The sequence below is a fragment of the Scyliorhinus torazame genome, chromosome 8, assembly GCF_047496885.1.
Source record: "Scyliorhinus torazame isolate Kashiwa2021f chromosome 8, sScyTor2.1, whole genome shotgun sequence".
Taxonomy (NCBI): Eukaryota; Metazoa; Chordata; class Chondrichthyes; order Carcharhiniformes; family Scyliorhinidae; genus Scyliorhinus; species Scyliorhinus torazame.
In genome coordinates, this window is record NC_092714.1 from 190,553,195 (window position 1) to 190,625,283 (window position 72,089).

Consider the following 72,089-nt stretch of genomic DNA (forward strand, 5'->3'; position numbering starts at 1 on the left):
CAGGGCATCTGGGGGCTCATTGAGCTTCCCAGGACGATACTTGATATCGTAATTGTAGGTGGAGAGATCGATCCTCCACCTCAAGATTTTGTCATTTTTTATTTTGCCCCGTTGTGCGTTGTCAAACATGAAGATGACCGACCACTGGTCGGTGACGAGGGTGAACCTCCTACCAGCTAGGTAGTGTCTCCAGTGCCGCACGGCTTCCACTATGGCTTGTCCTTCCTTCTCGACCGAGGAGTGTGGAATTTCGGAAGCGTGGAGGGTTCTAGAGAAGAATGCTACTCCGCCTGGTTGAGTGTGGCGGCCAGTGCGACGTCTGACGCATCGCTCTCTACCTGAAAGGGGACGGACTTGTCCACTGTGTGCATTGCAGCCTTGGTGATGTCGGCCTTGATGCGGCTGAAGGCCAAGTGGGACCGTCAGGGGAAAAGTGGTGGTTTGAATAAGTGGGCGGGCTTTGTCCACATAGGTGGGGACCCACTGGGCGTAGTGCGAGAACAGCCCCAGGCATCTTTTGAGGGCCTTAAGGCTGTGGGGAGGGGTGAGTTCCGTGAGGGGGCGCATACGTTCGGGGTCGGGCCCTAGGATTACGTTCTCCACGACGTAACCGAGGATGGCCAGTCGGGTAGTGCAGAAAACGCACTTCTCTTTGTTATATGTGAGGTTGAGGGATTGGGCGGCCTGGAGGAACCTCTGAAGGCTGGCGTCATGGTCCTGCTGATCATGGCCGCAGATGGTAACATTGTCCAAGTACGGGTATGTAGCCCGCAAACCATACTGGTCCATCATTCGGTCCATCGTTCTCTGAAAGACCGAGACCCAATTAGTGACGCCGAAGGGGGCCCTGAGGAAGTGGAAGAGTCGGCCGGCTGCTTCAAAGGCAGTGTAGTGGCGCTCTTCCAGGCCGATTGGGAGCTGGTGGTAGGCCGACTTCAGTTCGACCGTTGAGAGCACAGGGTACTGTGCGATCTGGTTGACCATCTCCGCTATGCGGGGGAGGGGGTGCGCATCCAGTTGCGTGAACCGGTTAATGGTCTGGCTGTAGTCCACAACCATCCGATTCTTTTCCCCGGTCCGGACAACCACCACTTGCGCTCTCCAGGGGCTGTTGCTGGCCTTGATGATCCCTTCACTCAACAGTCGCTGGATCTCCGACTTGATAAAAGTCATGTCTTGGGAACTGTACCGCCTGCTCCAGGTGGCAATGGGCTTACAGTCGGGAGTGAGGTTCGCAAAGAGCGAAGGCGGGGAGACCTTGAGGATCGCGAGGCTGCACACCGCAAGGGTCCGCCGAACTGTAGGGTCAGGCTTCGGTGACTGCATTGGAAGTCTAATCCGAGCAGTAGATGTGGGTGAGGACGTAGAGCATAAAACGAGCGTACTCTGCGCCCTGCATCGTGAGATTAGCGATACAGCACCCCCGGATCTGAACCGAATGGGAACCGGAGGCAAGGGAGATTGTTTGGGATGCGGGGTAGATATGGAGGGAGCAGCGCCTTACCGTGTCAGGGTAGACAAAGCGCTCCATGCTCCCGGAGTCGAAAATACAGGGGGTCTCGTGCCGGTTGACCTGGACGACCATCATTGAGTTTTTCACGTGCTTTGGCTGCGACTTGTCGAGGGTGACTGCGCCAAGCTGCGGATAGCCAGCGTGGTCGGCTGTATCGGAGTCACAAAATGGCCCCGTGTCGGTCGGTGTTGGAGCCGGCGGCCAAGATGGAGGCCCCCACAAGTCGCACGAGGCTGATGATGCGTCTGAAGGGGGCGTTCCAGGCAGGCATGCAGCCACATTGCGGGGTCTGCGGGCCTGCGAGTCCATGGGTCGGGCCTGGTGAGTTTTCGATTTCTGGGAATCGGAGGAAGTTGGAGGTTCTGAGCGGCAGCCATCTTGAGAGAGGAGCCGCACATGCTCAGTTGCGAAAAGAGCGCACAGTACAGGAAACTCGGTGTGCGCATGGGCAATCGAGTCCTAAGCATGATGTTACGAGCGTCATGACGTCAGAGGATCAGGACCATGCCCACTTAAAAGGGAAATGCACAAAAATGAACAAAAATAAATTTAAAGCTGCAAAACCCAATTTTCTTGCCTCAAAAGACAGAACAATGTCCGAACTTACACCAGCAGTTGAAAATAACTGTCACAACACCCTGGAACAAGCAGTTAGCACCGCCCTAGAAGATGATATGGTCCTTTCTACAGCTCAGACGAAGATTTCATCTTGGGAGATGGCTACCCCAGTACCAAATCCGAACCGCAACTGGAGGTGTTGTACCATGAAGACCCCGACGATGAGTTCTTCGGATTGGGGAATCTTCAGCCCAGCATATATGACATCCTAACTCGTGAGTGCAGGATTATGCTGCGGCCTGACGCCAAGAAACAGAGAGTGGTCCACGCACCATGAAGGGTCCCAGCCTCCACACAAGAACATGAAGAGAACGATCACAACTCCGAAACAAAAAGCGATGATTTGTCTATCGAACAATACACACAATACTGCTCAGACATGGCTGAGTTAATTGGAGATGCTGATCACAGCATCAGCTACACAGTTGAACAGCTCAATACGACTCTTCACATGGTAGATGAATCCAATACCAGGGTACCATGGCAGATCATTGATACATGGGATGACAGCAATACCCAAGACGAAGACGATGCCACACAGAGAGCACAGAACAACTCTGTTGAGAGAGCACAGATTGACTCTACAGCGAGAACACTGCACAACTCCACAAAGAGAGCGATGACAAACTCCACAGAGAGAGCGATGAAGGACTCCACAGAGAGAGCAATGAAGGACTCCACAAAAAGAATGACACAAGTCTCCACAAAGAGAGCGACGCAAGCCTCCACAAAGAGAGTGATGCAAGCCTCCACAAATAGAGCGATGCAAGCCTCCACAAAGAGAGTGATGCAAGCCTCCACAAATAGAGCGATGCAAGCCTCCACAAAGAGAGTGATGCAAGCCTCCACAAAGAGAGCGACGCAAGCCTCCACAAAGAGAGTGATGCAAGCCTCCACAAAGAGAGTGACGCAAGCCTCCACAAAGAGAGTGATGCAAGCCTCCACAAAGAGAGCGACGCAAGCCTCCACAAAGAGAGTGATGCAAGCCTCCACAGACAGCTCGGTGACTGTTTTGTTATGCTCTTGGCGTAGCATAAGCTCCTTCCTTGATGTGCACTCGGACAAAGGAAGGCTCAGACTTGGAGATAGTTTTAACACATTTATTAGCTAAGAAGGCATACGACATGCTTGTTCAGCACAGGCGGCACGGTAGCATATTGGTTGGCGCGGTTGTTTCGCAGCTCCAGAGTCCAGGGTTCGGTTCCCGGCTTGGGTTGCTGTCTGGCGGAGTCTGCACGTTCTCCCCGGGTGTGCGTGGGTTTCCCCCGGGTGCTCCAGTTTCCTCCCACAGTCCAGAGATGTGCAGGTTGGGTGGATTGGCCATGATAAATTGCCCTTAGTGACCAAAATTGCCCTTAGTGTTGGGTGGGGTTGCTGGGTTGTGGGGATAGGGTGGAGGAGTCGGCATAGGTGGGGTGCTCTTTCCAAGAGCCGGTGCAGAGTCGATGGGCCAGGTGGCCTCCTTCTGCACTGTAAATTCTATGATTCTATGATTATTAAGCTAATAACAATTCTCCCACTTGGATTTGACTCTACTGTTAATCCTTTTATAGCTCCTCAGACTGACGAACCAGTCTGCTACAATCCACGTGGTGGGTGTGATGTTCCATCAACCCTGTGTCTGCACTCTCTGAGTGTCTCCACTGGAAAGAGGAAGATCATGTGTGCTGTGTCCTTGTAAATGGGTTGGTGTAATGCCCCCCTGTGGTCGTGTCACCTCTGTGTGTATCGTGAATACCCATTGGTCGTGTCCTATCTTACTGGCCTATTGGTTGAATGTGTGTCATGTCTCTGGTGCTCCCTCTAGTGTATATCTAGTCTACATGTATTTACATTAACCCCTTGTGTATTTACAGTGATGGATATCACCACATCCTCCCCTTTTTTGTGTTACATATTTTCTGTACAGTGTTAAAGAAAATTGAACAAAAACAGGTAGATAAGTGATGCTCTGCACAAATCATGATAACAGTGATCATTAAACAATAAGTCCAAATCATATGTATGAGTCTAAAGTTCAGTAATTAATATGGTCGAGTGGCTTTCTTGTTTGGTTGGTGATGTTGATGGTGGCATTGCTTTGTAAACGCCGTCAGTGCCCCTGTGCTCAAGGAACCAAGAAGTGGTCAAATCACGTAATTGTCTGATTTGGACTCTTTTTTTCTTTCTATGCTTGTGGTGGTAATTCCTGATGGCATCTGTCCTGAAAGCCAGGTTGCCTGTTGGTAGTGCAGCAAACGTGAATTGGTAAGATGCATCGTCCTGCCATGGTATGTCATTGTACTGAGCTGAGCAGTAACAGTGTCCCTCATTTGCAGAGTTGTACCATGTCGTACCAGTCGTAGTTCCATTGGTGTTGTTTTTGTCGTGCTTGTTGTCAACGTTGTTGCCTTTGGTACGCTTCTTGCCATTGTTTTTGATGTTGTTGTTGTGTTTGCTGCGCTCAAGGACCACAATCTGTGGATAATACGAGTCCTCCACACAGTTACTCGTGTCAGCGTCCTTTGTGGCATCTGCTGTTTTCTTGAGCGTGCCATCACTGAGTTTGCGGCGCTCCCCATCTGGAATCTGGTCTGGTTCACCTGAATCAGTTGAGGTTTCTTGATGCTCCCCGTCCAGAGTTTTTTCATTCAGGAATGCATTTGCTTGTGGAAAGGCTCGAGCGAATGAGGTTGGAAGTAACGTGGTGTCACCGGAGTCACCAGTAGTCTCACTGTGCTTGTCGAGTGCCTCTGTACACACTAGCTGAGGTCTGTCACGTTGCACATCTGATATGGGAAGTGGGATGCCGTCGTCACTCGTCTCACATATAATGGGTAGAGCCTCAGTGTCTTCTTGTCGTTCACTTGAGCTGGGTAGACCGTCAGAGTCTTCTTCTGGTGGCTCAAATAATCTGGGTGGACTGCCATAGTCTGCTTGCTGTACACTTGAGCTGGGTAGACAGTCCGAGTCTTCTTCTTGTTCACTGGAGCGTGATAGACTGTCATAGTCTTTCTGTTGTTCACTTGAGCGTGGCAGATTTGCATCGTCTGCTGCTGGTTGCTCAGAGGAGGTTGCTAGACCCTCATGGTCTTGCTCATGCAAAGACTGCACTTCAGAGTCTTGCGTTACTTCTATCATGGAGGCTGTCCACGAGCTCGCTGTGGAGGCTTGTGTCACTCCCTCTGTGGAATCCTGCAGCGTTCCTTGGGTGGAATCGTCCATTGGTCTCACTGTGGAGACTGTCATCACTTCTTGTTCATGCAAGGTTCTGCGGAGGTTACTTTCAGCGACTGGTCGAATTTCAGGCATTCTGCTGTCGTTCCAGGTGAAAGAATCGAGTTTTGAGGCGTAAATTTTTTCCCCCCTGTTTTGGGACATTTCCCCTTTAAGTGAGCGTGGTCTGGGCTGCTGACGTCATGCAGCGTGTGACATAGGGCGTAGGAAGCGATAGCGCATGCGCAGATCGCTGTTCCTTTACTTTGTGCATTTCTCTAAACTGCGCATGTGCGGTACCATTTCCAAGATGGCCACCGATCAAAATTGGCGTTCGTTTCTCCGGTACCTCGGCCTCGTGGTGAGTACTGCACCGTTTTTTCTTTGGATAAATTGAAGGTACTGATTTTTTTCTGTTCATGCACTATGCACTGTTTAATCGCGATTCCTAGAGTTAGATACTGTTGTTGTAAAGGTTTTTTCGTTAAATTTTTATCAGATAGTCCATAAATTAATTGATCTATTATCATAGCATCTCTGAAATCAGCATAATTACAGCCTTGTGCTAGTACCTGGAGGTCTGCAATAAAATCAGTGATTGACTCTCCGAATCTCTGGCACCTATCACGAAATTTAAGTCTTTCCAGGTCTCACCAGACTGATTTTTACAGTATTGTTCAAATTTTGCGATAATTACTTTAAATTTAGTTTTGTCTTCACCTTCCAAGAAATTGAATGAATTATATATCTCCAGGGCTTGTGTCCACGCCGCCAATAATAGGTAGGCTATTTTTTTAGAATCTGGCGCAGCGGTTATGTCCTTACTTTCCAGAAATAGATTAAAGTGTTGAAGGAAAATTTTCCAATTATGCTGGAGATTACCCGAGGTTCTGAGGGGCCCTGGAGCTGGAGGTAAGCCCATCTTACCGTTTTTTCCTTGCCCGAGAGGTCCCACTGCTGCAATGCCTTCCGTGGTCGAATATCTACCCCAATTTTTTTTTTCTTGTCTGTCTGCTGTTGCTGGTTGTCACTGTTTGCTGTGTTGTAACTATATGGATTGAAACAGTTCACTCCTGGAACCATGTTTTGTTATGCTCTTGGCGTAGCATAAGCTGCTTCCTTGATGTGCACTCTGACAAAGGAAGGTTCAGACTTGGAGATAGCTTTAACACATTTATTAAGCTATTAACAATTCTCCCACTTGGATTCGACTACTGTTAATCCTTTTTATAGCTTCTCAGACTGACGAACCAGTCTGCTACAATCCACGTGGTGGGTGTGATGTTCCATCAACCCTGTGTCTGCACTCCCTGAGTGTCTCCACTGGAAAGAGGAAGATCTGTATCCTTATATATGGGTTGGTGTAATGCCCCCCCTTTGGTAGTGTCACCTCTGTGTGTATCGTGAATGCCCATTGCTTGTGTCCTATCTTACTGGCCTATTGGTTGAATGTCTGTGTGTCATGTGTCTGGTGCTCCCTCTAGTGTCTATCTAGTCTACGTGTATTTACATTCACCCCTTGTGTATTTACAGTGATGGATATCACCACAGTGACAGACTCAAAAATGGAAGCAAGCAAACACTCCATAGCGAACGCCATGCATGTACAAGACCATGAAGATCTATCAAGCTTATTTGAGCCACCAGAAGAAGACACTGAATGTCTACCCACTGTATGTGAGACAAGTGATGAAGAAATCACAATTCCCATACAGGATGTGCAGGATCACAGCAAGACTGACATAGCTCAGCTCGTCTGCAGAGAAGCACTCAATAATCAGAGGACGGCCACCCATGAGTCCAGAAAGAACACATGAATAGAAATCCTGAAGATTTTGACTCCAGAAGAGGAGCACCAAGAGTCCAGAGAGACCACGTCAATAGAAATCTTGAAGATTTTGACTCCAGAAAAGGAGCACAAAGAGATCACAGATGATTCAAATAAATTTGAAATGACTCCAAAAGAGGAGCACCTAGAATCAATGATAATTCAAGTGAACCTGAAATTACTCCAAAAGAGGAGCACCTAGAATCAATGATGATTCAAGTGAACCAGAAATGACTCTAGAAGAGGAGTACCAAGTAAGCAAAGAAGAGGAATCAAATCCACCACAAATGACTGATGTCACCAACATCAATGCAACATCAGATCATTCTCACAATTCTCAAGAAGAAAAGCTCAATGTAGCAGAGACCACAAAGGACACTGACACTGATAACTGTGACAATGACTCACATTATCCACGTGGCACACTCATTGAGCGCAACAAGAACAACAAAAAACACAAGAAGCACAGCAGAAACAAGAACAACAACAGCAACAACAAAAGCAACATGCAGCGCAATAAGGACGACAAAAGCAACAAAAGCATCCCAGAGACAACAAGTACGACAAGAAAAAGAACAAGAATAAAAGCGAAAACAACGAAAACAGAATCAACAAGCACGACAAAAAGAACAACAAGAACGCCAGCGAAAACAACAAAGACTGAAACGACAGAAACAACTACAATGAAACAACAACTTGTACGACATGGTACAACTCTGCACGTGAAGGAAAATGCCACAGCACACTGTGAAACAATGACAAGACTACAAACATGCCATGGCATGATAAAGAATCTCACAAATTCACATCTGCTCCAGAACAAACAAGCAAAACAGCTTTCACGAACGATGACATACAGAATCAATACCACAAACACAGGAAAAGTTTGAGGTCAGACAACGGTGCGACACAGAATCGCTACCCGCAATCAAATGGAACAGGGGAAAAAGATGTCCACATCATTAAACGACTCATCAGCAAAGCAGTCGAGTCACGTTCCGGCATCAACCTAGCTCTGTTATCGTACCGAGCAAACCCATTGAGCTCAGGACTGTCGCCAGCACAAATGCTCTTCGGCAGAGACATCCGGACAACCCTACCGGCAAAGCAATTCCGAGACCCCGGCAACGCACCAGTTCTCGACGACATGCGGGCACTATGCTCCAAACAAAAACTATACTACGATCAACATGCGATCCCACTCAAGCCACTGATAATAGGTGACACCATCAGAATCAGGGGCCCAGAAGGCGGATGGTCTGAGTCAGCCACGGTGATCAGGTAGGAGGCACCACGGTCCTACATTGTCAAATCGTCTGCGGGAGTACTTTTTCGTCATAACTGCCGGGATCTATTAGAGATTCGACCTACGACACCAGTATTTCCCACACGGGACTTGACCGAGTCCATTTGTCCACAGGACGTTCCTCGCCACACAACGCCAGATAGTACTCTTGATGACATCAAACCATCATCCCTACTACCACCATTAAGACGCTCCAGCAGAAGCCGTAAGGCACCCGACCGGTTAGATTTGTGATGACACTTCAACACATGCACAAGACAAATATGGACATTTCTCACGATGGACTCACAACACAGTTAATTGTTTCTGTATTCCTTTCATCATTTTCACAGTGTGCAGATTTGCATAGTCTCACCACTTGTTATGTACAGTTTACTTGAGGCCAGTCCAGAAAACATGTCCAATAAAAGGGGGGGGGGGGAATGTAGTGATCTGTACATACATCTGCACAATCACCAGGGACTACAGACAGATGTAACAGCCACAGCATCACGAGAGGGCAGCATCAGAGACGGGTATAAAAGGTCCAGCCCAAGGTAGGATCCACCTCTTTCAGAAGCACAGGGCTAGTGAGCAGCAGCAGACAGAGACAGCTCAGCATAGGCAGTTTACCTTAGCTTCCCTGGTCATACCTCTTGACTGTATTATATCTAGTTAAGCTCTGGAAACAGAACGAACCCACTGAATAAAGTATTTGTGTTAACTGGAAGTCTACAATCTTTATTCAGACTTAGAGAATAACATAGACCCCATTGATGACGCCGAAGGGAACCCTGAGGAAGTGGTAGAGGCGGCCATCTGCCTCGAAGGCAGTGTATTGGCGGTCTCCGGGCGGATAGGGAGCTGGTGGTACGCGGAATTCAAGTGAACTGTGGAGAAGACACGATACTGCGGAATCTGATTGACCATGTCAGATATGCGGGGGAGGGGGTCCGCATGTACCGGTTGATGGTCTGACTATAGTCGATAACCATCCGGTGCTTCTCCCGAGTCTTGATGACCACCACTTGGGCTCTCCAGGGGCTGTTACTCGCCTCAATGATTCCCTCTCGCAGGAGTCGCTGGACCTCCGACCTGACAAAGGCCCTGTCCCGGGCACTGTCGCGTCTGCTCCTGGTAGCGATGGGCTTACAGTCCGGGGTGAGGTTAACGAAGAGTGAGGGTGGGGCGACCTTAAGTGTCGTGAAGCTACAGACGGTGAGGGAGGGCAGGGGTCCACCGAACTTTCAAGTAAGGCTTTGGAGGTGGCACTGGAAGTCGAGCCCCAGTAATAAGGCAGCGCAGAGATGGGGAAGGACGTAGAGTTTGAAGTTCGTGTACTCTACGCTTTGAACAGTAACGGTTGCGACACAGTACCCCTGGATTTCTACTGAATGTAATCCGGAAGCCAGGGAGATTTTCTGGCTCGCGGGTAGGATGGGGAGGGAGCAGCGCCTTACCGTATCTGGGTGTATGAAGCTGTCTGTGCTCCCGGAGTCGAATAGGCAGGCCGTCTCGTGCCCGTTGATCTGGACGGTCATCGTAGATTTTGCGAAGTGATGAGGCCGGGACTGGTCGAGCGTGGTGGAGGCGAGCTTCGGAAGGTGATGGGTAGGCCGGTCGGAAGTAGCGGCAGCCAGGTGAGCAGGGCTCCTGGGAGGCTGCAGAGTGGTCCCAAGATGGCGGCCCCATGGGTCGCGCGTGGAGGGTGGCATTGGAGATGGCGTCAAAGATGGCGGCCCCAATGGGTCGCGCGTGGCGGGTGGAGTACAAGATGGCATCTAAGATGGCGGCCCCCATGGGTCGCGTGTGGCAGGCGAAATCGAAGATGGTGGCGTAGATGGCGGCACCCACGGGCCGCACGTGACGGGTGGCACGGCAGCTGGGGGAAGTTCCGATGGCAGCAGGCAGCACTGCTGGGCCTAGGAGTTTAAGGGAGAGATCGGGCCTGGCAGGCTGTCGCAAAGTGGCCCTTCCTCCCACACCCGTTGCAAGTCGCATTGCGTGCAGGGCAGCGTTGTCTGGGATGCTTACCCTGGCCACAAAAGTAGCACTTTGGGTCTCCGGTGTTGGCGGGCTGCTGCGCGGCACAGGCCTGCGCCACACTCGAGTCGGATGATGGCGGTGCCCACGAGGTCCACGAGGGTGCTGCGTGGTCGGAGGTGTCGGCCTCCATGTTCTGGGAGGCCACCTCCAGTGAGTTTGAGAGCTGCACTGTCTCTGGGAGGCCAAGTGTATCCCCTTCCAGCAATCGCTGGCGATGTAGTTCGATTTCATGCCTGCGACATAGGCATCCCTGATCAACAGCTCCGCGTGTTGGGTAGCCGATACCGCCTCGAAAGTACGCAGGAATTCGGCTAGTGATTCTCCAGGGCATTGTCGCCTCATGGCAAGGAGGTGCCTAGCATACACCTCGTTTACAGACTTTATATATTGTCCCTTGAGCAGCATTATCGCCTCCGTATACAAGGGGGTCATCCCTGATGAGAAGGAAATGTTGCGGGCTCACCAGTGCATTGAGGACTGCTGCTTCTGGAGGTCAGTGAAGTCTTCATTGGAGAATCCGAGGTATGTTTCGAAGCAGCTTAGCCAGTGCTCGAATGTTGCAGTGGCGTCGGCTGCCTGTGGGTCTAGCTCCAGGCAATCAGGCTTAAGCGAGGAATTGATCTTAGATGTTTAGTTTATTAAATTGATGTGCCATCAACGAACACGAGCTGAGTAGTGAACGTAACTGAGGCTTTAATAAACTAAACAGAAAGCCTCCTGGCCTCGGATCCTGAACTGAGGCAGCGGCGGAGACTAGCCATCTTTATACGGAGCCCGAGGGGAGGCGGAGCCAGCAGGCAGTGGTTTACCACATTACATATAATACTGTGGTAGTTTACCACAATACACATATTATATACTACAATGGTTCGGAGCCAGCAGGGACAAGCCCAGGCAGTAGCAATACAACAGTACAATACAATACAGTGGTTCACCACACTCATATTCTGCAAGATCCACGGGGTAGTTAATCATCCCTACCTCGTAAGACCCGTGCGCGTTATAACACACTTTTTCACTCAAGGGTGATAGAGGTTTGGAACTCTCTCCCTCCCACACATGGGCAGCATGGTAGCACAGTGGTTAGCACTGTTGCTTCATAGCTCCAGGGTCCCAGGTTCGATTCTTGGCTTGGATCATTGTCTGTGTGGAGTCCGCACGTTCTCCCTGTGTCTACGTGGGTTTTCTCCGGTTTCCTCCCACAAGTCCCATAAGATATGCTGTTAGGTGAATTGAACATTCTGAATTCTCCCTCTGTGTACCCGAACAGGCGCAGGAATGTGGCATCAAGGGGCTTTTCACAGTAACTTCTTGCAGTGTTAATGTAAGCCTGCTTGTGACAATAAATATTATTATTAAACAGCAATTGAAGCTAGAATAGTTGTTAATTTTAAATCCGAGGCAGATAGACTTTTTTCAGCAAAGATATAAAGGGATATGGGTCAAAGGCAGTTATATGGAGTTAGGCCACAGATCAGCCATGATCTCATTAAATGGTGGGACAGACGGCAGGGCTGAATGGCCTACTCCTGTTCCTATGTTCCTCATAAAGTACGTTATTCGACTTTCAGCGATAAACGTGTAGATGCTACGCAATAAATCAAACTGGAGCAATGGCACCATCTGCTGGTGAGCAGATTACACTGCAGTTTGCTCGGCAAAAGCATGTTGTATAATAGTTGATGCCACAGAGAGAATTGTCCTTCTGAAGTTCAGTACTGGGTTGTGCCATGTAGTGAAGAAGCTCAGTTATAACCCTGCACTGTACTGCACTCCAGCAGAGGGTGTCATTGCCTCAGGTCAAGTTATTTTGCTGCATGTATAAATTTCAAAGGGAGCAAAAACATGTACTGCATGGGAAAAGGGTGCTCATTGATTGACAAGTCGACTTGCATGGATTTCCAGAAAGCATTCGATATGATTCCACAAAGAGACTGTAAAGGGATATAGAAAGGCCACCTAGTGGACAAGAAGGTCACGGAAGGGATATAACTTGAGGAAATGTGAAATTGTAGTTACATTGTATATGTTGTATTTTCTTTTCTTCCCTTTTCTTCCCATGTACTTAATGATCTGTTGAGCTGCTCGCAGAAAAATAATTTTCACTGTACCTCGGTACACGTGACAATAAACAAATCCAATCCAATCCAATCCAATTGTGCATGTGGATGAGAGTTGGAGTATGAGAGCATGAGACAGATAAGAAGTTAGATTTGTAAATTTGGTCGGAGGATTAGAAAAGCAGAATATTTTTTAGAAGGTAAGAGGCAAATAAAAATTGGCTACGTGTTGGGACTGCGATGTCCTTGGGCTCAGATCACAGAAATTGAATGTGCATGCACGTCAAGCAATTGGGAAGGCAAAAGGTATGTTAGTTCCTTTTGCAAAGGGTCTGAAGTATAAAAGTAAGGCGGTCTTATTGCAGTTATGTAGCACTTTGGTGGGACCACATCTGGAGCACTGTGTATAGTTTTCCTTTCGGGGAGGATATACTTGCCTCAATTAAAACCTTTCACCAGCATGCCAATAATCTGGAATGTTGACTCTGTTATTTCTCTACAGATGCTACCAGGTTATAATATTATTTTGCTTGTTTTATTTTTGCCTCAGAGCAGACATGACAAAAAGTCCTGGATGAGAGCTTTGTCCTGTGAGGAAATGTTGAATAAAGTGGTCCTATATCTGATAATATTTGGAGGAATGAAATGAATGGTGGTCTCATTGAAATGCATGAAATTCTGAGAGGGCTTAATGAGTACTTTTGGGAGGTTATTTTCTCCAGTTGGAATATCTATAACCAGCAGTGATAGGCCCCTTTGCAGATGACGTTGAAGATGGTGGGGATGTAAAGTAGTGTGGGGGCTCCTGGAAACACAGGTTTCTAGTATAAGCTAGATCTAGTTCAGATGAATGTAAATATAGAAGAGGCCGCTCACTCATGTGGTTAGTCACACTCTTGTGGCTGCACACCTGACTCACCATCCACAACGGAGCAGCCACCATGTTGTCCCGCTAGACCCCCCTCTTCCATTGGTGTTAGGATCATTGAGATGGGATCTCGCTGCTGGGCCTCCTTCCCCTGTGGGGAAAATTAGAGGACTGTCAGTTCCCCAAAAGAACAGGCACAATGCTTACATAGCTGGTACCCCAGGTACTGACTTTGGCTATTTGAATGTGTGTGACGTTGGACTGTTCTGGAGCGAGTTTTGCAAAAGATACCACTGGCAAACTCATGCACTTTGATTAAGCTGCATCAATTCTTTCCCTCGGAGATCCTGCAGCCTGACCCCATTGTCACTAATGAATTTGATTGAATTTTTCGAGGAGGTGATTGGGCATGTAGATGAGGGTAGTGCCGTTTCATAGAATTTACAGTGCAGAAGGAGGCCATTCGGCCCTTCGAGTCTGCACCGGCCCTTGGAAAGAGCACCCTACCCAAGCTCATGCCTCCACCCTATCCCCATAACCCAGTAACACCACCTAACCTTTTGGACACTAAGTGACAATTTAGCATGGCCAATCCACCTAACCTGCACCTCCTGGGACTGTGGGAGGAGAACGGAGCACCTGAAGGATATCCAAGTAGTCACGGGGAGAAAGTGCAAACTCCACACAGACAGTCACCTGGGGCCGGAATTGAACCTGGGCCGTTGGAGCTGTGAGGCAGCAGTGCTAACCACTGTGCCACCGCGCCACCCAGTCCATGTAGTTCGGATGGATTTCAGCAAAGCCTTTGACAGGGTCCCACATGGTAGACTGGTAAAGCAGGTAAAAGCACGTGGGATACTGGGTAACTTGGTAAGTTGGATCAAAAACTGGCTTAGTGGTAGAAAACAGAGGGTGGTGGTAGAAAGCTGTTTGGAATAAATGGGTTCTTTTCTGTTTGGCAGTGAGAAACTAGTTGGGTACCACAGGGATCTGTGCTCGGACTCCAATTGTTCACGTTATGTATTAATGATTTGGATGAGGGGACTAAATGTATTATTTCCAAATTTGCAGGTGATACAAATTTGAGCTGTGAGGAGGATGCAGAAATGCTTCAGTGGGATTTAGACAGGCTGAGTGAATGGGCATATGCATAGCTGATGCAGTATAATGTGGATAAATGTGAGGTTACCTCTTTGGTCGCAAAAATAGGAAGGCAGATTATTATTTGAATGGGTGTAAATTGAGAGAGGTGGATACACAGCGAGACCTTGGTGTCCTCCTACATCGGTCACAGAACGTAAGCTCAGGCTGTAAAGGCAAATGGTATGTGGCCTACATAATGACAGGATTTGAGTGGAGGAATAGGGATGTTTTCCTGCGATTGTATAGGGCATTGGTGGGGCCACACCTTGAGTATTGTGTGCAGATTTGGTGTCCTTATCTGAGGAAGGATGTTTTGCAAAGGAGGGAGTGCAGTGACGGTGAACAGGCTGGTTCCTGGGACGGTGGACTGTCAAATGAGGAGAGACTAAGTCGGTTAGGATTATATTCATTGGAGTTTAGAAAAGTGAGAGGGGCTTATAGAAACTTATAAAATCCTAACATGATTAGACAGGGTAGATTCAGAAAGAATATTCCTGATGGTGGGGAGTCCAGAACTAAGGGATAAAAACCTTTTAGGACTCAGGTGAGGAGAAATGTTTTCACCCAGAGAGTGATGACTCTGTGGAATTCACTACCACAAAAAGTAGTTGAGGCCAAAACTTTGTGTAATTTCAAGAAGGAGTTTGATATAGCTCTTGGAACTAAAGGGATCAAGGGATATGGTGGGGAGGCTGGATCAAGGAATTGAATTTGATGATCAGCTATGATCATAATGAATGATGGAGCAGGCTCGAAGGGCCGAATGGCCTCCTCCTGCTTCGATTTTCTATGTTTGTTTTCATTCATGTTTGTGTGACTGTAGGCCAGCATCCTATGGCATATCACAGGGATAAGAGTTAGGTCCCTTATTCTTTGAGATATAGATAAACGATATGGAAGTGAATGTTGCACATCCATCTCAGATAACTCAGAAAAATTGATAATCTGGTAGATCACATTGGTAAAGAAGTAACTGTGGTGAACCACTGTAATAGGAGATGTAAGGTAGGACCTGCACTACAGGTTCGCCGGTAGCTCCTGCCAGCTGGCTCCCCCCATGGAGAACTGTATAAATATGCATGACCTCCAGTGCCCTGCCATTTCGCCAGCTGCAGCAGGAGGCCTCGCATCTGACTGTAATAAAGCCACAGTTGTACCCAACTTTAGTCTTTGTGCAATTCATCGTGCATCAATTTATTACAGTCAGATTTTCCACAGAATGGATATCCGAATTAAGCCTGATCGCCTGCAGCTGGATCCGCGCTCGCCCGATGCCAGGAAAGACTTTGCTCACTGGCGAGCATGTTTGGAGGCCTACATCAACACGGCGGACCCTGCGCCAACGGAGGCTCAGGAGATAAACGTCCTGGACTCCAAACTGAGCTCCAGCGTGTTCCCGTTGATCCAAGACGCCACGAATTACACAAAAGCAATGGAACTCCTCAAAGAACACTACGCGCAGAAGGCGAACACTCTCTTCGCCAGGCATGTACTTGCCACCCGCTCGCAACTACATGGTGAGTCCATCGAAGACTTCTGGCGGGCCCTCATCCCACTCGTCCGGGACTGTGACTGTCAGGCCGTCACGGCCGCCGAGCACTCAAATCTCCTCATGCGCGATGCCTTCGTGATGGGGATTACGTCGGACCGCATCTGAGAACGATTGCTGGAAGGGGCCACACTCGAACTGGCGGAGACAAAAACCTTGGTGCTCTCCATGACGGTCGCGTCCCGTAACGTACAATCGTACCTCTCCCGCCACGCTGCCCACCCTTCTACCCCTTCCTACCCCTCCTGGACCCCGCCGATGACTCCTCAGCCAGGGCCCTGTCTTTGCAATACGCCTGCACCGCATGCCGATCCGCGCACCCCGGGGGTCCCCGCTGCTACTTCTGTGGTCAGCAGAAGCACCCCCGCCAACACTGCCCGGCCCGCACTGCCGTTTGTAAAGCCTGCAGTAAAAAGTGCCACTTCGCGGCTGTGTGCCAGGCCCGCGCAGTCGCTGCGATCGCGCCCGCTTTCGCCCCCTCCCCCACGCCAGACGCACAATGGGAGCTGCCATCTTCTCCTCCCGGGTCCATGTGCGACCAATGGGCGCCGCCATCTTGACCCGACCCCGCAATGTGCGCACCATGGGCGCCGCCATCTTGACCCGACCCCGCAATGTGCGCACCATGGGTGCCGCCATCTTGTCCCGACACCACAATGTGCGCACCATGGGCGCTGCCACCTTGTCCCCCACAGGGTCTCCGGACATCCCGACATCGGAACCGCACACGCTCGCCACCCGAAGTATCCGATGGCAATCTACAGCTCGCTTTGATGACGCTGGACCAATCTCGCCCGCACAACCTAGCCACCGCGTCGACGACGGCTAAAATCAACGGCCACGCGACTGCTGGACTCCGGGAGCACCGAAAGCTTCGTTCACCCAGATCCGGTAAGGCGCTGCTCCCTCGCGGTCCACCCTGCCAATCAAAGGATCTCCCTAGCCTCTGGATCCCACTCCGTCCCGATCCGAGGCTTTTGTACAGTCACCCTCACGGTCCAGGGCGTAGAATTTAGTAATTTCCGCCTCTATGTCCTTCCTAATATCTGCGCTGCACTCCTGTTGGGCCTGGACTTCCAGTGCAACCTCCAGAGCCTCACCCTCAAATTCGGCGGGCCCTTACCCCCCCTTACCGTTTGCGGCCTCGTGACCCTCAAGGTCGATCCGCCCTCCCTTTTTGTCAATCTAACTGTGGATTGCAAGCCCGTTGCCACTAGCAGACGATACAGCACCCAGGACAAGACCTTCATCAGGTCCGAAGTCAGCGGCTGCTTAAGGAGGGTATTATTGAGGCCAGCAACAGCCCCTGGAGAGCCCAAGTGGTAGTGGTTAAAACTGGGGAGAAACACAGGATGGTTGTGGACTACAGCCAGACCATCAATCGGTACACGCAGCTCGACGCGTACCCCCTCCCACGCATACCTGATATGGTCAATCAGATTGCGCAGTACCGGGTCTTCTCAACAATTGACCTGAAATCCACCTACCACCAGCTCCCCATCCGGCCATACACGGCCTTTGAGGCGGACGGTCACCTCTACCACTTCCTTAGGGTCCCTTTCGGTATCACAGATGGGGTCTCGGTCTTCCAAAGAGAGATGGACCGAATGGTCAACCCATACGGTTGCGGGACACCTTTCCGTACTTAGATAATGTCACCATCTGCGGCCATGACCAGCAGGACCACGATGCCAACCTCGATAAATTCCTCCGCACTGCCACTCTTCTCAACCTGACCTATAACAAAGAGAAGTGTGTGTATGTTCAGCACAGCCCGGTTAGCCATTCTCGGCTATATAGTCCAAAATGGACTTCTCGGGCCCGACCCCGAGCGCATGCGCCCCCTCATGGAACTTCCCCTCCCCCACTGCCCCAAGGCCCTCAAATGCTGACTGGGGTTCTTTTCCTACTATGCTCTGTGGGTCCCAAACTATGCGGACAAGGCCCGCCCACTCATTCAGTCCACCCAATTCCCCCTTGCGGCCGAGGCACAACATGCGTTCACCCGCATCAGAGCAGACATTGCCAAGGCCGGGATGCACGCAATGGACGAGTCACTGCCTTTCCAAGTAGAAAGCAACGCTTCAGACATCGCCCTAGCTGCCACTCTAAACCAGGCAGGCAGGCCCGTGGCATTCTTTTCCCGCACCCTCCATGCCTCTGAAATTCGACACTCATCCGTCGAGAAGGAGGCCCAAGCTATCGTTGAAGCGGTGCGGCATTGGAAGCATTACCTGGCCGGTAAGAGATTCACTCTCCTTACGGACCAACGGTCGGTAGCCTTCATGTTCAATAACACACAGCGGGGCAAGATCAAAAATGATAAAATTTTGCAGTGGAGAATCGAGCTCTCCACCTATAATTACGAGATCTTGTATCGCCCCGGTAAACTCAACGAGCCCCCAGACGCCCTCTCACGAGGTACAGGTGCCAGCGCACAGGTGGACCAACTCCGGGCCCTTCACGAAAGCCTTTGTCACCCGGGGGTCACCCGATTGTACCATCTGGTCAAAGCTCGCAATCTGTCCTACTCCGTCGAGGAAGTAAGGACAGTCACCAGGGACTGCCAGGTCTGTGCGGAGTGCAAGCCGCACTTCTACCGGCCGGACCGTGCGCGCCTGGTGAAGGCTTCCCGCCCCTTTGAACGCCTCAGCGTGGATTTCAAAGGGCCCCTTCCCCGATCTTAACACGTACATTTTCAGTGTGGTCAATGAGTACTCCAGATTTCCCTTCGCCATCCCATGTCCCGATATGATGTCCGCCACCGTCATCAAGGCCCTCAGCACCATCTTCGCTCTGTTCGGTTTCCCTGCCTACATCCACAGTGACAGGGGAGCCTCATTCATGAGCGATGAGCTGCGTCAGTTCCTGCTCAGCAGGGATATCGCCTCCAGCAGGACGACCAGCTACAACCCCCGGGGAAACGTGCAAGTAGAGCGGGAGAATGGGACGGTTTGAGGGCCATCCAGCTGGCCCTACGGTCCAGGAACCTCCCAGCCTCTCGCTGGCAGGAGATCCTCCCTGCCGCTCTGCACTCCATCCGGTCACTATTATGCACCGCCACTAATAACACACCCCATGAACGTGTTTTTACCTTCCCCAGGAAGTCCACATCCGGGGTGTCGCTCCCGACTTGGCTCGCAGCTCCTGGACCGGTCCTTCTCCGTAGGCACGTCCGACTCCACAAGGCGGACCCCTTGGTGGACAGGGTTCACCTGCTCCACGCCAACCCTCAATATGCCTATGTTGAGTTCCCCGACGGCCGCCAAGTACTGTCTCAATCAGGGACCTGGCAATGCCAGGTTCCACCCCAACACTCCCCCCCCCCCCCCCACCAATGCAACCCCCACCCACCTCCCATCGCGTCGCCAATATTGACCCCACCAGACCACCCCCCCCTCCCCTTTTCCGCACATGAGGACGAAGAGGACTTTGGCACGCTCCTGGAGTTCCCCGATGACTGGCCAGCATCAGCACCTCCACCACCGCCAGCACCGACTTCGCCCCCACCGTTACGCCGCTCCCAACGAAGCACCAAAGCACCGGACCGGCTGAACCTTTGACGGACTCTGGACCATCAACATGGACTTTTCTTTCCCGACCACTGTACATAATTGCATTAATTGTTTATAGTTTCACGTCACCCCTGCTCATTTTTAACAGGGGGTGAATGTGGTGAACCACTGTAATAGGAGATGTAAGGTAGGACCTGCACTACAGGTTCGCCGGTAGCTCCTGCCGGCTGGCTCCGCCCACGGGGAACGGTATAAATATGTATGACCTCCAGTGCCCTGCCATTTCGCCAGCTGCAGCAGGAGGCCACACATCTGACTGTAATAAAGCCACAGTTGTACCCAACTTTAGTCTTTGTGCAATTGATCGTGCATCAGTAACAATAAGTGATTATTATTATTATTATTATTAGATGAGGGATGGGACTTTGGCTTTGGGTGGTTAGGATCGTTAGGACAGAAGATTGTGTTCTGGATTATAATCGCCATTATAATCTTAATTGTCGTATGGTTGCTGTTTAAATGTTGCGCAGAGATTGTACGAACATGGGAACAACTGTGGCCGCATTGCGTCCTTGGTACTAGCCTCATAACACGCAGGGAACTGTTATACGTCCGTTCCCCTTACATTATAACCCACCCTTCTCTATGGAGGAAACGATAACGTACTAAAAGGTGTTGATCAAAAGGAGGTAATTATGGAAGGGAACATTTACAAAAAAAATGTTTTTATTCTCCATTTTCACATTTTCCTTCAAAATTGACACCCCACCAACAGGCAGCCAACGGTAACAAATACAAAGTCAATACCATTAACATCAACAACGATCCCATCCTCCCACCACGCCACCCAACTGTCCATATATGCATCAAATAAAACAAACCCTCCCACGGTGGAAAAGAAACCAAAGGCAAAAACGAGAAAGGAGTCCGGAATCGCCCATGGCCACCATTAACCTATAGAGTCCCCCCCCCCCACCGTCATCCCCCCGCCCCACCCCCCACCCGCCTCCCCCACGATTACACTCAATGCCATCCAACCTCCAAAAGAGTACCATAAATGACACCCAAGAGTTGTAACCCCCCCCTCCCAAACCCCTCCCCTCCACTTCCTCTTGTAAAACTCCTCCCCCCAACCTCGGTTCCTTCCCCCAACTTTCCACCCCAGCTAGATCCCTCGGACCCTGTTCTGCCAGGCTCCGATGGCCGCAGTCCCTCCCCCCCGTTCACTTGCCGGCTTAAACCGGCCAGCGTGGAGGCCCCCGCCCGGGTCTCTTTCCCCCTTGTCCGGCCCCAGGAAAACCCCAGAAGTTCCCTTTAGCACACAAACCCCGCATACACACCCACACCCCAAAGAACCCTCATTCTGACTGAAAGTCCCATTTCTTCCCTTGTCTAAATATATACAACGTTGGCTCCCATAGCCCATACACCAGTACGCAGTGAAACAAAAAAGAAAAAATACAGTCATGAGGCTACATCGGTACATGACTATTTCTGAATTCTGCCACAGTCCTTCTGCCTTCGCAAACTCCTCCGCTGCTACCGCCGTCCCAAAATAAAAGTCCTTGAACTTGTAGGTCACCCTCAGCTTCGCTGGATATACAATGCCCCACTGCACCCTGCTAACGTACAGTGCCCTTTTCACCCGGTTGAAGGCAGCCCGCCTTCTCGCCAGCTCCACCGTAAAGTCCTGGTATACGCGTATACCAGCTCCAGCCCACTGCACCACCCGCTTCTTCTTAGCCCAAAACAGGACCTTCTCCTTTACACTGCACCTACGGAAGCATAGAGTCACTACTCTTGGTGGCTCACTAACCTTTGGTACAGGCCTCCACGACCAATGTGCCCAATCCAGCTCATATCGGGAGGGATCCTCCCCCTCCCCCAATAGTTTTGTCAACATTGTGGCAAAATACTCAGTCGGCCTCGGTCCTTCCACTCCCTCGGGCAGCCCCACAATCCTCAAATTCTGTCGCCTGGATCTGTTTTCCAGGTCTTCCATTTTGCCTTGCAGATCCTTGTTGATCTCTATCACCTTCCGCATCTCCTTCCCCATCGAGGTAAGTTGACCACTGTGCTGCAGTAATGTCTCTTCCACTTCCTTCAACGCCTCGCCTTGCTCCCGCACCTCCACCACTGCGCTCGCCACCGCCGTCCTCACCGGGGTAATCGCCTTCTCCACCAGCACTTTCAAAACCGCCCCCATCTCCTTCCTCATTGCCTCCATATGTTTTGTAAACTGCCTTTCGAATTCCATGGCCATCACCTTAGTTATTTCTTCAGCCGTAAGCAATGCGGCCTCCCCTGATGCTCCAGCCTCCATTTTAATTACTGACCCCGCGGTGACCTTTCCACTCCCCGACGGACTTTCAGCTGCTTTTTTCACGGCCGTTCTTTTGCTGGTCTTCGACATTGCCCTTTTCTGTGCTGTCTCCCGACTTTTACTGCCTTTGCTGGCCCTAGGACCGGGCGTTAACCCCCGACAATGCCGTTCCCGAACGGGTGCCATCCAACACGCAGCTGCCTCCCACTCGCCGTCACTGGAAGTCTCTTGTGGAAGGGAACTTAATGTGAGGATTAGTTGCCCGCTGAGAGAATACATTAATATTAGTTGCTATTAAAAAAAAGGAACTTGCTAAACTATGATGGGAATGCTTGACTATATTTTGACACTACTTTTGAACAAAACTTAGAAGGTTGGGTAATGTAAACAAAGTACTGCTTTGAAACAATATTTTGGACTTGGCCTTATTATGATGATGAGTTGTTTTAGAGTTGTTTTAGCAAGGGCAAGAAATACGTACCAGATAATGAACCAAGAGCATTCTCAAGGTTTGTTTAACATAAACACAGCCAACCAGATGCTGTTTACTTCTTAAGTTGTTTATTTCAATCTATAAAGATAATGGTTTCTGCTGTGTAACTGCAGCCTCTCCACAATATTGTGTTAATAAAATCCTAAAACAAAGCTCCAAGTCTCTGCCTAATCATTATTTCCGTAACAGATGCTTTATGGCTCTGGAGTTGCGGATGGATTCACTTTGGTGCACCCATGATGCTGAGGAAGTCATGGATAGCACATTCAGTGAGTTGGTCACATCACAGTTAGAAATTACTGAGGGAGATAGGAAATAGGTGACCGCCAGACAGTGGAAGAGTAGGAAGGCAGTGTAGGGATCCCCTGCGGTTATCTCCCTCCAAAACAGATATACCGTTTTAGATACTGTTGGGGGAGATGGCTCACCAGGGGAACGTGGCAGCTGCCAGATTCATGGCACTATGGCTGACTCTGCTGCGCAGAAGGGTAGGAAAAAGAGTGACAGAGCTATAGTGATAGAGGACTCAATGGTAAGGGGAATAGACAGGCGTTTCTGCAGACGCAAACCAGACTCCAGGATGGTATGTTGCCTTCCTGGTGCAAGAGTCAAAGATGCCTCTGAGCAGCTGCAGCACATTCTGGAGGGGGAGGGTGAACAGCCAGCTGTTGTGGTGCATAAAGGCACCAACGATAAAGGTACAAAATGTGATGAGGTCCTACAAGCTGAATTTAGGGAGTTAGGAGTTAAAATAAAAAGTAGGATTTCAAAGGTAGTAATCTTAGGATTGCTACCAATGCCATGTGCTAGTCAGAATAGGAATGCCAGGATAGATAAGGTGAATACGTGGCTTGAGAGATGGTACAAGAGGGAGGGATTCAAATTCCTGGGATATTGGAACCAGTTCTGGAGGAGGTGGGACCAGCACAAACCGGACGGTCTACACCTGGGCAGGACAGGAACCAATGTCCAAGGGGGAGTGTTTGTTAGTGCTGTTGGGGAGGGTTCAAACTAATATGGCAGGGGATGGGAACAAATGCAGGATGTCGGAGGGAAGTAAAGTGGGGACAGAAACAAAAGGCAGGAAGGGGAAAAATGAAAGGCAGGGAAACCAAAGCCAAAGATCAAAAAGGGCCACAGTACAGAGTACAGAGACTGTGGAGAACTCAGTCAATGGATCCAGTCAGGCTCAGAGAAATAAAACACAGGGAGAGTGTACAAAACATGACCGGATAGATGGTCTGAGAAAGCCGTGCAGAGAGCAAGGGAAGTCTAGATTAAACTGCTTTTATTTCAATGCAAGAGGCCTGACGGGCAAGGCAGATGAACTCAGGGCATGGATGTGTACATGGGAATGGAATATTATAGCCATAACTGAAACATATCTAAGGGAGGGGCAGGACTGGCAGCTCAATGTTCCAGGGTACAGATGCTATAGGAAGGATAGACCAGGAGGTAAGAGAGGAGGGGGAGTTGTATTTTTGATTCGGGAGAATATCACAGCAGTACTGAGAGGGGATATATCCAAGGGTTCGTCACTGAGTCTATATGGGTAGAATTGAAAATTAAGAAGGGTTAGATCACTTTGATCGGACTGTACTATAGGCCCCCAGATAGTCAACGTGAAATTGAGACGCAAATATGTAAGAACACAGATAGGTGCAGGAAAAATAGGATGGTAATAGTAGGGGACTTTAACTTTCCCAACATTGACTGGGACAGCCATAGCACTAGGGGTTTGAATGGAGAGAAACTTTGAGTGTATTCAGGAAGAGTTCTTCATTCAATATGTGGATGGCCTGATTAGAGAGGGGACAAAACTTGACCTCTTGGGGAATAAGGAAGAGCAGATGACAGAAGTGTTAGTGAGGGATCACTTTGGGACAAGTGACCATTCATTAGTTTTAAGATGGAGAATGATAGGTCTGGCCCAAAATTCTAAATTAGGGCAAGACCAATTTTGATGGTATTAGACAGGAACTTTCAAAAGTTGATTGGGGGAGTCTGTTGGTAGGCAAAGGGATGGCTGGTAAGTGGGAGACTTTAAAAAATGTTTTAACCAGGGTTCAGGGTGAGCACATTCTTTTTAGAGCGAACGGCAAGGCTGGTAGAAGTAGGGAACCCTGGATGACTCAGGATATTGAGGCCCTGGTCAAAAAGACGAAGGAGGCGTATGACATGCATTGGCAGCTGGGATCAAGTGGATCCCTTGAAGAGTATAGAGGTTGTCGGGGGAGAGTTAAGAGAGAAATCAGTAGGGCAAAAAGGGGACGTGAGATTGCTTTCGAAGCTAAGGCAAAGGAAAATCCAAAGAGCTTTTACAAATTCATAAAGATCAAAAGAGTAACTAGGGAGAGAGTAGAGTCTCTTAAGGATCTACAAGGTCATTTATGTGCAGATCCACAAGAGATGGGTGAGGTCCTAAAAGGATATTTCTCATCGGTATTTACTGTTGAGAAAGGCATGGATGTTAGGGAACTTGAGGAAATAAATAGTAATGTCTTGAAGTGTGTACATATTACAGAGATGGAGGTGCTGGAAGTCTTAAGGCGTATCAAGATAGATAAATCCCCGGGACCTGAAGAAATGTACCCTAGGATGTTATGGGTGGCTAGGGAGGAAATTGCAGGTCCACTAGCAGAGATATTTGAATCGTCGACAGCCACAAGTGAGGTGCCTGAAGGTCGGAGGGTAGCAAATGTTGTGCCTTTGTTTAAGAAGGGTCGCAGGGAAAAGCCTGGGAACTACAGACCGGTGAGCCTAACGTCTGTGGTGGGTAAGTTGTCAGAGGTATTCTGAGAGACAGGATCTACAGGCATTTAGAGAGGCAAGGACTGATTAGGGACAGTCAGCATGGCTTTGTGAGTGAAAAATCATGTCTCACGAACTTGATTGAGTTTTTTGAAGGGGTAACCAAGAAGATAGATGAGGGCAGTGCAGTCGACATTGTCTACATGGACTTTAGCCAGGCCTTTGGCAAGTTACCACATGGTAGGTTGTTGCATAAGGTTAAATCTCACGGGATCCAGGGTGAGGTAGCCAATTGAATACAAAATTGGCTTGTTGACAGAAGACATGGGTGTTTGTAGAAGGTTGTTTTTCAAACTGAAGGCCTGTGACCAGTGGTGTGCCTCAGGGATCAGTACTGGGTTCACTGTTATTTGTTGCTTATATTAATGATTTGGGTGAGAATGTAGGAGGCATGGTTAGTATGCCTCGTACCGCCCATAGAGGGATATAGGCCAAATGTTAGCAATTGGGACTAGTTTAGTGGTAAAAACTGGGCGGCATGGACGAGTTGGGCCGAAGGGTCTGTTTCCATGCTGTAAACCTCTATGATTCTGAGATTTAGAGGGGATTTGAGGAAAAATGTTTTCATCCAGATGGTGGTGAAAGTCTGGCAGTCGTTGCCTGGGAGGGTAGTAAAGGCGGGAAACCTCACAACCTTTGAAACGTATGTGGATGGACACTTGGAATGCCATAACATTCAAGGTTGTGGGCCAAATGCTGGAAAGTGGGATTAGTGTGGATTTAGTTTCGTTGGTGCAGACTTGACGGGCCGAAGGACATCTTCTATACTGTATGACTATATGACTCTATGGTGAGATCCTACTCACTAGCAGTCACATTCTCACACATATCCATTTGCTGATTCTGAAGCGATGTGGGAAACGGAGAATGCCATGGACACATATGTAGCAGTGCAGTCAGATTCTCCAGACACCCCTAAAGCTACTGACTTCCACTGTGATCCCTCTAACACAATTTTCCCCATTATCTCCATATCCCTTGATGCTATTAATATCCAGAAATCTATCATTTTTAGTCTTAAACATGCTCAATGATTGACCTTTGGGGTAGAGAATTCCAAAGATGCATCACCCTCTGAGTGAAAGAATTTTTCCTCATCGCAGTCTTAAATGGCCTGCCTCTGATGAATTAACTCATAGTTCTGAATTTTTAGACCAGACATAAATGCTCATGAAGGGCAAATGGGGTCTGTAGAACTATTTGGTCAAGTTATTTAGGTGTGGGGTGGGGGAGGAGGTGGTGGTGGTTGTGGGGAAGGGGGGTGTGGGGGCAGGGGGGTGGGGTGGCTGGAAGTTTGCAGTTTGATTTGCAGCTGAAAGATTATTAAAGGCTGTTGTGCAGTTATGAATACAAATGTTTGTTTTATGAAAGGTTAAGTACTTGAGGGGTTTTAAACAAATTGAATGGCTTTCATTCACAAGAGTGTATTTTTGTATAGTGAATCTGAGATGGATATTTAGATCTTTATTTAATTTTATCTCAGCGTTGACTCCTGAAATCTGCCCATGGGAGATACAGGGTGAGTTGACGTAGAGGATGTAAGGCAGTGATTTTCAAACTTTTCTCCGGGACCAATTTCACCAACTGGCCGGCCTTCGGGACCCATGGTCGCTGACCATCAGGACCCATGGTCGCTGACCATCAGGACCCATGGTCGCTGACCATCAGGGCCCATGGTCGCTGACCATCAGGACCCATGGTCGCTGACCATCAGGACCCATGGTCGCTGACCATCAGGACCCATGGTGGCTGGACATCGAGACCCATGGTGGTTGACCATCGAGGTCCATGGTGGCTGACCATCGAGACCCATGGTGGCTGACCATTGAGACCCATGGTGGCTGACCATCAGGATCCATGGTGGCTGACCATCAGGATCCATGGTGGCTGACCATCGAGACCCATGGTGGCTAACCATCAGGATCCATGGTGGCTGACCATCAGGACCCATAGTGGCTGACCATCGAGACCCATGGTGGCTACCATCAGGATCCATAGTGGCTGACCATCGAGACCCATGGTGGCTGACCATCCAGGCCCATGGTGGCTGACCATCCAGGCCCATGGTGGCTACCATCAGGATCCATGGTGGCTGACCATCGAGACCCATGGTGGCTGACCATCCAGGCCCATGGTGGCTACCATCAGGACCCACGGTGGCTGACCATCGAGACCCATGGTGGCTGACCATCGAGACCCATGGTGGCTGACCATCAGGATCCATTGTGGCTGACCATCGAGACCCATGGTGGCTACCATCAGGATCCATGGTGGCTGACCATCAGGATCCATGGTGGCTGACCATCGAGACCCATAGTGGCTGACCATCAGGACCCATAGTGGCTGACCATCCAGGCCCATGGTGGCTACCATCAGGATCCATAGTGGCTGACCATCGAGACCCATGGTGGCTGACCATCCAGGCCCATGGTGGCTACCATCAGGACCCACGGTGGCTGACCATCGGGACCCACAGTGGCTGACCATCGAGACCCATGGTGGCTACCATCAGGTTCCATGGTGGCTGACCATCAGGATCCATGGTGGCTGACCATCGAGACCCATGGTGGCTGACCATCAGGATCCATGGTGGCTGACCATCAGGATCCATGGTGGCTGACCATCGAGACCCATGGGGGCTGACCATCAGGACCCATGGTGGCTGACCATCAAGACCCATGGTGGCTGATCATCGAGACCCATGGTGGCTGACCATCAAGACCCATGGTGGCTGACCATCAGGATCCAAGGTGGCCGACCGTCGAGACCCATGGTGGCTGACCATCAGGATCCATGGTGGCCGACCGTCGAGACCCATGGTGGCTGACCATCGAGACCCATGGTGGCTGACCATCGAGACCCACGATGGCTGACCATCAGGATCAATAGTGGCTGACCATCAGGACCCATGGTGGCTGACCATCGAGACCCACGATGGCTGACCATCAGGATCAATAGTGGCTGACCATCAGGACCCATGGTGGCTGACCATCCAGGCCCATGGGGGCTGACCATCAGGATACATGGTGGCTGACCATCAGAATCCATGGTGGCTGCCCGTCGAGACCCATGGTGGCTGACCATCAGGATCAATAGTGGCTGACCATCCAGGCCCATGGTGGCTGACCATCGAGACCCATGCCGACTAACCATCAGGATCCATGGTGGCTGACCATCGACACCCATGGTGGCTGACCATCAGGATCCATGGTGGCTGACCATCCAGGCCCATGGTGGCTGACCATCAGGATCCATGGTGGCTGACCATCAGGACCCATGGTGGCTGACCATCAGGATCCATGGTGGCTGACCATCAGGACCCATGGTGGCTGACCATCGAGACCCATGGTGGCTGACCATCAGGATCAATAGTGGCTGACCATCAGGATCCATGGTGGCTGACCATCAGAATCCATGGTGGCTGACCATCAGGACCCATGGTGGCTGACCATCAGGATCCATGGTGGCTGACCATCAGGACCCATGGTGGCTGACCATTGAGACCCATGGTGGCTGACCATTGAGGCCCATGGTGGCTGACCATTGAGACCCATGGTGGCTGACCATTGAGACCCATGGTGGCTGACCATCAGGATCCATGGTGGCTGACCATTGAGACCCATGGTGGCTGACCGTCAAGACCCATGGTGGCTGACCATTGAGACCCATGGTGGCTGACCATTGAGACCCATGGTGGCTGACCATTGAGACCCATGGTGGCTGACCATGGAGACCCATGGTGGCTGACCATCAGGATCCATGGTGGCTGACCATTGAGACCCATGGTGGCTGACCATTGAGACCCATGGTGGCTGACCATTGAGACCCATGGTGGCTGACCATCAGGATCCATGGTGGCTGACCATTGAGACCCATGGTGGCTGACCGTCAAGACTATTGGTGGCTGACCATGGAGACCCATGGTGGCTGACCATCAGGATCCATGGTGGCTGACCATTGAGACCCATAGTGGCTGACCATTGAGACCCATGGTGGCTGATCATTGGGACCCATAGTGGCTGATAATCAGGACCCATGCGGCTGACCATCGGGACCCATGGTGGCTGACCATCAGGATCCATGGTGGCTGACCATCAGGATCCAGGGTGGCTGACCATTCAGGCCCATGGTGGCTGCCATCAGGATCCATGGTGGCTGACCATCGAGACCCATGGTGGCTGACCATCGGGACCCATGGTGGCTGACCATCAGGATCCAGGGTGGCTGACCATTCAGGCCCATGGTGGCTACCATCAGGATCCATGGTGGCTGACCATCGAGACCCATGGTGGCTGACCATCAGGATCCATGGTGGCTGACTATCAGGATCCATGGTGGCTGACCATCAGGATCCATGGTGGCTGACCATCAGGACCCATGGTGGCTGACCATCGAGACCCATGGTGGCTGACCATCAGGATCAATAGTGGCTGACCATCAGGATCCATGGTGGCTGACCATCAGAATCCATGGTGGCTGACCATCAGGACCCATGGTGGCTGACCATCAGGAACCATGGTGGCTGACCATCAGGACCCATGGTGGCTGACCATTGAGACCCATGGTGGCTGACCATTGAGACCCATGGTGGCTGACCATTGAGACCCATGGTGGCTGACCATTGAGACCCATGGTGGCTGACCATCAGGATCCATGGTGGCTGACCATTGAGACCCATGGTGGCTGACCGTCAAGACCCATGGTGGCTGACCATTGAGACCCATGGTGGCTGACCATTGAGACCCATGGTGGCTGACCATTGAGACCCATGGTGGCTGACCATGGAGACCCATGGTGGCTGACCATCAGGATCCATGGTGGCTGACCATTGAGACCCATGGTGGCTGACCATTGAGACCCATGGTGGCTGACCATCAGGATCCCTGGTGGCTGACCATTGAGACCCATGGTGGCTGACCGTCAAGACTATTGGTGGCTGACCATGGAGACCCATGGTGGCTGACCATCAGGATCCATGGTGGCTGACCATTGAGACCCATAGTGGCTGACCATTGAGACCCATGGTGGCTGATCATTGGGACCCATAGTGGCTGATAATCAGGACCCATGCGGCTGACCATCGGGACCCATGGTGGCTGACCATCAGGATCCATGGTGGCTGACCATCAGGATCCAGGGTGGCTGACCATTCAGGCCCATGGTGGCTACCATCAGGATCCATGGTGGCTGACCATCGAGACCCATGGTGGCTGACCATCGGGACCCATGGTGGCTGACCATCAGGATCCAGGGTGGCTGACCATTCAGGCCCATGGTGGCTACCATCAGGATCCATGGTGGCTGACCATCGAGACCCATGGTGGCTGACCATCAGGATCCATGGTGGCTGACCATCGAGACACATGACAGCTGACCATCGGGACCCATGGTGGCTGACCATCAGGATCCATGGTGGTTGATCATCGAGACCCATGTGGCTGACCATCAGGATCCATGGTGGCTGACCGTCGAGACCCATGGTGGCTGACCATCAGGATCCATGGTGGCTGACCATCGAGACCCATGACAGCTGACCATCGAGACCCATGGTGGGTGATCATCAGGATCCATGGTGGGTCACGGTCAAGACCCATGGTGGCTGACCATTAGGATCTATCGTGGCTGATCATCAGGACCCATGGTGGCTGACCGTCGAGACCCATGGTGGCTGACCATCGAGACCCATGGTGGCTGACCATCGAGACCCATGGTGGCTGACCATCAGGACCCATTGTGGCTGACCATCAAGACCCATGACAGCTGACCATCGGGACCCATGGTGACGGACCATCAGGACCCATGCTGGCTGACCATCGGGACCCATGCCGACTGACCATCGAGACCCATGGTGGCTGACCATCAGGATCCATGGTGGCTGATCATCGAGACCCATGTGGCTGACCATCAGGATCCATGGTGGCTGACCATAGAGACCCATGACAGCTGACCATCGAGACCCATGGTGGGTGATCATCAGGATCCATGGTGGGTCACGGTCAAGACCCATGGTGGCTGACCATTAGGATCTATCGTGGCTGATCATCAGGACCCATGGTGGCTGACCGTCGAGACCCATGGTGGCTGACCATCGAGACCCATGGTGGCTGACCATCGAGACCCATGGTGGCTGACCATCAGGACCCATTGTGGCTGACCATCAAGACCCATGACAGCTGACCATCGGGACCCATGGTGACGGACCATCAGGACCCATGCTGGCTGACCATCGGGACCCATGCCGACTGACCATCGAGACCCATGGTGGCTGACCATCAGGATCCATGGTGGCTGATCATCGAGACCCATGTGGCTGACCATCAGGATCCATGGTGGCTGACCATAGAGACCCATGACAGCTGAACATCGGGACCCATGGTGGCTGACCATCAGGACCCATGGTGGCTGATCATCGAGACCCACGTGGCTGACCATCAGGATCCATGGTGGCTGACCGTCGAGACCCATGGTGGCTGATCATCAGGATCCATGGTGGCTGACCATCAGGATCCATGGTGGGTCACGGTCAAGACCCATGGTGGCTGACCATCAGGATCTATCGTGGCTGATCATCAGGACCCATGGTGGCTGACCATCGAGACCCATGGTGGCTGACCATCGAGACCCATGGTGGCTGACCATCAGGACCCATTGTGGCTGACCATCAAGACCCATGACAGCTGACCATCGGGACCCATGGTGACGGACCATCAGGACCCATGCTGGCTGACCATCGGGACCCATGCCGACTGACCATCGAGACCCATGGTGGCTGACCATCAGGACCCATTGTGGCTGACCATCAAGACCCATGCCGGCTGACCATCAGGATCCATGGTGGCTGACCATCGAGACCCATGGTGGCTGACCATCAGGATCCAAGGTGGCTGACCGTCGAGACCCATGGTGGCTGACCATCAGGATCCATGCCGACTGACCATAGGGACCCATGCAGGCTGACAATCGGGACCCATGGTGGCTGACCATCAGGATGAATGGTGGCTGACCGTCGAGACCAATGGTGGCTGACCATCGAGACCCATGGTGGCTGACCATCAGGATTCATGGTGGCTGACCATCGAGACCCATGATGGCTGACCATCGAGACCCATGGTGGCTGACCATCGAGACCCTTGGTGGCTGACCATCAGGACCCATGGTGGCTGACCATCAGGACTCATGGTGGCTGACCATCAGGACCCATTGTGGCTGACCATCAAGACCCATGACAGCTGACCATTGGGACCCATGGTGACGGACCATCAGGACCCATGCTGGCTGACCATCGGGACCCATGCCGACTGACCATAGGGACCCATGCAGGCTGACCATCGGGACCCTTGGTGACGGACCATCAGGACCCATGCCGACTGATCATCGGGACCCATGCCAACTGACCATAGGGACCCATGCAGGCTGACCATCGGGAACCATGGTGACGGACATCAGGACCCATGCTGACTGACCATCGGGACCCATGCTGACTGACCATAGGGACCCATGCTGACTGACCATAGGGACCCACGCAGGCTGACCATCGGGAACCATGGTGGGTGACCTTCGCAACTATGCCGGCTGACCTTTGCAACATACCATTTTCACTTACCTCTAATATGAAAGGTGAGCCTGCTTGGTCCTCATGATCTTACTCCAACCAGGTTCATAGGAGGTGTGGGCAATGGGTGCAAAGTTCAGCTGGTTCCCTCGTACCACCTTCATCTTTGTGAGGATGGAAAATCTAACTTCGCACAGATAGGTCGTTGTGAAAGGCAATAGCAATAAAATGCTTGTTTTACGCAGCACTCGATACTCCTTGGAGGCGCTATTCCAGAATGCTGTCAACCTCATGGACTTGTTTTTATAAAAAGTATTTTTATCCCACAAATTTACAATTTACAGAAACCCCACAAAACCGGCTGAGTGGTTGGCTCCTGGGCGACAGGTGTTATCCGCTGCGGTGGTGGCTGATGACGCCTATCCGGAGGCCACAGCCTGACGTGGAGACCCCCTACTATGATACCCATGCCACGACCACTGGCGTGATCGAGTGGCGCATAGGCGTCCTGAAGATGTGGTTCGGGTGCTTGGACTGCTCTGATCATCTAGCACCACGGCAATGCCATCGACGCCCGCAGCCATGACCCGTTGTGACTGGGCCAAGCGCAGCTGAAATGTTCAGGTGGCCCTGGTACATAGCTGTCTGTGACTGGGCAGCCCTGTCCTGTGCCTCATCCACCATCCCCACGTAGTGCCCCAGCTCTTGGACATCTTGACCCACGGCCGATACATTCGCCGCCAAGGCCTCCAGCACAGAGGCCATCCGTGCGGTGTGGGCCTGGGTGGCACGCATGTTTGGTACCGCCTCCTGCCCTTGCAGGCAGTTAGACTCCTCTAACTGCAGCTGCAGGCATTGGATGATTGGTGACAGCCCCTCATGTAGTCCCCAGCTCTGTGGGTGGTGTGGGGCCGAGGGTGGGGGTGAGGGTGGTGTGGGGTGAGGGTGAGGGTGAGGGCAAGGGTGGGGTGGTGGTAAGGGTGAGGGTGGTGTGGGGATGAGCATGAGGGTGAGGGTGGTGTGGAGGTGAGGGTGGGGGTGAGGGTGGTGTGGAGGTGAGGGTGGGGGTGAGGGTGGTGTGGAGATGAGGGTGAGGGTGGTGTGGGATGGTGTTGGGTGGGGGGGTGATACATGTGTCACGGGGAACTGCAATTCAGCAGGGTCTCACTTCCTTGCCCGCGGCTCACTTTTACCCCGGCGATCTCCCCTTTCTCCAGGCAGCCGACCATGTCCAGGGCCGCCTGCTCTGCCACGGTCAGGGGTCGCAGGTCCGGGGGTGGTGAGGAGGATTACAGGGGGGCACTGTCTGGCAGGCCGGTTCCGCGTGCGTCTGGCGCCATGTTGTATGGCGCGACCACTGCAGGTATTCGTTGTGCGCATGCGTGGCCACGGACCCGGCAATTCTCCATCCAAACCTACAGGTAAAGCCGGGTAATATTGACTAACTGCAGTTTGCATGACGTGGAAAAGTTGCAGCAGGGGGCAGACATTTACCCCACACCAACACTCAGTACGTTCAAATCAACTTGACCAAAAAGAAACTCTGCTGTGGAAAAGGAAAAATAAAGTACAAAATAATAATATTATTCAGTTTCCAGAATGAATACCAGCAACAAATACATAAATAATATACAAAGTCAAAACAGATATCAAATAATGGGTTTGATTCTGTTAAAATAATTACAGATCATAGTTCCACAGCTAGAGTGTGAGCCCCAGTTTAAGAGAATGTTAGGTGTGGAGAAGGTGGAATAATTGCCTAGTTTAACCTAACTTGCCCTTTTGGGAAAGTTACAGGATTGCTCACAATGTTGGTTTTACACTTGCTGAATTTCATTCCCCATTGCAGTCAGTGGAGGGTAACATTGAGCTGGATGTAAAACTGTTCCATGTGATCTTGTGGGTTTCCTATCCAGGGAGTTAGATAAGTATGCCATAAGATTACAAGATAGGTATCCCATAAGATTAAAACAATTGTAAATGTTAATGCGCTTCATAAAACCCGTCTCTGATCATTTAACACCTTCTATCTTAAAATAAATGGATTAGAGATTGTATTACAAGAGGAAACAGAGAAAAGCCATAGAACTCCTGAGTAGTTACATTCTAAAAACTACATATGAATTTTAAAGCTATAATCAATGGGGAACAATTCCATAACGGCAATGGGTATCACTCAGTATTGTGTTTAAATTTATGCAGCTGTTGGTGAGTTGGGATGGGTATACAGCATTCTACTGTTATGTTTTAGAGCAGTTGGAATCCCTCAATGTTCATTGGCCTCAGTCCCCAGTAGTAACCAGCTAAAACCCACCTAAATCAAAGCCTCCCAAATCAAAGCCTCCTAAATCGAGGCCTCCTGAGATGAGGCCTCCTAAATCCATGCCTCCGGAAAGGTGGTCTCCTGAACAGATGGCTCCTAAATCGAGACCTCCTGAATTGAGGCACCCTAAATCAATGCCCCCTGAACACAGGCCTCCTGAATAGGGGTCTCCGAAATTGATGCCTCCTGGATAGAGGCCTCCTGAATAGGGATCTCCTAAATTGATGCCTCCTGGATAGAGGCCTCCTGAATAGGCGTCTCCGAAATTGATGCCTCCTGGATAGAGGCCTGCTGAATAGGGGTCTCCGAAATTGAAGCCTCCTGAATCGAGACCTCCTAAATTAATGCCTTCTGAACAGAAGCCTCCTGAATAGGGGCCTCCTGAATTGAGGGCCCCTGAATAGTGGCCTCCTAAATCAAAGCTTCCTGAATAGAGGCCTTCTAAACCGAGGCCTCCTGAATCGATGCCTCCTGAATTGATGCATCCTGAATTGACGCCTACTGAATCGAGGCCTCCTGAATCGAAACCTCCTAAATTAATGCCTTCTGAACCGAAGCCTCCTGAATAGTGGCCTCCTAAATCAAGGCTTCCTGAATAGAGGCCTCCTAAACCGTGGCCTCCTGAATCTATGCCTCCTGAATTGATGCATCCTGAATTGACGCCTCCTGAATCGAGGCCTCCAGAATCGAGGCCGTCTAAATCAAGATCTCCTAAATCACAGTCTTCGCATTCGGAACATATATTCTTGCATATTTTGAAGCAACAGCAGCAGCAATTGCGAACACCAGATTTCTTCTGCTTCTTCTGTTTCCCATCTTTGCCTGCAGTCCTCAACTCATTGTTATTTCGCTTTGGTCTTTCTTCTTGCTTACTGGTGCTGCCTCCCATATTTACTTAATTTTGCTGGATGAAGATATAAAACAAGGGTAAGTGTTAATAGTGTTAATAGAGTTATTGATTATATTAAGCTGTGAATTACTTTTTGTTTGGCATAAAATGACCGGGGGGTGAGGAAGGAAGAAGGAAAGGACAGAGAGGAGGTAAGATTAAACGTAAAAATCAACTTGGTAGTTGAGAGAAAGAGCAGTTCTGGTTTTCCTAAATTCTCACTTGATCCTTGCCTATTCAGGAGGAAGCCTGGAGGGGAGGAAAGGGCCCACAGAATTAGTAGGAGTTGTAAAGAGGTGAGGAATAATGGCCTGAAAGGACTTGACCATTAACTTTCCATCTCTCCAAGGGAAAGGGATGGGGGAGGGAGCAAAGGGTCATGGCCTCAAACCAGAACCACAATGTAGTGGGTGAGGCTGGGAAAGCACTGGGGACTGACATTCCTTTGTGGGTCACATTTAGAGACTAGGCCAAATGCTTTTCAAAGAATTGCTGTGCCGTGTTATTTCAATAAGTAATGAATCCAAAAATGTTAAAAGGTTTACGAACAGCAGCCAATAGCAGCACGCAGGGAAATTTGCAGAGAAACATACAAAACTGAGAATCAGGAAAAAACAATTGCGCCTCCCATACACAATCAGGATGTGCGAAGCATTGGAATTAAATAAATTCCTCCCAAAGCAGCTATGACATCTCCTGGTGACTAACTTTTCGCTTTGCTACTGGATACTGTGTGCCTGCCAGGGAATTTCCTGTGATTGGCCATGATAAATTGCCCTTAGTGTCCAAAATTGCCCTTAGTGTTGGGTCGGGTTATTGGGTTATGGGGATAGGGTGGAGGTATTGACCTTGGGTAGGGTGCTTTTTCCAAGAGCCGGTGCAGACTCGATGGGCCGAATGGCCTCCTTCTGCACTATAAATTCTATGGACAACTTTGTCTCTCCATTCACCTGATCTACACCAGCAATATTACCTCAGGCCTCTGATCTCCTCCTGGGCCTGTCATCCCTCTCCCTAAGGCTCAGCTTCCCAGTGCCAACCTAACCCAGGGCAGGGGAATTTTATTTATGGCAGGGATACTGGATGAACTATTAGGTTTTTTCAAGGTACCAGTTTGTACTGACAAACGTAACTGTGCAAAGTTGATCAAGTCCATCAAGCAACTTACAGAAAATTTAAAAAATGCTTCAAGTTCATGAAAGAAAATGGCACAAATATTAGGAGGCATTAAACACCAAAGGATGCTCTCAAATGCATTATGGACTTCCAAATGGCTGAGAATAAAATTGGATTGAACATGGTAAAAGGGGCGAAGGATAATAATCATGATTTTTAGAAGATAAAAAATAAAATGCTGGTATGATTGGGATCTTGGAAAGTGTGGTTGGGGGAAGATATGACGACTGATGGCATAAAGCCTGCAAAATTGGTAAATAAGTGAAGATATACAGTACCTCAAACATGAGTTATAGATTGCAGTAATTTTCCGACAACAAATGATCAGCTAATTGGTTTATAATTGGGGCAGCACGGTAGCCTTGTGGATAGCACAATTGCTTCACAGCTCCAGGGTCCCAGGTTCGATTCCAGCTTGGGTCACTGTCTGTGCGGAGTCTGCACATCCTCCCCGTGTGTGCGTGGGTTTCCTCCGGCTGCTCCGGTTTCCTCCCACAGTCCAAAGATGTGCAGGTTAGGTGGATTGGCCATGATAAATTGCCCTTAGTGTCCAAAATTGCCCTTAGTATTGGGTGGGGTTACTGGGTTATGGGGATAGGGTGGGGGTGTTGACCTTGGGCAGGGTGCGCTTTCCAAGAGCCGGTGCAGACTCGATGGGACGAATGGCCTCCTTCTGTACTGTAAATTCTATGGTAATCTATGATAATTCCCAGGTTTCTCTATCTCAGCTTTCTTCAATAGCAGAGAAAGCGGTGCAGCATATTATTCTAAAGGTATGTGGCGGGATTCTCTGTTGGCTGCGCCAAAATCGGGAAAGGCGATTGGGCAGAGATTCGGTTCCGACGGCAAAATCGCGGCAGATGCCAAATCACAATTCACCGTCACCTCGATAGCAGGATCAATGCGTTCTGGAACGCATGTACTGTAGACACCATTTGCATGTCATTAGCGGGCTCGAACGGTATTCTCCAGAGCCTCCTAAATTCTCTGCCTCCAATAGGCCGAGATCCCGATGGCGTGGTTCACTTGTGCTTTTTAAAATTGTGAAACCGGCATGGTGGAGTGAGACAGGAGGTAAGACACGGAATGGTTGCGGGCTGCCGGGCTGGTCACTGGCCTGGATGGCTGGGGTGGGGGCGGCCCAGCCACGGCTGGGGGGAGGGGGGCAGATTGGTGGAACAGGTCGAGTGACCAGGGTGACACCCTCACGGGACTGGGGTGGTGTCCAGGCGCGGACCAACATTATGGCGGCCATTTTGCTGCACACCCACTGACCAGCTACCTTGGCCCTGGTTCTACAATCTGACACCGGCCGTATGGGTGCCCCAACCCCCCTACCCCCGCACGCCAGCCCCTGCCATGTGACCCCCCTGCACCAACCCCCCCCACCTGGCTGTAACCCACTGGCAGCCCACCCGAGGCAACACTCACAGTAGCCCCTGGTGTCAGGTCTGCATGGTGCCGGACACCAATGGGGCCAGGGGTACGGGAATGGGGGGGGGGGGAATGGGACATGTGGGGGCTTGTCCCACAGAGCCAACCTGGGCCACCATGTATCCCGGTGGACCTGGTTGGGCACGGGTGTATGTACCATGCTAACATGTCGACATTTCACCCACTGCAGACAATGGATATTGGAAGACAACCAGCAATGGTGGCCTTCCTGCTGGCCGCCGCAGCCCTGGGGGATGCCCTGCGGCTGTACGAATGGGTGCTGCTCGAGGAGGAGGAGGAAGCTGCAGCAGCGAAGCGTGTCACAGAGGGATAGATGGCAGCTGCCCAGGATGGAGATTCAGCCGTCCAACAGGCCGAGGAGGAGGAGTTGCCACGGAGGTTCCGCGTGAGGCCTCGTGTGTACCGGCACCGCCTGTCATTCGAGGACCTGCCGGACCGGGCATGCCGTCACAGACTCTGGCTGAGCAGAGAGACGGTGCGACATATCTGCCAGATGATGGCACTACTGGCACCACGGGTGTATGGGAGAGGACACCTGCTCCCGGTGGCAGTCAAGGTGACAGTGGCCCGAACATTTATGCGTCGGGATCTTTCCAGGTGCCAAGTGGGGACCTGTCTGGGAACTCACAGACCTTGGTGTACAAGTGCATCCGCGCTGTCACGGAGGCCTTATATGCCCAGGCGGATCAATACATCTATTTCAATGTGGACTGGGCCCATCAGGATGCCTGGGAAGTGAGGGTCGGAGCCATTGACGGGATGCCTCGGGTCCAGGGAGTGATCAATGGGATGCACGTCCTCCTACAAGCACCGGCTGATGACAGGCCAACCGAAAGGGGTTCCACTTGATGAGCCTGCAGCTAATATGTGACCATCAGCTGCGCATCATTCACTTCTGCGCCCGATACCTGGGCAGTGTGCACGACTCCTTCAACCTGGCACACTCAACAATTCTTAACATGTTCATGATGGGGGGGTTGGCTCCTGGGTGACAGGGGTTATCCACTCGTGGCTGATGACACCTACCCGGAGGCCACAGAACCAACGGCGAGGCCCGCTACAATGAAGCCCAGACAGCGACCAAGGGCATGATCGAGCGGTGCTTCGGCCTCCTGAAGATGCGGTTCAGGTGCCTGGACTGCTTTGGATGTGCCCTCCAGTATGATGCTGAGAGGGTCGCCCGCATCGCACAACAGAGGGGCGATGTCCTGGAGGAGGAGGTACGCCAAGCCTCGTCCGATGAGGAGAATGTGGAGGAAGGCAAAGGTGGGAAGAACATAAGAGTCCAGGTAGGCATGGGAGGCCGCACGACGTGTGCGCTAGGGCCAACGCGCACGGGACGCACTGATCATCTCCAGGTTCACCGACTGGGGGGGTGGGGGGGTGGGTTGAGTGGGGGAGGGACTGGCTAGGGGCACGGACACCACATCTCAGCCCCACCCCCCTCACGCCCTCCCCCGGCCACCCTCTACCTGCAACCCCCTTTGTGATACATACCTGCCGCACTACGAGGTGGGCAATAACACCAGGCCGGATGATGGACGATGATGACAACCCTCTCTGTGATGAGCTTTGGTGCTCTGCTCCTGCTCATGGTAGCACTTTCCACCGTCCACCTGGGTGATCCCTGCATGCGAGCTGCTCCCACATGGTCCCATCGAACCCCCAGGGTGACGGTGATGGGGATGGTCGGTGGTGGTGGGGGGGGATTGGAAGCATGGACCACCCATAGGATCCGCCCATCCCCCCCTCCCCCCGGCTAGCCCAGACCAGTCACCCATCAGATAGAGCACCAAGGGAGGTTGTAATGTTGGTAACAGTTGTCCTGGGGCTCGGCCGGCACCTGCACAGAATGCCCCAAGCCTCAGACATGCTGATCCATATTCAAAATTAGCTCCCCCAATGCCTCCACCCCAGGAGCCAGTAGTGCGGTGTTGACCCGGGTGGCACGCATTGTCGGCACCACCTCCTGCTGCTGTACACAGTTGGACTCCTCCAACTACACCTGCTGGTACTGGATGCTCACCGACAACCCCTCATGTAGGCCCTGGCTCTGCGACTGCATCGCCACAATCGATGGGACCGTCTGTTCCAGAAGCTCGAGACCCGTCTAGATGGCAGCTAGTTCCGAGGGTCGGCTTGCACTCCGATCATCTGCCCTCTCGGGAGTTCCTACCTCCATCTGCTGTGCCTGGAACCTCTTCACTAACATGGTCAACCGAGGTGAGTGTCTCTGGGATGGTGGAGGGTGTTGGAGACAGCTGTGACGGAAGGTCAGTGTCACCCTCCGACCTGAGCTCCGGGGTCTCCTGAGTCTCGGGCGGAAGGTTGTTGTCCGAGTTGCTCCCATCACTGCTCGGCTCAAGGGGGTGGGGCTCCGGCTGTGGCCCTGGCTGGGGGCACCAGATGGACCAGCCCATCACCCGCAGGTCCTGCAAGACACAAGACAAAACGCATGATTCGACCGCGGCCGGTGGGGGGGGGGGGGGGGGCTTTTGGGGGGGGATGGTGGTGATGTGGTGGTGGTGTGGGGGTGGTGTAGGGTGAGGGTGAGTGTGTGTGTGGGTGAGGGTGGTGTGGGGGTGAGGTGGTGTGGGAGTGAAGGTGGTGTGGGGGTGGTGTTGTGGGGGTGTTGACACACGTGTCAGAGGAAACCACAACTAAGCGGGGTCTCACTTTCTCACCCGCGGCTGAGCTCCACCTCAGCAACCTCCCTTTCTTCCGGGCCGCCAACCACATCCAGGGCCCCCTGCTCTGCCCTGATAAGGGGCCGCAGGTTCGCGGGTTCCCCTCCTATCTTCTCCCGCTCCAGGCGGCTGTGCACGGCCTTCTCCTGGGGGGGGGGGAAACACATAAAACGACAGTGTTTGACAATCCGACGCATGCAACCCAGAGGATGGGTAGGTGATGGCCTCAGTGGTCAGGTCACCCAGCCACGGGTACCCGCATGTGGTGCAGGGTGGGGGTTCGGTCGTCTTCTGGGCGGGGGTGGCAGGGGCACACAGCAGCCAATTCACCCTGGCCGTCCTCGGAGGTCGAGCTGTTGTTTCCCGCACATTTGGCCCGTCCAGGTGGCGCTCATGGCCTCAGCCACCTGTGCCCAGGCACGATGAACGGCGGCAGCTGGCAGCCTCCTTCCCAGCCTGGGGTACAGGGTCATCCGCTGCTCTTCCACTGCGCCCAACAGGGTCTCCAGCTCGGCGCCTGTGAACCTTGGGCTGCTCTCCTCACTGCCACCTTGTTGGCTGGGATGGTGTGTGTAGGGGGAGAATTGTTTATATGCGGCTGTAGCTTGTCAGCCTTTGGGTGTCAATCATAAATCTGGCACCGTTTCCCATTCGAATCGATTGCGCACCATGTGGCGCCAGCGCTAGCCCCTTCACTGTAGCGTGATCAGTCCAGGTGCGGCACCAGTTTTTCTGCTGTAAAAGTCCACGGATTCTGCGTTGGCATCAACACGTAGGGTGGGATTCTCTGTCCACCGATGCAGAAATTGCGAAATGCGGTTGGGTGGAGAATAGCCTTGATGCCAAAATCGCGATAGGCACCGGTTTGACACCAAAAAGGGATCCTCCGGCACTCCAAAAATGGTGTAAGTGCGCAGCGTTTATACACCGTTGGCATATCATTAGCGGGCCTGACCCTCTATTCTCCGGGGTCTCCGCGATTCACCGCTGCTGATGGGCCGAATTCCCAACGCCGTCGTTCACTTGTAGTTTCAAACATTGTGAACCTGGCGTTGTGGCTACTGAGCGAGAGAAAGAGGAGGTAGGACACGGAGTGGAGTGACTGCGGACTGCCGGCCTGGACACTGACCGTGCTGGCTGTGCTGTCTGGGTGGGGGCCTCCTGCCAGGACCGTGGGGGGCGGGGGGGGGGGCGGGGGGGGGGGGGTCGACATGCTGAGCAACCGGTGCTCCCCCCTCACATAACTGGGGCTGTGCTCAGGCACCGACCGGCATTACGACGGCCATCTTGCTGCCACTGACCACCCACCTCGGCACCTGGTTCTACACAGTAACACCAGCCGTATAGGTGCGCCCATCCCTGAAACCCTCCCCCCCGCCATAACCCATCTCCCCCCAGACCCGAACTCCCTGCCCAACAGGCCACCACCCACTGGCGGAAGACTCAGGGCCACACCCACGTCAGCCCCCAATGAGGGTTGTGCCAGCCAACGGTACCCCTGGCAGTAGGGATGGGCGCTAGGCCCAGGAATCCCATGGTCCCAGACACTGACAGGGCAGGCGTGAGGGGGATAGGAGTGGACATGCAGGGCGGGAGCCTGCAGTGCCACCCGGGGCCACCGTGTAGCCCATGGAACCTGGTTGGGCACGAGGGTATGCACCATTCTAACATGTTGGCCTTTCACCCCATGCAGACAATGCCGTTTGGAATTCGACCAGCGAGAGGCCCTGTGGGAGTATGCTGAGCTGAGCCGCTGCAATGTCCAAGGGGCTCTGGCAGGTGGCTGCCTGTGAGATGGCAACCCTGTCCTGGGCCACGGCCTCTGCCTGCGAAGAATTCTCCAGAACCTGGACACTCTGTGTAGCGCACAATGACTTACGAGAGAGACGAATAGAGATGAAGTCGATGAGGCTTTATTAAGCGTGACTTGTTCCCCGCAGTTCAGCAACAGACTGGAGCTGCGGGGAGAAGCCCAGGTTCTTATACTCCGCCTTCAGGGCGGAGCTAGGGATAAACAGCCAACCAGGACCCGGGATCTGTCAGCCAATAGCATCACGGCTTCACAGTCCCACATGACCCCTAATGCATACTACCACATTCACCCCTTGTTAAAAATGAACCCGGTGGGGTGGTGCTTCGCATGGTGGTAGGGGTTTACAAGGCTGGTCCTGGGAGGAGAAAATTTTTGGCATGTCCTTTCAATGCTCTACACTTTGCCCTACATTGGGCTATGTACAGGGTTTGTGAACTATTTACAATATTCGTAAGAGGAAAAGAACATTCTCGTTAAAGTCCACAACATTCTTGTGTTACACCGATGCCACGAGTCGAGCGGGCGGTCTGGTCTTCCTTGTCGATCGCCTCAGCCCCGGTGATGGTGCAGGTGCTTGTTCCCGCGTTGTCGTCTCCGGGAGCTTTTTGGTGTCTGCTTCTGTCTCACTCCTGGTCGGACATGGGAGGAAGACCTGATCCTCCCGGGAAGAGGGCGGTCGCGGGGTGCGCCGGTGGCAGGGAGGAGGTGATCGGTGTCAGGGGGGTGTGCGTGTTGCCGGCGGGCGCCAGGTCTCGCAGGGAGACCGTGTCCTGTCGGCCGTCGGGGTACGCCACGTAGGCGTACTGCGGGTTCGCGTGGAGGAGATGAACCCTCTCGACCAACGGGTCCGACTTGTGCGCCCGCACATGTTTCCGGAGCAAGATGGGTCCTGGGGCTGCCAGCCAGGTCGGCAGCGACGTTCCGGAGGAGGACTTCCTGGGGAAGACAAGGAGGCGCTCATGCGGCGTTTGGTTAGTGGTGGGACACAGCAGTGACCGGATGGAGTGGAGAGCGTTCGGGAGGACCTCCTGCCACCGTGAAACTGGGAGATCCCTGGACCGTAGGGCCAGTAGGACGGTCTTCCAGACCGTGCCGTTCTCCCTCTCTACTTGCCCGTTCCCCCGGGGGTTGTAGCTGGTTGTCCTGCTCGAGGCTATGCCCTTGCTGAGCAGGAACTGGCGCAGCTCGTCACTCATGAAGGAGGACCCCCTGTCACTATGGATATATATGCGGGGCAACCGAACAGTGTGAATATAGTGCTAAGGGCTTTAATAACTGTGGCCGCTGTCATGTCGGGGCAGGGGATGGCGAAAGGGAAACGGGAGTACTCGTCCACCACGTTCAGGAAGTAAGTGTTTCGATCTGTGGAGGGGAGGGGCCCTTTGAAATCCAGACTGAGGCGTTCAAAGGGGTGGGAAGCCTTGATCAGGTGCGCTCTATCTGGCCTGAAAAAATGCGGTTTGCACTCAGCGCAGATGTGGCAGTTCCTGGTGACAGTACGGACCTCCTCCACGGAGTAGGGGAGGTTGCAGGACTTTATAAAATGGTAGAACCGAGTGACCCCCGGGTGGCAGAGGTCCTCGTGGAGGGTTTGGAGACGGTCTATTTGTGCGTTGGCACATGTGCCGCGGGATAGGGCATCGGACGGCTCGTTCAGCTTTCCGGGACGGTACAAGATCTTGTAGTTGAAGGTGGAGAGCTCGATCCTCCACCTTAAAATCTTGTCATTTTTAATTTTGCCCCGCTGTGCATTATCGAACATGAAAGCTACCGACCGTTGGTCAGTGAGGAGAGTGAATCTCCTGCCGGCCAGGTAATGCCTCCAATGTCGCACAGCTTCCACTATGGCTTGGGCTTCCTTTTCCACTGAGGAGTGGCGGATTTCTGAGGCGTGGAGGGTTCGGGAGAAGAAGGTCACGGGTCTGCCCGCTTGGTTAAGGGTGGCCGCTAGAGCTACATCGGAGGCGTCGCTCTCGACCTGGAAGGGGAGGGACTCGTCGATGGCGCGCATCGTGGCCTTTGCGATATCCGCTTTGATGCGGCTGAAGGCCTGGCGAGCCTCTGTCGACAGAGGGAAGGTAGTAGTCTGTATTAGTGGGCGGGCCTTGTCTGCATACTGGGGGACCCACTGGGCGTAATATGAAAAAAAACCCAGGCATCGTTTCAGGGCTTTGGAGCAGTGGGGAAGGGGAAATTCCATAAGGGGGCGCATGCGTTCGGGGTCGGGGCCTATTATCCCATTGCGCACTACGTATCCCAGGATGGCCAGCCGGTTTGTGCTAAACACGCACTTGTCCTCGTTGTATGTGAGGTTCAAGGCGTTTGCGGTCTGGAGGAATTTTTGGAGGTTGGCGTCATGGTCCTGCTGATCGTGGCCGCAGATGGTTGCGTTGTCGAGATACGGGAACGTGGCCTGTAACCCGTGTTGATCAACCATTCGGTCCATCTCCCATTGGAAGACCGAGACCCCGTTTGTGACGCCAAATAGGAACTCCTTAGGAAGTGGTATAGTCGCCCATCTGCCTCGAAGGCTGTGTACTTGCGGTCACTTGGGCGGATGGGGAGCTGGTGATAGGCGGACTTGAGGTCCACGGTGGAGAAGACCTTATATTGGGCAATCCGATTTACCATGTTGGATATGCGGGGGAGAGGGTACGCATCTAGCTGTGTGTACCTGTTGATAGTCTGGCTATAGTCTATGACCATCCTTTGCTTCTCCCCGGTCTTTACTACTACCACCTGTGCTCTCCAGGGACTATTGCTGGCCTGGATTATGCCTTCCTTCAGCAACCGCTGGACTTCGGACCGGATAAATGTCCGGTCCTGGGCGCTGTACCGTCTGCTCCTAGTGGCGACGGGTTTGCAATCCGGGGTGAGGTTTGCAAACAAGGATGGCGGTTCAACTTTGAGGGTTGCGAGGCCGCAGATAGTGAGTGGGGGTATTGGGCCGCCGAATTGAAACGTTAGGCTCTGCAGGTTGCACTGGAAATCTAATCCCAGTAATGTGGGCACGCAGAGTTGGGGAAGGACGTAGAGCCTGTAGTTTTTAAACTCGCTTCCTTGCACCGTTAGGGTCACTATGCAGAACCCTTTGATCTCTACGGAGTGGGATCCTGCAGCTAGGGAAATCTTTTGCGTACTGGGACGGATGGTCAGAAAACAGCGTCTTACCGTGTCGGGGTGGATGAAGCTTTCGGTGCTCCCGGAGTCGATCAGGCATGGTGTCTCGTATCCGTTGACCAGCACCGTTGTTGTCGTCGTCTGGAGCGTCCGGGGCCGTGATTGATCCAGCGTCACCGAAGCCAGATGTGGTCGTAGTGCCTCAGCGTCTTCTTCGGACCCCGTGGAGCCGTCGATTCTGGGGTCCTTTGTTGTCATCCAAGATGGCGGCATCCATGAATCGCACGCGGCCGGGGGTGGACAAAATGGCCGCCCCCACGGATCGCACGTGGTCGGGGGTGGACAAAATGGCCACCCCCATGCATCGCACATGGCTGGGGGGTCACAAGATGGCGGCGCCCATCTTCCCCTCGTGGTGGCCGGGACCCAAAATGGAGGCGCCCGCGGGTCGCACCTGGGGCGCTGGGGGGGGGTTGGGGAGCGTTTGGGATGCGCTGCACTCTTTCTTCTCCGGGGACAGCGGCGACCCCCCGGGACCGGCACACAGCCGCGAAATGGTGCTTTTTCCCGCAGCTCTTGCAAGTCGCTGTGCGGGCCGGGCAGCGCTGCCGGGGGTGTTTCGCCTGCCCGCAGAAATAGCAGCGGGCCCCCCCGGGATGATCTGGCGTCTTAACCGCGCAAGCCTGTGAGGGAGGGGGGGGTTTGTCGCGACGGGGGTCCACGGAGCCCAAGGGGCTGCCGCGCGGTCGGGGCCGTAGGCGCGGGCGTTTTGCGAGGCCACATCTAGGGAAGCTGCGATGGCCCGTGCCTCTGAGAGTCCTAGCGACTCTTTTTCTAAAAGTCTTTGGCGGATTTGGGGAGAGTTCATACCTGCCACAAACGCATCGCGAATTAACATGTCCGTGTGTTCAGTCGCGTTTACCGGCGGGCAGCCGCAGCCCCGTCCCAAAATTAGCAGCGCGGCGTAGAACTCCTCTAGCGATTCTCCGGGACTTTGCCGTCTCGTTGCGAGTTGGTAGCGTGCGTAGACCTGGTTCACTGGGCGAACGTGGACGCTCTTTAGTGCTGCGAGCGCCGTCGGGAAATCCTCTGCGTCTTCTATGAGAGGGTAAATTTCCGGGCTTACCCTTGAGTGCAGGACCTGTAGTTTCTGGTCTTCTGTGATCCTGCCGGGGGCCGTTCGGAGGTAGCCTTCGAAACAAGTCTGCCTGTGTTTAAAAACTGCTGCCGCGTTCACTGCGTGGGGGCTGATCCGCAGGCATTCCGGGGCGATCCTGAGCTCCATAGTCCTTTAAGCACGCTTAATAAATTGTAGCGCACAATGACTTACGAGAGAGACGAATAGAGATGAAGTCGATGAGGCTTTATTAAGCGTGACTTGTTCCCCGCAGTTCAGCAACAGACTGGAGCTGCGGGGAGAAGCCCAGGTTCTTATACTCCGCCTTCAGGGCGGAGCTAGGGATCAACAGCCAACCAGGACCCGGGATCTGTCAGCCAATAGCACCACGGCTTCACAGTCCCACATGACCCCTAATGCATACTACCACACTCTGATCCATAGCCAAAACCATAGCCCCCAATGCCTCCACCTCGGACGCCACCCGGGGCACTCTGTGCAGGCGCTGGCCAAGGCCCAGGGCAGGGCTGCCCTATACATAGAACATAGAACATACAGTGCAGAAGGGGGCCATTCAGCCCATCTAGTCTGCACCGACTCACTTAAGCCCTCACTTCCACCCCATCCCCGTAATACAATAACCCCTCCTAACCATTTTTTGTGGTCATTAAGGGCAATTTATCATGGTCAATCCACCTAACCTGCACATCTTTGGACTGTGGGAGGAAACCCACGCAAACACGGGGAGAACGTGCAGACTCCGCACAGACAGTGCCCAGCGGGGAATCGTACCTGGGACCCTGGCGTTGTGAAGCCACAGTGCTATCCACTTGTGCTACCGTGCTGCTATCTCAGGCAACCATGTGCAAGAACCACATGGAAATTGCAGCAGCGCTCCTGAGCGTCGTCCAGTCACAGCAGGCCATGGCTGAGAACTTTGGCGACATTGTCCAGGTGCTGGCCGACGTGGCACAGACATAGAGGGTGGTGGCCCAGTCACAGCGTGATGTGGTGCAATCCCAGACGGAGATGGTCCACTTCCTGTGCTCCATAGCCATGAGCGTGCAGACCCTGGTTGAGACCAGAGCGGGCCTCCAGGACTGGCAGCACCAGGTGACAGGGGTGCCTCAAGGGATAGCTCCGCTCCCATGGATTAGCCCGGGGGCCATTGGGCTCCTCGTGGGAGGAGGAGGTTATGGGGCCCATGCCGGTAACTCCCGCAGGAAAGGTGCCGGAAAACCGCAGCACCTTGTACTCCCCCCCCACCCTCCTGTCCCTGGCACATCTGGTGGGCAGCGGGCAGAACAGGGTGGCACCACGCCACCTGGGACACCCCGAGCAGCAGCCGGGCCCATCCAGGTCGCCCCAGAATATGGCTGCCAATGGGACCCAGGTCGCAGGGCTGCAATCACAGCAGGCCGCTTCCACTCCTGATGGGGATCCACCTAGATGTTACATTGGGGCCAACAGGGCCAGAAAGTTAGACACCAGTTAGGTTGGCACGGGTGCAAGACACAGTAAAGTGATAGGGGCTAGGGCACATATATGTATATGTTTGTTCACATTACACACCTGTTCACGCTGATACAATCTGCCTCGGTGCTCTGTCAGATCGGTGTGAGGGATTGGCAGGTCTGGGATGGCCAGATAAGGGCAGCAGACAGAGTGGGAGGTGCGAATGGGCCCACCCTCCCCTCTACTGTCCCCATCATTGCCACACGAGGGATTTGATGGCACCGTGTGATGGACTGGCCAGCTCGCATGCAGGGATCGCCCAGGTGGATGGTGGAAAGTGCTCCCATGGGCAGGAGTCAGATGTTGTCAAACGATGCGGAGCACCGGAGCTGATCACAGCGCATTTGTCAACATCCTCATCCAATGGACGAGACCCGCTGTTACTGCAAACCCAGCGCCCACATCCTCGTAGTGTGGCAGGTATTTGTCGCAGAGGGGGTTGCAGGCAGGGATCTAGCAGGAGGAGGAGGGTGTGGGGGGTTGTTGGGGTGGGATGCGGTGTCCGTGCCCTTGGCCAGCTTCCCACCCACCCCCTAGTTGGTGAACTTGGAGGCGATCAGAATATCCCATGCACATTGGTCCTGGTGCACAAGTCGTGCGGCCTCCAATGACTGCCTGGGCCCCATGTCCTGTCCATGCTCACCCTTGCGCACATCCTCCTCGTTGGACGAGGCTTGGCATTCATCCTCCTCCTCCAGCACATCATCCCTCTGCTGCACGATGTTGTGGAGGATGCAGCAGGCCGCCACAATGCGGGCGACCCTCCTAACGCTATACTGGAGGGCCCTTCCAGAGTGGTCCAGGCACCTGAACCGCATCTTCAGGATGCCAAAGCACTGCTCTATGGGCATCTTTGTAGCAGTTCTTGGCATCGGTCGGTGGCCTCCTGATAGGCGTCATCAGCCACGGCCATAGTGGATAACCCCTGTCACCCAGGAGCCAACCGCGGGAGGGGGGAGTTGCGGGGGGGGGGGGAGGTCTCAAAGAGGCCGGGAATCGCCCAGTGTGCCAGAATGAAGGTGTTGTGCACACTGCCTGGTTATCGGCACAGACATGCATGATTGTGTAGGGCAGCCTGGCATCTGCAGCTGCTCGGAGGGTGATATGCATCCCGTTGATCACCCCTGGATCTGGGGCATGTCGGCGATGGCAGTGAATCCCACTGCGCAGGCAGCCTGTTGGGCTCGGCACACATTGAAATGGATGCCTTGTGCCGACTGGGCATAGAGGGCCTCCGTGGTGGTGTGGTTGCACATGTGCAGCGAGCTCTGTGAGATCCCGGACAGGTCCCCACTCAGCACCTGGAAGGATCCTGTGGTGTAAACGTTCAAGACGACCATCACCTTGATGGGCACCAGGAGCGGCTGTCCTTCCCCATTCGCCCACGGTGCCAGGTGTGCCATGGTTTTGCAGATATGTCGCACTGTCGCCCTGCTCAGCCGCAGTCTACGACGGCATGCCCGGTCGAGCAGGTCCTGGAATGATAGGCGCTGCTGGTACACCCGAGGCCTCATACAGTGCCTCGCTTGCTCCTCCTCGAATGATAGGCGCTGCTGGGACACACGAGGCCTCATACAACGCCTCCTTTGCTCCTCCTCTTCCTCGATCTGTTGGGCGGCCGACTCTCCATCCTCAGCGGCTGCCTCCTGTTCCGCTGCTGCTCGCTCCACTGCTGCAGCTTCCTCCTGCTCCTCGAGCAGCTCCAGCACATACAGCCGCAGGGCACCTCCAAGGCTGCGGTGGCTAACAGGAAGGCCACCATTGTTGTTTAAGTTCCACTTTCCAGTGTCTGTTGGGGGTGAAATGACGATATGTTAGCATGGTGCGTACTCCTGTGCCCAACCAGGTCCAACGGGCTACATGGTACCCCTGGCTGGCACTTCAGACTCTGCCCCTGCATGTCACCTCTCCTCCCCCCCATTCCCGCACCCCTGGCCCCGTTGGTGCCCAGCACCCATATAGCTAGTGTCACTCTGCAGAACCAAGCTCACAGTGGGTTGTCGGTGGGGTGCCGGGACACCTCATCAGACCAATGGGGGGTCGCCTCGGCCACACAGCCCATTTGCCTGTCACCCCCCCTGGAACGCAATAACGCCGCTGTTGAGGCACTGGAGAATTGCGACTTGGCGTGAAATCGGTGCCCGCAGCGATTTTGGCGTTGCAACCGAGTCTCCGCTCAATTGAATTACCCTGTTCCGGCATCGCCGACAGAGAATCCCGCCCACGGCTTCTGAATCAAAATAACTTTGGAGGATTATAGTGAGGGCATCTGTAATGTTCTCACCTACTTTCTTTAAATCCTCAGGATAACAATCATTTAATCCTTGAAACTTGTCCCTCTTTAGTCCCATTATTTTCCTCATTATTGTTATTTTGCCTACATTAATTCCTGTGATTCAGTCTTTGTTTCATTGGGAGGTGTGGCATACTAACCACATCCTCTACTGTAAAGACTGGCACAGAGCAATTCTTTACCATGTCCACCACTTCCTCATTATCATTGACAGTATCACTGTTGTCAATCCAATGACAAAGGAGCTTGATCGGGGTTGACAGTGGAGGTGGTGGTCTTCAATTTCATTCAGGCCTTCAGTTCAACTAGAAAAGCTGGCACTGAAAATAAAGGAAATGGAAATCAGTGACAATATTTATAGATGGATATGATCAAAGGAACTCAGATGGTGGTGGGACAGGAATTGTCATTAGCCTGGGGAATCCACAGTGGGTTTTCACAGGGGTCTGCTTAGGGACATCTTATATTTTTTGTCTTTACAAATTATCTGGAGCTCGGAGATGCAAGCACACTGGCAACACTTTCAGATAATACAAAGAAGAATGATTGAGAGGAAGGGAGTGATAATGTAAACTGAGCATGTTCGCACTGGAAATGAAAAGTTTGTGAATTGTATGATTGTTGGTTTTAAGATTCTATAAGTGGTAGATAATGGAGTTGGGATTCACAGAACTGGCTGTTGTTCAGGGCTTGGGATTGTGACAACTGAAAAACTCAGTCAACTTGGGAGGAAATCTTGAGAAAGAGAAGGGGCGGGATTATCCGTCGGCCGAAATCGGAAAGGCGGTTGGGTGGAGAATCGCTTTTGACGCCGACATTGTGGCGGACATCGCAGGTGTCCATATCCCCAATATTAAAGAAGGATAAATATCCGGGGCAGTGCGAGTCCTATCGCCGGATATTGTTGCTAAATATGGACGCCAAATAGTTGGCAAAGGTCTTGTCCTCGTGAATTGAGGACTGTGTGCCGGGGATGATAGGGGAAGACCAGACGGAGTTCGTAAAGGGGAGGCAACTATCGGCGAACAGCAGGAGATTACTACTGATAATGATGCTCCCGGAGGGACAGGACTGAAGGTGGCAGTTCCAATGGATGCAGAAAAGGTGTTTGATCGGATGGAATGGGAGTACTTGTGGGAAATGATGGGATGGTTTGGGATTGGGCAGGGGCTTGTAGACTGGGTCCGATTGTTGTATGCGGATGAATCGGGTGAGCTTGGGATACTTCAGGCTCACCATGGGACAAGGCAGGGGTGCCCACTCTCCCCGTTGCTTTTTGCCTTGGCAATAGAGCCATTGGCAATTGAACTCTGAGCGTCAAGGAGTTGGAGAGGGATTGTGTAGGGGGTGTTAAGCACAGGGTCTCACAATATATATTGGAGCCACTGGGAGGCATAGGGGGAATTATGAGTGTTTTAGAGGAGTTTGGCCGGTTTTCCAGATAAAAGGTAAACATGGGGAAGAGTGAGGTCTCCCCAATCGATGCCGGGAGGCAGGAGAAGAGGTTGGATGAGGTGTCGTTTAAGATGGTGGGGACAAAGGGCAGCACGGTGGTGCATTGGTTAGCATTGCAGCCTCATGGCGCCGAGGTCCCAGGTTCGATCCTGGTTCTGGGTCACTGTCTGTGTGGAGTTTGCACATTCTCCCCGTGTCTGCGTGGGTTTCGCCCCCACAACCCAACGATGTGCAGGGTAGGTGGATTGGGCATGCTAAATTGCCCCTTAATTGGAAAAATGAATTGGGTACTCTAAATTTATTTATATAAAAAGATGGTGGGTGCAAGCTTTAGATATTTGGGCATCCAGGCGGCATGGGGATGGGAACAACTGCACAGACTAAATGTGGCACGGTTGGTGGAACAGATGAGGGGGGATTTCAAGAGGTGGGATGTGCTGCCACCCAAGCTGGCAGGGTGGGTGCAGACAGTAAAAATGATGATGCTGCCAAGGCTTTTATTTGTTTTTCAGAACCTCCCAACCTTCATCCCAAAATCATTCTTTAGGAAAGTTAAGCTTTGATCTTGGGGTTTGTGTGTGCGGGGAAAACCCCACGGGTAAAAAAGGTCCTGTTGGAATGGGGGCGCGGGAGGGCGGGCGGGCCTTGCCAAACATAATGAATTATTATTGGGCAGCGAATATTTCTGTGGTAAGGAAGTCGGTCGTAGGGGTGGGATCAGCGTGGGGGCGGATGGAGGCGGCTTCTTGCTGGGGTAAGAGTTTGGGGGCATTGTTGACGGCGCCTCTGCTGTTTCGGCAGCCAAGTACTCCACGAGCCCTGTGGTGGTGGCGGCCCTGCAGATGTGGGGACAGTGGCGGCAGCATTTGAGATTGGAAGGTGACTCGGTGTGGGCACCGATTTGCGGGAATCATAGATTTGCACCGTGGGGGGAGGGGGGTAATTGGATGCAGGGTTTCAGGGCTGGCGATGGGCAGGGCTCGAGCGGTTTGGGGAACTGGTTGTGAGGGGCAACACAGAGGGATTGGAGGAGGAATCTGAGCTGCCCAGTGGGAATGTGTTCCAATACTTACATGTACAGGACTATGTGGGGAAGCAGGTGCCATCCTTTCCCGATCTGCCACCCTTGGAACTACAGGATAAGGTGGTATTGAAGGAAGGAGGGGGGAGAGCAAGATGTCTGAGATTTAGAGGGAGCTAATGGACTGGAAGGGAGCCCCGATAAGAGAAGTCAAACGGGAATGGGAGGAGTAACTGGGGAAGGGGAAATGAAAGCTGGGTTGTGGGAGGAGGCTCTGAGGATGTAAGGCATCCTCTGAATTTTGGAAGAGTGCCATGGAGATTCCGATTGCATTCTCGGTACACATCCTGTGGACATTCGGGCAAGCAGCTTAAAGCTAAAGACGGGCTGATAAGTTGGTCTATGGGCACATCTGTGCACTTTACAGTCAATTAAATAAACAAAGAATGAAAGGGTCAGGGAAACAAGTTACTAAAGGAAAGCGAAAGTGGCAGGAAAGCCATCCTGTTTCAACCCATTACACTGGGAACATAAAGTTGGAGACCCTAGGCTGATGTTAGGCTGGTTAATTCCAGCCCCCTTTTGCCCTGGAGTCACAGCACAAGTGAATTAACCAATAGTTCTTAGAAAAATACCCAAAGTCTTTGGCCCTTGGCTGCCCAATAATTACAGTCACCAAGTTAGTACAGTTAAACACAGTTATTGTCTTTTTTTATAAGAACTATAATGTAATATGCTGCAAACACAACTGGTTAACTATTATCTAATACCTCATTCCCATTTTAACTTGCCCCCCACCCTCTACACAATAACACACACATACACACACACAACAGGAAAACACAGAGGGGTGAAAAGGGGTAAAATCCAAAGTAAAAGGAAGAAAGAGTCTGTGTTCCAGATGATAATGTTAACACACTTTTCTTCACAGCAAGCCTGTGGATTAAAGTCTTTGGTTTGCAGCCAGTAATGATCTTCTCTGTAGATTCATTCATTCAGGTTCTCTGTAGTTAAGAAATGCATTATTCACAGCTTTTCCTGGAGAGGCACCTTTTTCTGTTCAAACTTTGCTTTAAGTTTGAGGTTTGGATTCAGGCTTCCGTAGTTTCAGGAGAACTGAACTCTCAGGCCATCTGGGCGGAATTTAATGGGAGAATTTCTAAGTTCATTTGTGGTGGGTTTTGCATGGAGTTTCCCACCGGTCTGCTGGCCAGTTCCTGGGGGCAATGTGGGCGGGCAGTCCGGGGAGCGCGAGTGACTACTTTGGCAGTCCATGTCCGTGAGCTGAGTCCGCCATGGAGCATGGCGCGGCCACTGCAGACCGGAGTGCTGGGGGCCGTATTGGCAGCTAGAGCTGCGAGCTCTACGCTGGCTCCCTGCTAGCCCCAGCAAATCGTGGAATCAGTGGCCTTTTTGACGTCAGTTTTCCTGGCGTAAAAGACCACAGTTTTCACGATGGTGTCAGCACTTAATCTCAAAATCAGAGAATCCAGCCTGAGGTTCCTTATCAAGTTATAGGTTTGGGGCCCTCAAGCTGTCAGAAGTGTCACCTGCTTGTCTTAATGCCCTGTGATTTCATTTGCAGTGAAGAAATAGCGGAGCCTTTTCATGTACTGACTCAAATCTTCAGTACCTTGATCAAATGGGCCTACTTTACCAATGATAGGCATTTTCATTCACGCTTTAGGTGTCATCTTTAATGGTTCCCAACTCTCATTCGTCTTTCTTTTCGAATGCTCCTTCCTTCCTCCCTCGAATCAGGAAGTACTGCAAGCTGCGATCGACTATTTGACCTTGTCGCCAATGTGGTGGCTCGAAACAACACTCTGGAGATTTCCAGTAGTAACAAAGGGGTTTATTAACAAAAGGCAAAGGAAAATATATGCTGTCAGTGGCTCCATCAGGACTGGAGAACATTTGACCTCTGCAGCTTTCCAGAGGAAAGTGATGCTTTTTTCCACTGGTTTCCAGCTGTTTGTTACCCCACCCACCCCATCGGCAACATTAAAATCTCGCCCCTCCAGGAAAGACATCTTCCAAACCTTTGCTAAGACCAGTGAACATCCAAGAGTGGTATGTATCAGATGGCACATTCAGCATGATCTTGAGATACCAGTGCAAGTGTGCAGAAAGATTTGTTCAACTACATGTGGAGATGCATGGTAAATTCGCACTGGAGAATGGGTTGTAGACATGCTCAACTACTTGATAGCAGCACAACATAAAATGGTTAATATGGCCAGTAGTGTGTGACAACATTTTAAATCATCAAGGAATTGGCAACTACGCCTTGGAGAAACCAACTTTGAAACCATCAGGGAGGAGGGGCATAGAATTTAAATTCTGAAAATTGAAGACAAGGGAGAACTAACACTGAGCATGAACTATTCATGAGATGGATACAGGTTAGCAGAAAGCTTGAGAATCCTTTAAGGTCATACGCGTTGTTTGAAATATGTGTACTTGCAATATGCCTATATTTTATAATTTGCTGCACTTCCCCAAAAGGATGAGGGATATTCCTGAGTGATCTGCAGGTAGACATTGATCATGGATCACATTATACTGGCAATATTTTCACTGAAGTAAAATAAATGATTATGCTTTTTGTGAAAAAGAATACGATCATAGAATTTAAAGTGCAGAAGGAGGCCATTTGGCCCATTGAATTTCACCGCCCATAGAAAACAGCACCCTACCTAAGTCCATGCCTCCACCCTATTCCCATAACCCTACCTAACCTTTTTGGTCACTGAGGGGCAATTTAGCATGGCCAATCCACCTAACTTTGGACTGTGGGAGGAAGCCAGAGCTCCCGGAGGAAACCCATGCAGACACAGGGAAAGTGCAAATTTCACACAGAGAGTCATCCGGGCCGGAATTGAACCCAGGCCCGTGGCACTGTGAGGCAGCAGTGGTAACCACTGTGCCGCCCTATGAATTACGATTCCCTCAGGATTAGAATTGTAGGAGCCGGTACATTGAACACCAGATATAGTACAAAATTTCCAACAATTCCAAGACAAAAGTCATCAAATAATTAAAGAATCTAACAAAAGTGAGAAAAGAAAGATAATTATCAACCTGAAACATAACTCTGTTTTTCTCTCCACAGTTGTTGCCCTTACCTGCTGAGTGCTTTCTGTTTATATCCCTGATCCCATTTTCCTGTGGTAATGACCTCAACTGTTGTCTGGCACTCTCTCATACTTTGTTCATCATATTCCGCAGTTTCCGAGTTGCTTCCCTCAATTTCACTTCTCTCTCTCAGTTTGACAAACTCACGTTTCAACATATAATCCATATAATCATTCATTCATCAAAGAAATCTGGTGACAGTTTGCCTCTCGAAAGAAGTGTTAACTACTGTTTGCTGGGCCGCTGTTTTGAAAGGGTTATTCATGAAGGCCCCGCCTTTCTTCCTTGCCCTTCGCTTGAGGTGTGGTGATCCTCAGGTTAAACCACCACCAGTCAGCTTTCTCCCCCCCTCAAAGTGGAAAGCAGCCTATTGTCATCTGGGACTACGGCTACTTTATTTTAGCTGTTTTGAAACACACATAGGAAGGTTAATCGCCCTCTCTCTATCACAGGTAGAGACATCTATCCATCCTATATAATCAAAGAGTTGTTTCATCTGTCATGTCTGTGCTAAAACCACCAGATGATCCAAAGTGATACAAAGCATCATTTTGACAACCCTCCAGTCCAGAAACTAATCTTCAAGCTTTTATTCATTCAGGGGATGTGGGCATCATTGGCTGGACCAGCATTTGTTGTCCTAATTGCCCTTGAGTGGTTCGTTTGGCCATTGCAGAGGGCATTTGAGAGTCAATCACATTGCCGTGGGCCTGAAAACGCATGTAGGCCAAACCATGTAAGGGCATTAGTGGACTAGATGGGCTTTTTACAGCAATGATTGTAAACTTCATTTTACAGCAATGATTTCATGGCCATCATTAGACTTTTAATTCCAGAACTTTATTGTATTCTAATTTCACCATCTGGCATGGTGGGATTCAAACCCGTGTCCCGAGACCATTACGCTGGGCATCAGGATTAATACCTCAGTGACAATACCACCTTCCCTGGAAAAGTAACATTCAAAAACCGCCTTGTTTAATTCACACTCACTGCTAACGTTCTGACATTGTCCTGGGTTTACACACTTTGAGGTCTCTTGGATCTCACCGACTAACTCACAACACGACGAATACAGTGACACTTACCTGTTGCAAATTCTCGATCCCTAGCTGAAGTTAACTTTACATATCTTGGAACTTGCTGCACCTACACTCTACTGTTTCTAAATCAACTGTGAACATAATACCACTTTTTCTGCATTCCGGAGCAGAGGAAGCCCTGTCACAAAATCCTGAAATGGAAAACAATGCATGGTATGTGTTTGACTGACACCTCAGAGAACCAATAGGCACTGCTGACTGTGGAATTGATGTATTGATTGGGCGCAACATACACACACACAAAGTAACTTCAGTGAGTTGCGAGAATTCACCTTCTCTTAAAAGATCAGTGGGTGGGGTGACTCGAGTTAAACAAACTGGAACCAACAAAAGGAGGGGTGGGGTGGAATGGGGGGGGGGGGGGGGCAAGTGGGGGTGGTGGGGAGGGAAGGATGGGGATTGGCACAGAGAAAAATGACTTGTATATTGTAACCGACACATATATCCTTCCCGAATGTACAGTGTATAAAATGAAAAAACTTTAATAAGAACATTAAAAAACACACACTGGAGGCTCCAGTGTAAACCAAAGAGGTTTATTGTAGAAGACAAAAAGGCTAGTATGATACAGGCACAGAGTGACTATATACATGGTGTTGTGGGAAAAATCAACCACTTCACGAGTCAGACTTGCTGTGTTCAAATCAGTGCAGTTTTATTGTTACACGAAGCTTCGGGAGAAAGCATACGTACCCCGCGGTACGGTAGCCAGCCTTTCTCGTGGTTTGAATGGCAGTCATTCATTTTATACTTTGGGTTCACAATGAGCCCAGCTGCAAAACAATGATCACTTTGTTATCTTTAAACATTTTATAGATTGTACATTGCTATTTGTAAGTGTTTTGCCATTTACACATGGTTATAGTTAAAGAGGTTTTACAGGTTACAGGTAGCAGCAGGAAAGCAGTATCGATTGTCCCTTTGTTTTAGGAAATGGCCCAAGACATTCGTATTAGCATATCATTGTGTACACCGTGGCTGAAGTCAGCTTTATTCAAGTGGTGTCCCGCATTTATGTATTTCTTAATCTTCCTGGATCTGTTCCTATATGTCCTACTGGCACCCCGCTGGGCTCCAGGCATCAGTTATGTCTGCTTTATTCTCTGTGTCTTCATCTTGTGTGTCAGGCAGCCATCTTCTGTGCCAAGTGCCCTTCTGAACCATTTCCCACTTTACATGGGTTAACTCCCCAGCTCCGGGTTACAATCTGCACGGACCCCCAGCTCCCTGGCTCCGCGCTTTTGCGCTATTGACCGGAGATTGCACGCTTCTGTGCAATTGGCTCTTTGCCAGTCACATGGCCCATTGAGTCCACCCATTATAGAGGCCGGGTCAACATAATTGGGAACCAAATGTCCTTCATATACAAACTGGAAACCAAATAACCAAAGCACATCACTTCCATCAACAACTTTTAAACTGAACGATTAACAACATTTCTACAATCATTTCACACTCAGGGAACTGTGGGCTGAGGCAGAATCAGAGGTAGCGCTTCTCTTCTCTTGGGACGCCCCTCATGTATGACGATGATTTGCTTCCAAACCGGGGGGGGGTGGGTTCTGCGGTGGCTAAATAGTTTAATCCTGGCTCCGCAGACTCTGCCAGAGGTTTAGCAGATGGTGTTTGATGAGGTGGGTGTGATGCTCTGGATTCTGTGCTCCCTTTCTGCTGTTTACGCTTGGAGTTCGTGCACTCCACCCTGTGACCCTCGAGGTGATTGGCGCCCTTGCGGATGCTTCCTCTCCAGTGTGTGCATTCTAAGGCAAGCAATTCCCACGTGTCGATGCGGATGTTGCATTTATTTAGGGAGTCTTTCAGAGTGTTCTTGTAGCGTTTCCTCTGCTATTTAACCAGCGTGCCCAGATCCGGGCTAGGCGTAACACAGTGGTTAAATCGTGCCCCATGTTTCTGATGCATACAAAATGGCGGGAACACAGCTGATCTGTAGATCGAGAGCTTGCCGCTGGATTTGAGGTCTCGGTCTTCGAACATTCTGTTCCTCAGGTGTCCAAAGCTGCGCTGGTACATTGGAGTCCATGTTGGACTTCATTGTCAATGTCTGCTCGCGCCGAGAGGAGGATCCCCCAAGGTATGGGGAATGATCCACATTGTCCAGGGGCTCACCATGGATCTTGATGGTTGAGGGGCAGTATTGTGTGCCAGATGGGTCTGGTAGAGAATCTTTGTTTTCCGGATGATTAGTCTGAGGCCCATTCTCCCTCATACGCCTCGGTGAAAACATTGATGATGTTTTGTAGCTCGGCCTCTGAGTCCGCGCACAGCCGGTATGTTCTGCGTACTGCAGCTCGATGACAGAAGTTGGGGTGGCCTTGGTTCTGGCCTGGAAGCTTCGGAGGTTGAACAGTTTCCCTCTTGTCCGGTAGTTTGGCTCCTAGCTCCACTCCAGTGGGGAGCTTCAGGATGGAGTGCAGCTGCGAGGAAGATGAAGAAGAGCGTTGGTGCGATGACGCGGCCCTGTTTGGCCCCAGTTTGTACTAATATTGCGGCTGTGGTGGTTCCGTTGGTGAGGATCACGGCTTGCATGTTAGTGTGGAGCAGGCGAAGGAGAATGGTGCCGAATTTTTGTGGGCAGCTGAATTTGAGGAGGATGTTCTATATCCCTCACCGTTGACAGAGTCGAAGGCCTTTGCGAGATCGAAGAAGGCCATGTGCAGAGGTTGATGCTGCTCCCTGCACTATTCCTGGATTTGCTGCGCGCTGAAGCCTATGTCCATTGTGCCTCTTGGTGGGCGGAAGCCGCACTGAGACTCTGGGAGGAGCTCTTTAGCCTCTGGGAGGACGGGGTTCAGGAGGATACTCACAATGACTTTTCCTGTGGAGGAGAGCAGAGAAATTCCTCTGTAATTTCCGCAATCAGACCTGTCTCCTTACTTGAAGATGATCGCGATTCAGGCGTCTCCGTGATCACCCAGCATGCTGTCTTCCTTTCAGGCAAGAGTGATGAGGTTCTAGATTCTTGTCAAGAGTCCCATTCCGTCGAATTTTAATACTTCTGCGGGGATTCCATCTGCACCAGAGGCCTTGTTGTTCTTCAGCTGTTGGATGGCTTTTCGACCTCACAGCGAGCTGGGGCTGCGCTGAGATGTTGTCAGGCAGCGTGTTACGGAATGGTGTCGAAGCCACTTGCATGTTTGTTGAGTAGGTCTTCCAAGTGCTGTCTCCAGCGGGCGTTGACTGCCTCTCTGTCTTTGATGAGCACCTCTCAGTTTTTGGCTCTCAGTGGGTTAGATCCCTGGGTACTCGCAACGTAGATGGTTTTGATTGTGCTGAAGAAGCCGCGCACGTCAAGGTTGTTGGCGAGTTGCTGAGTGTCCTACGCTCTTTCCACCCCCGCATCTGTTCTTTCAGTCACAAGTTCTTTGTTGCACCTCCGCCTTCAGTTGCCTGTAGGCTTGTTTCCTCTCACTCAGGTTTTGGTGGAGCTGCCAGTTCAGGAACGCCTTGTGTTTGCGGCCAAGGTGATCCTGGATCTCCTGATCATTCTCATCGAACCAGTCTTGGTGTTTCCAGATCAAACGTCCAAGCCTCTCCTTACAGGTGCTGACTATGGTGGCTTTTAAGACGGACCAGGCATTGTGGGCATTCTGTGGCTCTAGCGCATTGGTCGTTACCAGGTTAGCTAGTTGTGAGGTGCTGACTGAGTAATTCTTTCTTCTCAGGGTCTTTGAGTGCAGCAACATTGAGTCTCCTGCGGCAGAGTTTTTCCTGCCAGTGTTGGTTTGGGGCCAGGTTGTTAGAGATGGTAGCGGATTAGTTCAATGGTCAGTCCAGCAATTGTCGGCTCCGGTCATGGTGCGGCTGATGCAGCCATCTTTGTGGTTCCTTGCCCGCACGATGATGTAGTCCATTAGATGCTAGTATTTGGAGTGGGGTTGTGCCATGAGGTCATCTGCTTGTCCCTCTGGTGGAACACGGTGTTTGTGATGACCAGGTCATGTTCTAAACATTTTGTCAGGAAGACTCTGTTAGGGTTTGTTTTCCCAAGCCTTCCCTGTCGAACACGCCTGTCCAAAGGTTTATGTCTTTTCCCACTCTAGCATTGAAGTCGCCAGGGAGAATCAGCTTGTTTCCTTTGGGATGCGGGACAGCGATTGGTCGAGGCTGCAGTAGAATGCCTCTTTTGTCTCATCCATTGCATCTAGGATTGGGCCATAGGCACTGACAGCTGTGATGTGCTGTTTCTGGGCTAGGGTGAGCTGTGAGGACATGAGACGTTCGCTCACCCAGCAGGGGGATGCGTTGAGACATCTAACCAATTCATTTATTACGGTGAAGCCAATCTGCTAGAGACGGCATTCTTCTTCTGGTTTGCCTTTCTAGAAGAAGATGTATCCGCCACCTTGTTCTTTAAGCTGGCCTTCTCCTGCCAGTCGTGTCTCGCTCAGGGTGGTGAAGTCAATGTTGTGGCGGTGGATTTCTCGGGCATTTCTGTTGTGCACAATGGGTCTGACGTTCCAGTTCCCAAAATTCATTTGGGTGGGTAGGGTGAGGTTGGGGTGGTAGATTCCTGAGCGTGGATTTTTTAAGGTGGGGTGGTCGTTGCACACCGACCACTACATGGTCCTAGCGGAGCGAGGTCTTGGTCCAGTGGCAGGGAAATCTGAGATAACTGGAGACCAGGCTTTGCTGGAGGACGGGGACCAACACACACTCACCCACCTCCTCTCATCTGCCTGTCAGTGATGTTGCATTTAAAGGGTGATGTCACTTCCCTCTCTCCTGTGCCTTGCAGTCTCACCCTGCTATTTGTGCTCCCCTTGCCCTGCTACAGCTCCGCTTGCCCCATTGCTGCTCCTCTCACCCCGCCATTCCTATTCCTATCGCCTTGCTGTTGCTTCTCTTGCCATTGGTTGCATGGCTTCTCTTGTCCCGTTGCACGTAAATGGTTTAGAGGGAGCAGAAGTCTTAAAATGCATCCGGGAGAACTTTTAAGCCAGTACGTAGAAGGTCCTACAAGAGACGGGGGTGGTCCTAAATTTAATTGTAAGAAACAAAGCCGGGCAAGTGGTTGAAGTATCAGTGGGGGAACATTTTGCAGACAGCAATCATAACTCTATTAGATTCAAGATTGTTAGTAAAAGGTCAAAGATGGGCCTGAAATCAAAGTTCTAAATTGGGGAAGGCAGGGATTAATCAAAACAGTCAGCATGCTTTGTTAAGGGGAGGTCCTGTCTGACCAATTTGATTGAATTTTTCAAAGAGGTGATCGGGTGTGTAGATGTAGTCTACTTGGACTTTTGATGTAGCCTACTTGGATGTAGTCTACTCTATTTGATGTAGTCTACTTGGTCTTCAGCAAGGCTTTTGATAAGGTCTTACATGGGAGATTGATAGTGAAGGTAAGAGCCCATGGGATCAAAGGAAATTTTGCTAATTGGATCTAAAATTGGCTAAGTAGCAGGAAACAGAGGGTGATGGTTGAGGGGTATTTTCCCAGCCGGATGCATGTGTCCAGTGGGATGCCTGTCAACCTTCTGAACTTACATCACGTTCATTTCTCCAGTCTTCCCTGAGGCCAAGATTCAAATTCCTGGGACATTGGATCCGGTTCTGAGGGAGGTGGGGCCAGTACAAACCAGACGGTCTGTACCTGGGTAGGACCGGAACCAATGCCCTCTGGGGAGTGCTTGCTGGTGCTGTTGGGGAGGGTTTAAACTAATATGGAAGGGGATGGGAACCGATGCAGGAAGTCGGAGGAAAGTAAGGTGGGGACAGAAACAAAAGGCAGCAAAGGGAAAAGTGGAAGGCAGAGAAACCAAAGAGAAAAATCAAAAAGGGCCACATTATGTCATAATTCTAAAAGGGCAATAAATGTCAAAAAACAAGCCTGAAGGCTCTGTGTCTCAATGCGAGGAGCATTTGTAGTAGTGTTGATAAATTAACTGTGTTGACAATCATTAATGGATATGATGTAATTGGGATCACGGAGACCTGGCTCCAAGTTGACCAAGATAGGAACTCGACATCCAGCGGTATTCAATAATCAGGAAAGATAGAAGGAAAGAGCGGTTGGGTCACATTGCTGGTTAAAGAGGAGATTAACACAATAGAAAGGAATTACATTATCCTGTACGATATGGAATCTGTATGGGTGGAGCTGTGGAACACCAAAAGGCAAAAATGTTAGTGGGAGTTGTACAGTTCACCAAACAGTAGTTGTGAGGTTGGCGATAGCATCAACCAGGAAATTAGAGATGTGCGCAGTAAGAGTACAGCAGTTATTATGGGTGACTTCAATCTGCAAATTGATTGGGCTAATCAAACTGGTAGCAATGTGATGGAGAAGGATTTCCTGGAATAAGGGATGGTTTTCTCAACCAATATGTTGAGGAACCAACTAGAGAGCAGGCCATCCTAGACTGGGTATTGTGCAATGAGAGAGGATTAATTAGTAATGTTGTGATGCAAGACCCTTTAGGGAAGAATGACCATAATATGATAGAATTCTTCATTAAGATGGATGGTGACACAGCTGAGTCTGAGACTAGGGTCCTGAACTTAAAGAAAGCTAACTTTGATGGTATGAGACGTGCATTGGCTAGGATAAGCTGTCAAAGGATACTGAAGGGGTTGATAGTAGATAGGCAATGGCAGACATTTAAAGAACACATGGATGAACTTCAACAATTGTACATCCCTGTCTGGTGCAAGTGTAAGACAGGGAAGGTGGCTCAACCATGGCTAACAAGGGAAATCAGGGATAGTGTTAAAGCCAAAGAGGAGGCATATAAATTAGCCAGAAAAAGCAGCAAGCCTGAGGACTGGGAAACATTTTAAATTCAGCAGAGTAGGACAATGTGTTTAATTCAGAAGGAGAAAATAGAATACAAGAATAAGCTGCAGAAAACATAAAAACTGACTGCCAAAGCTTCTATAGATATGTGAAGAGAAAAAGACTGGTGAAGACAAATGTAGGTCCCTTACAGTTAGAATCAGATGAATTTGTAAAGAGATGGCAGACCAGTTGACCAAATACTTTGGATCTGTCTTCACTAAGGAGGACTCAAATAAACTTCCAGAAATGCAAGGGGACAGAGGGTCCAGCATGAAGGAGGAACTGAAGAAAATCCTTATTAGTCAGGAAATTATATTGGGGAAATTGATGGGATTAAAACCTGATAGGTCCCCAGGGCCTGATGCTCTGCACCCCAGAGTACTTAAGGAAGTGGCCCCAGGAATAGTAGATGCATTGGTGATCATTTTCCAGCATTCTATCGACTCTGGATTGGAGGGTAGCTAATGTAACCCCACTTTTTAAAAAAGGAGGGAGAGAGAAAATGAGGAATTATAGACCGGTTACCCTGATATCGGTGGTGGGAAAAATGCTGGAGTAAATTATGAAGGATGAAATAACTGAGCATTTGGAAAGTGGAGGCAGGATCGGTCCAAGTCAGCATGGATTCTCTAAAGGGAAATCATGCTTGACAAATCTGCTGGAATTTCATGAGGATGTCACCAGTAGAGTGGACAAGGATGAACCAATGGATATTGTATATCTGGACTTTCAAAAGGCTTTTGTCAAGGTCCCACACAAGAGATTAGTGAACAAAATTGAAGCTCCTGGTATTGGGGATAATGTATTGAATTGGCTAGAGAACTGGTTGGCAGACAGGAAGCAAAGAGTGGAAATAAACAGGCCCTTTACAGACCAGCAATCAGTGACTAGTGGGGTACCACAGGATTCAGTGCTGGGATCCAGTTCTTCATAATATATTCACAATGTCTCCTCATAGCTAAAACTCTCCAGCCCAGGTAACATCCTGGTAAATCTCCTCTGCACCCTTTCAAGTGCTATCACATCCTTCCTGTAATGTGGATTCCAGAACTGCACACGATATTCCAGCTGCGCCCTAACCCAGGGGGTTTCAAAGAGCAGGTCTCGACCCGCGGGTGGGTCACAGGCGGGTGTCAGAAGGGTCGCGGAGGCAGGATCGAATTGCTGCTCATCACACCCACCAGACACGAACACAGAGTTTCCCAACAGCAACATTCAGAATCCTGCAGGGAAAATAGTGCCTAAAACGTCAATTCAACAGTCCTCTCCTTAAACAATTACAGTCAGGACAGATTTGACAGTTAGGAATTCTGGCTTATTGCACCAGATTAACGTTTATCAATATTGCTCCTTTAATTGCTCCTTTAAGTAATTTCAATGTGCTGTAATTGGTTTCGGGGACATAGGAGCTGATAGATGTACATTTATCAGGAAGATCATGCTAGAGTGAATGCAACTCTGGGTAAGTGACTGTTCTCGACACATGGATGCCAAACCAGAAATAATTCTAGTTTAACAAAAGAAAATTGTTGCGATTTCACAGACTCAAGACATTCCAATAAACTCTACATCCAATAAGTTACTTTTGAACTGTATTCACTACGTAGATAAATTCAGCATTCAGTTTGTGCACAGCTGTGATCCACAAAGAGCCATTGGGTGCAAGGTGGTATTTACTGAGGGAAGAATGAATAAAAAAGTGCTGAGGAATCTTTCACATTCATCAGAGATAGTCGATTGGAGATCGGTTTAAAGTTCCATCCAAAGGATGGAATCTGACAGTGCAGCACTTCTTCAGCACTCGAATGAAGTGTCTCTGAGATTTTGCGATCAATTTGCTGGACCTGGACTTGTTAGCCACTCAGGCACAGTTGCAAAAGAATAAACACCAACTGTCTCTCAGCAAAATTAACTATTCCGTGGCTGAAATCCTTTAAACTTGTGCATCTGCTCTATTCCATGCAGTCAGGAACTTAACATGATTAACCGAATATATTCAGACCCAAATATTGAGTGCACGATTCCTGCTGGTAAAATCCTCCATGAAAAGCATCTCTAGTCTTGGGTGCTTCATGTGCAAATAGTAAGTGCTTTCATAGAATTATAGCTTACTATTCGCTTGATGAACTGCAATATGTCAGAATCTGAAGGTGTGGACAAAATAGGTTGCTTGTAGAAAAAGAAATTGCTTATCTTGCAACATTCCAGCTTCCAATCTCACCCTTTACCAGAATACCTCAAATTACTTGCTGAAAAATGTGTTCACCTCATATTACTTGCTGAAAAATGTGTTCACTTGGTTTGAGACATAATACAAAAAAAACAAAGAACAAAGAAAAGTACAGCACAGGAACAGGCCCTTTGGGGATGAAGATCGATATGGATCTAAACAGGAAGAGGAACCTTGGCAGTACGTTCATCTTGATCGTCTGCACCCTCCCTGCCAGACTGGTCAGATTCAACTTGTGGATCCGTGTCCAGTCATGGGCTATCTGGATCCCCAGGTAGCGGAATTTATTTTGGGCTAGTTTGAATGGTAGTCCCTCCAGCTCTGCGCCTCCCTGTTCGGGTTCACCGGGAATGCCTCGCTCTTGCCCAGATTGCGTTTGTAGCCCGAGAAGGCTTCAAACGTTTAAAGGAGCTCCATGATTGCTCTCACGCCATTTTGTGCATCCAATACGTAGAGGAGTAGATCATCCACACAGAGTGAAACTCTGTACTCTCTGCCCCCTCTTTGGATGTCCTTCTGGCTTTTCGTGTCTCGCAGAGTGATCGCCAGGGGTTCAATTGCCAGGGCGAACAGGAGCTGGGACAGTAAGCATCCCTGCCTTGTGCCTCTGTGTAGCTGGGAATATTCAGATCTGGTGGTGTTGGTCCGAAAGCTCGCCTTGGGGGCGTTGTACAAGAGATTCACACACATGGTGAATCCCCCTCCTAGCCCAAACCGCTCCGGTATGTCAATGAGATATTCCACTCTGTCGAAGGCCTTTTCTTCGTCCAGGGAGACGATCACCTCTGGTGTTCTCTCCCTAGATGGGCTCATTATTACTTTCAGCAGCAGCCTGATGTTCATGGTTAGCTGTCTACCCTTAACAAAGCCCGTCTGGTCCTCTGCGACCACTTCCGGTACACAGCTCTCCAGCCTTTTGAGCAGGACCTTCGCGAGTATCTTCGCGTCTATATTGTGCAATGAAATGGGTCTGTATTATCCGCATTCCTTCGGGAGTTTGCCTTTTTTGGGTATCAGCGATATCGGGCCTGTATTAATATTGGAGGCACGGTGCCCCTCGTTATCGAGTCTGCGAACATATCCGATAGGTGTGGGGCCAGGGCTGGTGCGAATTTCTTATAGAGGTCTGCCGAGAACCCATCGTGTTCCAGCGCCTTCCCCGCCTGCATGGAGCTGATGCTCTCCATGATCTCTCCCAGACCTATTGGTGCTTCCAGTTCCCCCTGACTATCGTCCGCCCCTTGACTGGCATGTCCAGCCCATCGCGGAACCGTTTCACCTCTGCGCCCCTGTCGGAGCTTTGGAAGTATACAGCCCTCAGTAGAAAGTCATGAGTGCTCAGTTGACCTCTTTTTGCTTGATCTGCCTCTGCTATTCTTCACCTGGGCTATCTCTCTCGCGGCTGCCTGCTTTCTTAGCTGGTGAGCCGGTAGGCGGCCAGCCTTTTCTCCGTGTTCATAGAAGGTCTGGTGGAGTTGGTGCACTGTTTTCCTGATGGATAGCAGGTTAAAGTGCATTTTGTAGCTTTTTCCTCTCTGCCAGAAGCTCTATGGTCGGGGGGTCGGAGTACTTTCTGTCGACCTCCAGAATGAAGTCAATCAGTTGTTGCCTGGCCTCCCTCTCTTCTCTATCTCTGCGAGCCTTGTAGGCTATAATCTCTCTCCTATTCACAGCCTTCAATGCCTCCCAGAACGTGGAAGGTGAGACTTCCCTGTTATCAGGCCCCTATGTTGAGTTCCTTTAATTGCAAACCATTCATTCATTTCTCCTCGTGGGCTGTGATTGACAGCTTCCAATAACACAGACGTGAGCCTTGCTTCATTCATCGCCCTTAAACTCTCAGTGCCGTAATCACAATGTTTACAGATATTGTAAAAGGGTTTCCTTTACTCCACAACAGGCTGGTATTGGGTGTCACAGATAACTGCGGGTGTCTCTCTCCTGCAGGTGTTGAAACCACAACCTGGAGTGTCGCACTGGGACAGCTTCGCAAGAAAGAGGGAATAAGTCTCACTGTTTATACATAACCAGTGGGGTTGTTCTTATGCCGCTCCAGTTATCTTTACTGCCACCTACGCCTGTGTGAGTCTCTCTCCTGTTGATGGTGAAATGTCACCAGGAAGAGCCCCACTGGTACAACTTCACAAGAGAGAGAGAAAGAGGGACCACTGTTTATTCCTAACCAGTAGCCTCTCTTGAGTGAGCGAGTTCGAAGCGCTCGGATTCCTTTTGGGCCCTCGACTAAGGAATTATGTACTGGCAATTATTGTGACTGAACCAGAATGGACAGCGAAAGAAAGGTGAGACTACAACAATGATAGATTTAAAAATAAATAATTTATTCAAGAAAATTAGGCCCTCCACAACTCAGACGACAACACACAAACACCGGTTATAAAAATATTATGGGTAGCAGGAAACTAAACGGCGTATTGAAAATCCTTACTTTTACACAAATTTACTTTAACACACACAAACATATATATATATCCCCTTACCCACCCCAACCTCAACAATCTAACCAAATTGGGAGGTTCTGTGGGCTGAGGGAGTATACTCGTCGTTCCCAGGAGGAAAAGTTAAACCGGCATGGATGTCTCTGGCTCTTCCTCAAAAACTGACTGGTCCGTTTGGCTGCTGGGCCTTGATCCTGGTATTCCTTTGGTCTTGTAGCCTGGGAGAAGCCTTGTAGCAAGTGAAGAGAGAGCCAATCAGGACAGCACGGTGGTGCAGTGGTAGCACTGCAGTCTCACGGCGCCGAGGTCCCAGGTTCGATCCCGGCTCTGGGTCACTGTCCGTGTGGAGTTTGCACATTCTCCCCGTGTTTGCGTGGGCTTCGCCCCCACAACCCAAACATGCGCAAGGTAGGTGGATTGAACATGCTAAATTGCCCCTTAATTGGAAAAAATGAATTGGGTACTCTAAATTTATTTTAAAAAAGAAAGAGCCAATCAAGAGAGTGAAAGCCCCTGAGTCCTGTATTTTTAAGAGCAAAAACCTGAATGGAGCTGACTCGCCCCTCCCACAGGTGAGTTCCAGGACAAAGGCCTGCTAATTGCTGGCAGGATGAAAATTGATTTGATCAGTTTCTCCATAAAAAGTTCCATAATGTCTCCGGAGACCGCTGATCTCTTGCAAATGGCTCAAGTGGATGTTGGGGACAACATTAATCGTTTTCCCATTAGTATAGTGTGTGGTAGTACCAGGTATTGCGGTACCTGAGAGGCTGATGACCATTGGTTAGACCCTGGAGTCTACCATTGGCTGTATTGCGTAGCTCCGCCCTGAAGGTGGGGTATAAGAGATGGTGCTGTCCCAGCAGCCTTCACTTTCTGTATCGAAGCTGCTGGGGAAAAGATTCTAGCAGATTAAAGCCTTCAGTTATGGAATCACTTCGTCGTGAGTGTAATTGATTGCGCATCAATTTAATCTGCTACATCTTAAGTTGGAAGGATGGATCTCCGCATCAAACCAGAGTGCCTCCAGCTCAGCCCCCACACGGATAACTCTGCTGCTATTTTTAAACACTGGCTAACGTGCTTTAAGGGCTACCTCGACACGGCCGTAGACACCCCCACGGAAAGACAGAAGATGCATCTCCTGTGCTCCCAGGTCAGCCCTGGGATCTACCCCCTTATCGAAGTGGCAGGGAACTATGCTGCCACTATCGAACTGCTAGAAGGACATTACATTCGCCCGGTAAACCAGGTCTACGCTTGTCACCTGCTTGCGACTAGGCGGCAAAGCCCCGAGGAAAAGTTGGAAGATTTCTACCGGGCGCTACTGGTGTTAGTCCGAAACTGTGGCTGCCCGCAAGTTTCGGGGAGCGAGCACACGGAATTCTTAATCAGGCATGCTTTCGTTGCAGGTATGAGCTCCCCCGATATCCGCCGAAGACTCCTAGAAAGGGACACTCTGGGACTTAGAGGCACGGGCCCTGGCAGGAGCCATGGATGTCGCCTATAAAAACGCGCTGTCCTTTGCACCCGATCGCGCGGCGGCCCCCTGGGCTGCGTGGCACCCCGCAGCGGCAGCCCCTCAGACCTTCCCCCTGACCCCGCAAGCCTGCGCGGTGAGACAGCCCGCTAACGCCGCCGGGCCCCGCTGTTTCTTCTGCGGTCAGGCGGATCATCCCCGCCCGCGCTGCCCGGCCCGCACCGCCACCTGCAAAGGGTATGGCAAGAATGGCCACTTTGTGGGGATCTGCCAGGCCCGCGCCATGGCCACGGTCTCCAGCGACTATGGACCGCCGCGGCAACCCTCCCTTCAGGCCCCGACCGGCCAGCGCTCACCGCCACCCCCCCTATCCTAACGCCACGTGCGACCCATGGGCGCAGCCATCTTACCCCTGGACTCCATGCTGGACGGGTGGGCGCCGCCATTTTGTCCATCGCCGCCGCCATCTTCTTCATCCCCGGACACCATGTACGACCCATGGGTGACGCCATCTTGGATGGGGTCCCAGGCCCCCAGCTCGGTCGACTACACTCTGCCCGAGCAGAACTCTAAACTGCTTCATCTGACACTGTACCAAAGTCGACCCCGGACAATCGCAACGGCTACAACGATGGTCCTCATCAACGGCCACGAGACGTTGTGCCTGATTGACTCTGGGAGCACGGAAAGCTTTGTTCACCCCAACACGGTAAGGCGCTGTTCACTTGTAACCCACCTTGTAAATCAAAGGATCTTCCTGGCCTCCGGGTCACACTCGGTTGAGATACAGGGGATCTGCCTAGCGAACCTCACTGTCCAAGGTAGGAAATTCAACAATTTCCGCCTTTATGTCCTGCTGCACCTCTGCGCGGCTACACTCCTGGGGTTGGACTTCCAATGTAACTTTCAAAGCCTGAACTTTAAATTCGGCGGCCCTATACCTCCCCTTACTGTCTGTGGCCTCGCGACCCTTAAGATCGACCCGCCTTCCCTGTTTGCGAACCTCACCCCGGATTGCAAACCCGTTGCCACCAGGAGCAGACGGTACATTGCCCAGGACCGGACCTTCTTCAGGTCAGAGGTCCAAAGGCTGCTGGGGGAAGGGGTCATCGAAGCGAGCAACAGTCCCTGGAGAGCTCAAGTAGTGGTGGCAAAGACCGGGGAGAAGCATAGGATGGTCATAGACTACAGCCAGACCATCGACAGGCTTACGCAGCTGG

General features: G+C 51.3%; 1 protein-coding gene across 1 annotated transcript; it reads right to left on the reverse strand.

The window, feature by feature from the left end:
* Positions 1-34,399: 34,399 nt before the first annotated feature.
* On the reverse strand, positions 34,400-58,027 carry LOC140428810 (uncharacterized). Its single transcript, XM_072515492.1, has 3 exons — positions 57,890-58,027; positions 51,370-51,507; positions 34,400-36,026 (listed from the first exon to the last, which is right to left on the reverse strand). The coding sequence occupies exon 3, from the start codon at positions 36,009-36,011 to the stop codon at positions 35,103-35,105; it is 909 nt and encodes a 302-aa protein (XP_072371593.1). The 5' UTR covers positions 36,012-36,026; positions 51,370-51,507; positions 57,890-58,027; the 3' UTR covers positions 34,400-35,102.
* Between the last annotated feature and the right edge of the window lie 14,062 nt (positions 58,028-72,089).

Excerpts from the sequence above, each read along its gene's own strand:
- LOC140428810 (XM_072515492.1), bottom strand. The coding sequence starts at position 36,011 with ATGGGAGGCAGCACCAGTAAGCAAGAAGAAAGACCAAAGCGAAATAAC.